At 43.0% G+C, this 72,089-nt stretch overlaps 2 protein-coding genes across 17 annotated transcripts in view; both read right to left on the reverse strand.

The window, feature by feature from the left end:
- Window positions 1-774: 774 nt before the first annotated feature.
- Window positions 775-29,915, reverse strand: PANK2 (pantothenate kinase 2). 5 transcript variants are annotated; one of them, XM_070381279.1, is made up of 8 exons: window positions 29,528-29,906; window positions 16,516-16,725; window positions 15,781-15,857; window positions 11,094-11,347; window positions 9,880-10,056; window positions 7,594-7,717; window positions 5,099-5,224; window positions 775-1,229 (listed from the first exon to the last, which is right to left on the reverse strand). In XM_070381279.1, the coding sequence occupies exons 1-8, from the start codon at window positions 29,808-29,810 to the stop codon at window positions 1,179-1,181; spliced, it is 1,302 nt and encodes a 433-aa protein (XP_070237380.1). In that variant the 5' UTR covers window positions 29,811-29,906; the 3' UTR covers window positions 775-1,178. The 5 variants fall into 5 exon arrangements, 4 of the variants coding, with proteins under 4 accessions (XP_070237380.1, XP_070237379.1, XP_070237381.1 ...); XM_070381278.1 differs by lacking the exon at window positions 15,781-15,857 and having other exon boundaries at window positions 16,373-16,725; window positions 29,528-29,914; XM_070381280.1 differs by lacking the exons at window positions 15,781-15,857; window positions 29,528-29,906 and adding an exon at window positions 29,003-29,451 and having other exon boundaries at window positions 16,373-16,725.
- A 19,246-nt stretch (window positions 29,916-49,161) lies between these two features.
- Window positions 49,162-72,089, reverse strand: part of MAVS (mitochondrial antiviral signaling protein) — a 25,237-nt gene continuing 2,309 nt past the window's right edge. For 3 of the 12 annotated variants that reach the window (XR_011466516.1, XR_011466517.1, XR_011466513.1), the window contains exons 2-9: window positions 70,157-70,330; window positions 69,072-69,246; window positions 67,616-67,788; window positions 66,750-66,906; window positions 64,412-64,914; window positions 61,265-63,538; window positions 55,614-55,706; window positions 49,162-54,884 (exon numbers count right to left, since the gene is read on the reverse strand). Coding sequence is in view for 5 of the 12 variants with exons in the window: in XM_014477646.2 (XP_014333132.2) it covers window positions 63,101-63,538; window positions 64,412-64,914; window positions 66,750-66,906; window positions 67,616-67,788; window positions 69,072-69,246; window positions 70,157-70,330 (1,620 nt within the window). In the remaining 7 variants the exon portion in view is untranslated. Of the gene's footprint in view, window positions 63,558-64,411; window positions 64,915-66,749; window positions 66,907-67,615; window positions 67,789-69,071; window positions 69,247-70,156; window positions 70,331-72,089 lie in introns of all 12 variants that reach the window. The other 9 variants (XR_011466519.1, XR_011466514.1, XR_011466515.1 and 6 more) reach the window with 9 other exon arrangements.

The following is a 72,089-nucleotide window of genomic DNA, read 5'->3' on the forward strand; positions in this document are numbered from 1 at the left end:
GCCAAGAGAGCCTTGGAGTTTCCTTCTGTTTCAAAGGCTGCTTTATATAAAACCTTCATTGCCTTCAGCAGGGATGCAGGCACCAAATAATACCAAAATGAGATACAAATGTTGCTCTCTCTCCAAGGAGGTTTTTAAATCATTTTGCACAGCAGAAACAAAAAATTCAAAGTCAACCTCCACCAAGACTCCATCTAAAAATCTGCCTCTCCTCAAGCAGCCTTTTGAGCCTCCCACATACAACCCCTCCGCTACTATATCCAACTGAGGCAAACTCCCAGGCAGTTTCAGGCAAGCACAAGGCAAGGAGTAGAAGCCCCGCCCTTTCTCCATGGGCTAATCGATGGACAGCTCCATTCCTCCCTTTCTACTGGCCTGAAATAACCAGACTCCCCCCATTCCCTGAAAAGATGTCAACACTAGTGGCCCTTTCTGTTTTTCTGTCTGGCCCTTTCAGATATGCTTTTTCTACTAGCTTACTCACTTCTGTCACATCCATAATCTGTGCAATACCCAAGGAAATCCTGCCCAGGGGAGAAGTCCTGTCATTCCAAACAGACCTTCCCAGGATCTACAGTGTAAACAACCTGGAACTGCCCTTCCAAAAGTACCTTGTTAAAAGTTACAGGCACAGAATTAAGAATTCATCTACCCAGGAAGTTTGCAGAACCTTGAAAAGTTTTTCAGTGTTCACACAAGGCTATACACACCGAAGTTAACACAAAGACGACACTCTCCAAGGCCACACTGACAAAAAGTATGATTAGACTATAATACAGAGTTGCTTGCCTTATATTTACCAAATTCAACACGACACAAAACTAAAGCCAGCTGAACAAAGAACAGCTCTCTCCCGAAGTGGCTCCACTGAGTGATGCTGAATTTCAAAACTACACAGCAAGTTGAACAAAGCTATACTGAAGAGCAACTTAAATACAGAGAATCCTCACCGACATGGTCCACTTTTTTTTTTTTTTTAATACATATATATTTCCTTACTGGTTATTAGTTCAGACTGAATTTTTAAGAATTTATCTTGATGTCTTAGAAAAATACACTTGTCCTTTCTCGCTTTGATTCAGGTAGTAGACAATCATAAAACTGAGTAAGTCTTAAAAAAAGAGTCCATCCACAGATCCCATTGTGGAAGGTTCCAGGAACCCCTCCCCAGGTAACAGTCAGGGGATCTTCAATAGCTCAAGGAGTGCTCCAACAGCTCCAAAATAACCCTGAAAACAAAAAGAAAGAAAAATAAGAGCAATTCTCCTTAGACTTACTTATACTACCATAAATATGATTACTAGTATTAAAGCCAACAACGGCCCTTAATTCCTGCCACTCATTTCCTGATGCCCATTTTCCTGAGCCCAAGGCCAGCAGAGAAGTTCTGAGGAGCTCCCAGGCAGAGGAGGGCACTCTGGCACATCAGACCAGAGCCCTCAGTGGGGCCCCACAAGCTCTGAGGCCCACAGTGGCCATTACCTCTGGTTAAGAGAGAGTACCTGGGCCATCTCCTGGGGAATGAGGCGATGAGAAGCAATGGGGGCCTGGAGCATTTCAAGACAATTCCAGAATGAAGGGAAGATGAGATATGAAGTGCAATGTAGGAGGAGCAGGGACACTGAGGGTGAGGGCCCTGTTGGGCTGGAGGTGGAGAGCAAAGAATGGGGTGGGATGGGTTCAAGACTTGGCCTAAGAAGAGAAGGAGGGTGGCAGGGAGGCTGAGGTCCCTCCCCCACATCCGGTCACACCACCCCTGAGAACAAAGACACAGGAGCAAGAGATGTAGAGAGCAAGGAAGGGGGCTCCATACAGGATGTGCAAAGCTGAGGTACCCTAGGCAGCCAAGCAGCCACACCCACCAGATGTCTAGATCTGGAGCGGGGCAGCAGCCAGGACAACAGAACCCTCAGGCACCATGTAGAGACGGGTGAGGTCAGGAGCAACATCTGAAGAACAGAGGCACCGGAGGGGAAGGCAGAAACGTGAGACAGAGAAGCAGCGGCTGAAGAAGACCATGCTGGACCATCTCCTGAAGTAAGCAATCGAGGTCAAAAACAACCAGGACGTGAATAAATTAAAAAGAAAACAGAAAATGAGACAAAACTGGGAGAGAGGAACTGCCAGTAACAGAGAATAATCGTACAATGATACAGGATCTGTCAGTCTCCAAAGGATGCGATCACACGGTAAAGCACTGCCAGAGAGAAGTGAACACAAAGGGAGTGGGAAGATCCTGAAAGACCTGCTGTGGAAGAGAAGAGCACATGGTGAGCCTCTGAAACACTATAAATAACTAAGGTTCTGTCTATTTTCCAAGAAAAGCTTCTCCAAAGAGCATGCGCCCACACAAGAGAGGCCTGCCCTTTCACTCTATTTCTTGGCTTTAAAAGAAAAAGCAGCCACAAGAATACACAATAGAGAAAAGACAGTCTCTTCAAAAAGTGGTCCTGGGAAAACTGCACAGCTATGTGTAAAAGTATGAAATCAGAACACTTCCTAATACCATACACAAAGATAAACTCTAAATGGATTAAGACCTTAACGTAAGACCAGAAACTATAAAACTCTTAGAGGAAAACATAGGCAGAACACTCGATGACATAAATCAAAGCAAGGTCTTCTATGACCCATCTCGTAGTGTAATGGAAATAAAAACAAAACTAAAATAAACAAAAATTTAAAAATTAAAAGCTTTTGCACAGCAAAGGAAACTATAAACAAGGTGAAAAGACAACCCTCAGAATGGGAAAAAATAATAGCAAAGGAAACAACTGACAAGGAATTAATTTCCAAAATATACAAGCAGCTCATACAACTCAGTATCAGAAAAACAAACAACCCAATCAAAAAGTGGGAAAAAGACCTAAAAAGACATTTCTCTAAAGAAGACATACATAGCCATAGCCATAAACAGATGGCTAACAAGAACATGAAAAGATGCTCAATATCACTCATTTTTAGAGAAATGCAAATCAAAACTTCAATGAGATACCTATCACCTCACACAAGTCAGAATGCCCATCATCAAAAAGTCTACACACAATAAATGCTGGAGAGGGTGTGGAGAAAAGGGAACCCTCTTGCATTGTTGGTGAAAATTTATATTGATACAAACACCATAAAGAACAGTATGGAGATTCCTTAAAAAACTAGGAATAAAATTTCCATATGAAATCCCCTTACGAGGCAAATACCCTAAGGAAACCAGAACTGAGAGTGAACCCAATGTTCACTGCAGCACTATTTACAATAGCTAGGACATGGACGCAACCCAGATGTTCACCAACAGACGAATGGATAAAGAAGCTGTGGTACATATACACATACATATACACAATGGAATATTACTCAGCCATACAAAGGAACACATGTGAGTCGATTCTAATTAGGTAGATGACCCTAGAGCCTATTATACAGACTGAAGTCAGAACGAGAAAAAACAAATATTGCATATTAAAGCATATATATAGAAACTAGAAAGGTGGTACTGATGAATCTATATGCGGGGCAGCAACAGAGACACAGATGCAGAGAACAGATGTGTGGACGGGGGCTGGGGTGGGGAGAGCAGGACAAACATGTAAAGCTGCCAGGGTAATTGCTGTGTGACTCAGAGAGCTCCCACTGTGCTCTGTGACAGCCTAGAGCGATGGGAAGTGGGAGGAGGTTCAAGGAGGGCACATACGTACACCGATGGCTGATTCATGTTCGTGTATGGTAGAAATCAATACAATACTGTAAATCAATTATTCTTCAATTAAAAATAAATTAAAAAAAAAAAAAGCGCCCACACAGACATGTTACGACAAAGTCAGAAACTGTAGGAGGACACAGCTGAGCAAGACTCCACAACACTCAGAAACCCTCAGCCACAGCCAGAGGACAGAAGTCAAGGGCGTTCACTTTATTATTAAATTTTTGGCCATGCCCTGCAGCATGCAGACTTAGTTCCCAATTCAGGGATTAAACCAGAGCCTCCTGCAGGGGAAATGCAGAGTCATAACAGGTAGTTACACACTTTATTTTACATGATATTCTATATCTGGGTTTTATTTTACAACACAAGAAGGGATAAAGGTAGCCATTATACTGAGTTCCACTCCAGACCCAAGCTACTATCTAGTAAAAGACAGAGGTTGTTACAAGCCAAGAAGTGTTAAGATGAGAATAGTGAACAATGAAAAAGAAAGGCTTGAAAACAATCTATACAAAGCTTTCACAACAGTAATCACAATGACTTCACTGTGCAGGCAGGAGTATATTTCATGACTCAGAGAACCTAAAATAATCAGAGCTCCACAAGTACAGAGATCAACATTAGAGCCAGAGGCCTAAACGAAAATGGAAAATACAAGGACAAACAGCAAACAGGCTAGCCAGAAAGGAAAACCAATCATAAAGGGTTCATATCATAAAATAAGTATGCAAACACAATTTTGAGAAGTGTTCATGCTAACACTATCTACAATCCACTTTAACACTTGAAAGAGTCCAACTGCCCCAAAACCAAGGGGAGGAAAGACAAAGTCCCTTTCATAGCTCTGGTTTTACTGTTCCTCAAATCAGAAAGACACTTTCCAAAATAGGATATCAGGTTGAGCAATTCAAGTATTCTTTTTCACATAGCCTATGTGTTAAGTTCTTACAATGTGTGGCTCTAATCCTGGAATGCTTTTTACTGATGGAGTTGGTTTGAGGACATACATCTTAAATAAAATAATTGGCACAAGAACTATATTAACATGATAAAAACTGACATCGAAAAATGAAAAAAGAACTCAGAGTTAAGTACACTTACAACGTAAGTACAAACTGCAACAGGGAAAATACAAAGGATGGTTCAGAAAAGAAAATGGCATCAGGAATATTGCTGGATGTTTGTCAAGACTTTCTTCTTTAAAATTGCTAAAGCTCACAATGAAATTAACCAAATATTTACCTTACGTTAAATCAGGTAGAAACAGCTTTTGAACATGAACAAAGTTAACCATATTATACAAGTACAGAAACAATAAGTACTGCTTTAAATTCCAGCATAGCGTGAACAGCATGCCCTTTGTGAAGGTAACATGTCACAGGAAATAACTCTGCTTACCTCATGTTCCGAAAAAAGTGCTTTCAACTGTCCCTTGGACCAATAATCCAAAGCATATGCCAAAAGCCGCATGGCGATCGTATTAATTCTCAAGAAATTTCCAACAAATACCACCTGGTTAATGTTCTGAGCACATCAAAAAAAGGCAATTAGTTTTCATGCTAATTTCTGCTTTCTCATAAAAGCTACCCCAAAGGCGGTGTCATGTACATAGTTTCTGTTAGTTAGTTGACTGCTGATCCAAAAAAAGTGTTTACATTTACTTCGGTTGATCCAGGGCTACTTAAATTTGAGCCCCAGACAACTCTAAACCCACTTCAAAGCATGCCAGAAAATGTCACAGGAGAATAAAGATTAGGAAAAGCATTTGAATTAACATGACAAACTATAACTACAATTTAATACAAAATTTTATACAGATAAGTTAAAAAAAAAATACTAAGACCAATTCAAAGAAGAAAAGTAACACACAGGCAAATTATAAGAGAAAATATTACACACACAAAAATTCGACCTCACTAAATGAGCAAAAAAAGTAAAATTTTAGAGCCATTAAAAGTTAGCAAAGACTCTAGATGTTGACAGTTTCCTTCCTTGGATGTCTGAATGACCCAAGATCTTACATACTACATACTGTGAAGGAAGAATCGAAACAAAGGCAGACGGAGCTGGAAAAAAGTCTGCAAGTCTGTCATTACTAAGCTGTACCAGAGCACGGGAGGCCAGCCAGGAGGAATGCCTGGGGGCTTCCCTGGTGGCGGAGCACCTCCATCTGGGCCCACCACTCAAGCTTGACTACACCAACGTAGTATGGATTTAGCACTGTTTCACACAAAACACTGAAGGACAAGCAAATTCCAAGGCAGTTTTAAAGTTGAGCTCCTATAGCGAACAACTGGGCATTCTTGATAATGCTGAATATCCACACAGGGAAAGGAAATAACATTGTACTTTATAAGCACTGTAAGTAGAAAACAGTCTTAAATAAAACTGTATTTTAAATAGACACTAAAAGAAAAAAAAGTCAGCAAAACAACTCTAACTAACCCCCAATATTAGTCAAGTTGTAGTAAAACCGATCCACTCATTCATTGCTAAAAATGATCTAAAATGGTGTGGCCCTTGTGCAGAGCATCTTGGCAATATCCATCAAGATTCATAACCATGGTATCCTTTTTTTTAAAATATTTATTTTATCTCTTTACTTACAGCTCCAGGTCTTAGTTGCATCATGTGGGATCTAGTTCCCTGACTAAGCAGCAAACCTGGGCCTCCTGCACTGGGAGCGTGGAGTCTCAGCCACTGGACCACCACGGAAGTCCCACAAGTATGGTATTCTTTAGATGAGCAATCTCACTCCTGAATAAATCCCTTATCAAGAATAAATCCAGGGACTTCCCTGACGGTCCAGTGGTAAGACATCAAACTCCCAATGCAGGGGGCCTGGGTTCAATCCTTGGTCAGGGAACTAGATCCCACATGCCGCAAGAAGACCCCATTGCAGTCAAATAAACAAAAATAAACATTAAAAAAAAAAAAGAATAAATCCATCCAAGGAAATAGTTTCACACTTAAAAATGTTTTATCGCAGAGTGATCACTGACAAGCAACCAAATGCTCAATTCTATGTGAATGACTTATGATATAAAAAGAAATCAAATATACAACCCTGCAATTTATAATACATAAGTAAAAAACAAAATTGTATGTACATCAAGTAAAATATCTTAAAATACATAAGCACAGGAAAAGGAACGTGCAACAAAGAAAATAGAAGTGTTAAAACGTTCAAATAATTTTAAATTTCTTCATGAAAATAGTGTCTTTTTAATTAAAAATGAGACAACCCTTTTGTAACTTGAGATTTAAGTCACATGCCTGAATTATCTATTCAAAAGCCTTATTTTAAACAAAAGTGTATAAATAGGGACAAGTTACACCAACTGGATCCCCAAGGGAAGGCCATTCTTAGTTCTTTCATAGCCCTGTACAATGCTGCTTGACCTGAATGCTACAAGGCAGCACTGTAAAGAAGCTGAAAGCACAAAGACAGCTCTGCTGCGGTCAGCGGGAGCGGAGCAGGGTGGGCGCGCCTCGGCCCACTCAGTGTCTCCCAGCTTCAGTGCCTTCCTCTGGATTCACTCCCAGGGCCTCTTGAGCTCAACAGTGAGCATGGCATCTATATTCAGCATCGCCACCCTTCACCACCACCCAACAGTCCCCTGTATCTGCAAAACTGGCTACCTTCCCTACCTTCCTCTGCTTTGTGCTCTACTTCTAGACAGTAGCAGTGTTTATCTTGAGTAAGAAAATAAAAATCTGTTCAGGTTAATCTACATGTGAAGCAGTTTAACTATGCCAATGAAACAAAATCCACCACTTACAACTACATTTAGGCACTGTTCGGAGAAGACAGACGTTGTATACAAGGTGGGGCCCACACAGTAAGTTCTGTATTTTCCTCAGAGCAACTAAAGAAATCCATGTCCCCTTACTTCATTAAGGGCACACATTCTTGCTATTGAGCCAATGTTGTTGGTGATGGTGATCAAAGTCGCTCTGGCAAGGTCCTCTTTACTCACAGCCTCTCGCTTCTCCTTGCTCATCATGTTTCCAAAGCTGTGATGGAAAAAAAAAAAAAATGGTTACTAAACCAAAGGTTCAGGGCAACACTGTTCAAATCTTCGAACTTTTGTTACAAAATAACAGAACATCTGCTCAAAAAGAAAGGCAACTTGAAGAACTCAAGCATTCTGAATGAGCAAATGGCATTCCCTGAGGTCTCTATGAAATCCAGCTTTGACACCAGGTTCAGCCTGCAATGGGGAGACCCAAGTTCGATTCCTGGGTGGGGAAGATCCCCTGGAGGAGGTGGGAGAGGCATGGCAACCCACTCCAGTATTCTTGCCTGGAGAATCCCCATGGACAGAGGAGCCTGGAGGGCTACAGTCCATGGAGTTGCAAAGAGTCAGACACGACTGAGCAACTAAGCACACACATCTGCACATTAAGATCCACTGAAGGCACCACGCTCCTTCTGAAACCAGGCTAAGTTCCAGGAACATGCCTCAATTAGCGATCTTCTCCCAACTGTAGAGCTGTTCTACTCAGCTGAATGGTCACATTCACATCTGGTAAACTGCTTTATCTGAGCAAAGCAAAGTACAGACAGCTGAGTCCCTGAGTAAACTAAGAGTTTCCGATTTCCCTAGAAGATCAAGTATTTCAAAGCACCTGACGAGCACAGAGAGAAGTCGCTCAGTCATGTCTGACTCTTTGCAACCCCAGGGACTGTAGCCTACCGGTTCCTCCGTCCATGGGATTTTTCAGGCAAGTGTACTGGAGTGGATTGCCATTTCCTTCTCCAGGGGATCTTCCTGACCCAGGGATCGAACCCAGGTCTCCCACACTGAAGGCAGACACTTTACTGTCAGAGCCACCAGGGAAGCCTGATGAGCAAAACGGATACATAAATAACTATGACTTGATCACAAACCCAACCAATCAGAAAAGGGATCTTATCATTGATCAAATGTTGCAAACACAGAAAATGAAATCTACAGAATTTACAAAAGACCTAAAATTAGTAAACAAGTACACAAGTGCCTTTTCTTAGTATTAAAAGCCTTGCACCCAGACGTCCCTGGTGATTCAGTGGATAAGAATCCGCCTGACAATGCAGAGGCCACGGGCTCCATCCCTGGTCCAGGAAGATCCCATAAGCCAAATCTTATTAAATATTTAAAATGTTTATTAAAATATTAAACTTATTAAACATTAAAAAATGGTGATCATCATTAGTCATCAGTAAAATACAAATCAAAATGAGACATCCTTTTACACCTGTTAAGGCAGTTAAAACCCAAAAGATACATGTTGTATATCAATACAATTGGATGTTACTCAAATAAAAGGAACAAAGTACTGATTTATGCTACAACATGGATGAACAGTTGAAAATGTTATGCTAAGTAAAAGAAGTCAGTCACAAAAATCACTTGTATGATGATGCCACATAGAGACAAAAAACAGACTAGTGTTTACCAGGAACTATGGGAAGAGGGAGGGAATGGGAAGAGAGAGCTAATGGAAACAAGGTTTCTTTCTGGGATGATGAAAATATTCCAAAATTACATTACAAAGATGACTGCAAAATTCTATAAATATACTAGAAACTACTCAATTGTACACTTTAAACAGCTGACTTCATAGCATGCAAAGCTATTTAAAGAGTAAAAGAAGACCCAATACTTAGTATTTTATTCCCGAATTATTTTAAAATTTTTATTGAGGTATATATAACTGATTTACAATACCGTGTTAGTTTCAGGTGTACAGCAAAGTCTATCTGTTATACAAACACACGTATCTACTTTTCAGATTCTTTCCCACACAGGACACTGGAGCACTGAGTCGAGTTCCCCGTGCTGTACAGCAGGGCCTTACTAGTGGTCTGTTTTATGTGGAGCAGTGTGCATGTGTCAACCCCGATCTTTCCATTAACCCCTCCCTCCTCCTCTTACCACTCCCCCCACCATAATGGGAAGTTTATTTTCTACATCTGCAACTCTGTTTTGGTTTTGTAGGTAAGTTCATTTGTAGCTTTTTTTAAGATTCTGCATGAAATATCATGTATTTGTTCTTCTCTGACTTACTTGACTCAGCATGAGACTCTCTAGGTTCGTCCACGTTACTGCAAGTGATTTTGTTCTTTTTTACAGCTGATAACATTCCACTGTACATCCTGTATGTCTTAGAGCATACATGCCCCCTTCCCTTACCTTGAAGCCACAGCCCAGCCTGGCAGTCCAAACCTCTCATAGTCCCCTCCATAAATGTCTCGCACCAGTTTATCCACTTTGGTGCTATCTCCACGTGATGCCATTTCCAGAGCTTCTTCAAATGTGGTACAACCAGTAAGAAGACAGCAGAGACCAAAAAAAGTTCCTCCTCCAAGACTGTGATTAAAAACAAACATAGTATTGAAACATTTTTCAAAAGAAGAGGAAAGTGGAGTTTATGAACTGAAGACCATATTCACGTGTCTATCCAATCTTGCCCCATCTCCACTATGCAGATGCCACTAGTAGAAAACAAGTCTGTGAAAAGATAAAAACAAAGCGCCTAACAGACACTTTGAGGATACCATATTCACATAAGCCAACAAAGTGGCAAAACACAGGGCCCACCTCCTTATGTTCCCAATGCACGCTGGGCACCTGCTGGGTACCAGGAGCCTCAGGTACAGATCAGCCCACCAGGGCCACGGTGGCACCTCTTTCCTTTCTCCAATTACAAGCCCCGCGTCATCCTCATCCAAGAGTCTTGTCATCCAGGGTCTTTAGCCCCCTCTACCCTACTAGAACTCCTCCATGAATATGTCTTCTCTCTCAAAATTATTCCTTTCTTTCTTTAACTTACACATGTTCAAAACTTGTTTATCCCAATCTCCAGCTCCTGTTTTTCAAGTGATCACTAATCCTTAAACCAAAAAGTATTTATGTTCATCTGCCACCTAATCCTCCCTTTTAACTACCTTCCCCCAATTATCTTTCCACTGCTCAGCACAACTTTCAGCTCACAACATCCCCTAGCTACATATGTGTATGTATGCATGTAAAATCTAGACCAGTTTCAAAGGCTGGATCTTGCCTTGCCCTCCCCTTATAAATGCCACCTAGCAGCTTTGGTTACTTTATGGTATAGACACAGCATACACTACCTGAGGACAGGGACCATGGGCGCAATGAGGCTGATGAGATAGTTTGTAAAACTATGGCAATGAAACTTCAGGATTAGAGATTAAAGAAAAGTAGATTATGAAATCATAATTTTCAAAGAGTAACAATATTTGCTTGCATAATCCCATAGAAATATACCTTTCACATAATTTTAACAAGTTCTTGAAGATGTACTGATAAACAATACTGGAAAACTTAGTTTTAACCCATTATGATATCAAGAATAAACAATGACCTTTATATAAAAGACCTACCTGGTACCTGTGACCCTCTTATAATTATCTTTGGAATATACTGCTAAGATGCTAACCCCAGAGCCAATGTTCACGAGCAGCAGAGGGTATGGATTTTTCAAATCAAATGGTAACTTCTGACATTTTTCAGAATCAGCAGGGTTTTCAAAGTAATAGCACTGTGACCGTCCATTGAATCCAACTGAGTCAATATATAAAATTCCTTTTATTAAGCAATCGAGTTCATCAAGTTTGCAAAGCTGAAGATCCCCTATCTGTAATGAAATAAAAATATATGCAGATTTTTTTAACAAGCCAAACAGCAATAAAAATTCCATTTAATAAGGCATAATATGTCCTTTACATAAGACAAACCACAAAAGTGCTCATTGATGTGTATTATTTGTGCATTCTTTACAGAGCAGATCACAACAAACTGTGGAAAATTCTTAGACAGATGGGAAATACCAGACCACCCGACCTGCCTCTTGAGAAATCTGTATACAGGTCAAGAAGCAACAGTTAGAACTAGACATGGAACAACAGACTGGTTCCAAATAGGAAAAGGAGTACGTCAAGGCTGTACATTGTCACCCTGCTTATTTAACTTATATGCAGAGTACATTATGAGAAACACTGGGCTGGATGAAGCACAAGCTGGAATCAAGATTGCCAGGAGAAATATCAATAACCTCAGATATGCAGATGACACCACCCTTATGGCAGAAAGTGAAGAACTAAAGAGCCTCTTGATGAAAGTGAAAGAGGAAAGTGAAAAAGTTGGCTTAAAAGTCAACAGTCAGAAAACTAAGATCATGGCATCCAGTCCATCACTTCATGGCAAATAGATGGGCAAACAATGAAAACAGTGACAGACTTTATTTTCTTGGGCTCCAAAGTCACTGCAGACAGTGACTGCAGCCATGAAATTAAAAGACGCTTGCTCCTTGGAAGAAAAGTCATGACCAACCTAGATAGCTTATTAAAAAGCAGACTCATTACTTTGCCAACAAAGGTCCATCTAGTAAAAGCTATAGTTTTTCCAGTAGTCGTGTATGGATGTGAGAGTTGGACTATATATTAAGAAAGCTGAGCACCAAAGAACTGATGCTTTTGAACTGTGGTGTTGGAGAAGACTCTTGAGAGTCCCTTGGACTGCAAGGAGACCCAACCAGTCCATCCTAGAGGAAATCAATCCTGAATATTCATTGGAAGGACTGATGCTGTAGCTGAAACTCCAATACTTTGGCCACCTTATGCAAAGAACTGACTCGTTGGAAAAGACCCTGATGCTAGCAAAGATTGAAGGCAGGAGGAGAAGGGGACGACAGAGGATAGGATGGTTGGACGGCATCACTGACTCAATGGACATGAGTTAGAGTAAACTCCAGTAGTTAGTGATGGACAGGGAGGCCTGGCATGCTGCAGTCCATGGGGTCGCAAAGAGTCGGACACAACTGAGCAACTGAACTGAACTGAACTACACAACAGATCTGCTTTTGTTGTCTGGAGACAAGAAATACAGGGAAGGACTGACAAGATTCCTGCTCCCACAGATCCAATACACTCTACCTATAAACCACCGCAGGAGCTGAAGAAATGTGCCAAAAACCCAAGCAGAAACCAAGATACCTGTTCTGGGGACCACAGGGCAGGAGCACAGCTAAGGCCACAGTCCCATCAGAAATCAAATTCTAAGAAATCTAAGACGCAAGGACCTAGAAACATATGGTGCGAACAACAAGCACTCTTAACATCTACCTTCCAAAGACTACCTTCAAGGCTATACAGCAGTATTAAAGCAGGCCACAACTTATATTAATAACAACCAGCCAAAGGACTGAAAGTGGCCAGGGGACCTCCCCGGTATCCAGTGGTTAAGATTCCACCTTCCAACGCAGGGGGCCCAAAGAAAGTAAAATATTTCACTATTTAAACTGGTGATAACCTGCGGGGGGTGGAGGGAGTTTAGCACAATCAAAATTTAAAAGTTAAAAGTGTCATTTTCTAGTCATAAGATACACAGTTGAGAATTCACCACTCAAATTAAGCCTTCTTAATAAAAATTCCAGATACTGGAGTCCCTGTGATAGAGGCAAATAACATTAATGTTATCTGCTTTATGATCTAAATGACTGTATGTAAATAATTACTGGATGTTGTCCATAAAAAGGACAAAAGAAGCAATGAAACAACCACTAGAAAGTTAGGAACAATGTTATTTGTATTGTGGGTGTATAAATAAAATAAGTCTTTCTCGGGCCATAAAACATAAATAAGTGTTATCAACTTAATTTCATTTAAATAATTCAGAAAGAATGATTACATTATTATTCATATTATGGAACACTGTATAGTAATTAAGAATGAAGAGGATCCTTATGCACATTTTTTTGCTTATTTTTCTCTTGGGCATGCTATGCAGTGTGTGGGATCTTAGCCCCCCAACCAGGGACAGAACTCATGCCCTGCACAGTCGAAGTGCGGAGTCTTAACCACTGGACACCACCAGGGAAATCCCAAGAATGAAGAGGATCTTTACTCAATTAAGATGAAGTGGGAAGAATTCCAAGACAAGTCAAAAAAAATAAGTAAGCTGAGAAATTCTTTATAAAATGATTCAATCTGCCTAGCTTTAAAACCATGTTTAGATGCCCATGTTTATGTCATACACAGTCATGCACAGAAAAACAAAAAAGATACACAAACCTGTAACAGTGCTAACTTAAGAGATGATATAAACTTTCACTTTTTACTTATGAACTTCTACCTCAACCTTCAAACAAATGCTACCAGCATATCTATCTATTCAATATATGCAACAAAGATGCCTCAACTCCATAAAACAACTATTTCTGTTTACAACCAAGTTTAGCCCCGTTAAGTCCTCCCCCTTTCATTCAACTCTTGTTTGATTACATTTATATTCAATTTATTCTGATCCAGAGGAGATGGAAGTTAACAGGTAACTTCATTTTAATCCTTAATTAATCCCTAATTAAGAATATTAAGTTACTCCTCGGATAAAACCCAAACCCTTGAAAATGTTCATGGCTGTCCTTATTTCATCTGCTCATGCCCTCCCTGTCACAATGAATTCAATTTTGACTTCCTGACACTTGAATCTCAAGTGTCAGCATTTTCATTAGTGGCCTAACAGAAATCAAAGTAGTTTTCTGCCACTATATGCCAACTAAGACCTCCTTTTATCTTTCCCGTCCTGTTGTGCCATTATTCCTAATGAATTTCAGTCTAATTGACATAGTTATATGTCTAATACATAGGTTATTTCATCAAATTACTCATAATGTAGGTGTTGTACCAACAAGAAAACTCAATACAAGGAAATCTGATTCACATCAAAAAAGAGACAGGATAAACTCCGTATTATTAGAAATATTTCACTGTGGTTTATTAAATCATCATCACTCCCAATGCACAAGCAGCATTAGTAAGGCATTTCACTTTCATACAGTTTTCAAGAACAGCACTGATGCATACAGATTAGAAACCCCAACCACCTAGGAGGCAACTAAGGTCTAAAAGCTACTCTGCCTCTCTCCTTGGATTACCACACCACCTCTGGTGGTGGTTTAGTTGCTAAGTCACGTCTGACTCTAGTGACCCCATGGACTGTACCCGGCCAGGCTCCTCTGTCCATAAAATTCTCCAGGCAAGAATACTGGAACGGGTTGCCATTTCCTCCTCCAGGGGATCTTCCCAACCCAGGGATTGAACCCAGGTCTCCTGCATTGTAGGCAGATTCTTTACCTACTGAGCTATGAGGGAAGCCCTTATTCTCTCTGAATGGTTTTTGAATATGTTTCAAAGGCACCTCTCCAGTTAGAGAAATACATAGGTTTTCTTCTTTCAGTCAGTTCAGTCGCTCAGTCGTGTCTGACTCTGTGACCCCATGGACTGCAGCACGACAGGCTTCCCTGTCCGTCATCAACTCCTGGAGCTTGCTCAGACTCATGTCTGTCGGGGTGGTGATGCCTATCAGTTTCACCCTTACCTATCAGTTACAATCCAGAGTCCACTACGACCTCAAAGGAAGGGGACCTCCTCTCCTCCTGCTATCTTCCCATTAACTCACAGGGAGAAAAGAAACCATGAAAAACTCAAAGCAAAACCTCATTTTAAAATTCATGTCAAAAAAATATAAATGAAAATAAAATTCATGTCAATCCTATTTATGGTTATACTCAGGTTATGGGAGAAAGAAGATAGAGGACAAACAAAGAAGTCACAAACACACACTGACACTCAAGCGGGGAGATGGATGAAAAATAACATAAGACAGAATCTCTGCAATAACATTTTCACTGGTGGCATAAAAACCATGGTCACTGAAGATATTTTAAATCTACACTGCTCCCTGAAGATCAGAGTCCTGGCAAACTCGTTTATCAATTCTCCCATCTATGCCCACATCCACCCTCAAAAGACCTAGCCTCAAGGACTTACAGACGCTTACTGAATGAAAACAAAATCAAGTGCCCAATGGCGCTCCCCCTAGTGTCCAGACTCCTGGTAACAAGCATGCAGCTCAGGATACACCAAAAGGCATTTGGGGAAAACAAAATGGTACTTTTGCGGTGGCTCAGTCGGTAAAGAATTCGCCTGAAATGCAGAAGACCTGGGTTCGATCCCTGGGATGGGAAGATTCCCTGGAGGAGAGCATGGCAACCCACTCCAATATCCTTACCAGAAGAATCCGAAAGGACGGAGGAGCCTGGCGGGCTGCAGTCCATGGGTTGCGAAGAGTCAGACGCAACTGAGCGACTAAGCACAGAGAGTACCGTCAACATCTCTGACTAGCCCTGAGGCCTGGAAAAAACACTGCTTTGGACCTGAGCTCCTCATATTTCCAAATAGTAAAACCACCAAGAAACAAGGAGGTTAAGAAAATTAAGTGGTAGATAAGACTGGAAACAACTTTTTAACATGAAATGACTAATTTTTTAAAATTATTTTTCAATTTAGTTGTTCAAAACAATGATATTAGCTCCTCACTCGTAGTTCCGTACTCTGCTTATTACAATTTTATTGTTTTTTCATACTAAAATAACAACAAAATGCTATGCTTACAGTGGTTCTGATTCTCAACTCACCTGAATTGGGCAAAAAGTAAACTATACAACAATCTCTAAATGGCAATTCCTATCACTATTTAATCTTAATTTGACTCAAGAAAATTCAAATTCCATTAGAGATGGAAACAATTCCACCACTTGCTATTGGTATTATTTTTAACAATCAAATGCCCATAAATTGTATATAAGCTAAAAAATGCATACTGTGAGAAAATCCTGCTCAAATTTGTACGCTCCACCTCCAGTGGCACAAAAGACAGTGTGGAGACTCGAGAAGTTTTTATCTCTGCCCATTTGAATAAAAGCAGGCATGTCATGAGTGGGAAAGCGTATAAAGTGCAGATTGCCTTTGCGTCCACACAGAGTCAGGTCCTTCAGCTCCAGGTGCACGTCCCGAATGCCCGTGGACCCGTAAGCCACATTGGAGGTCAGGTACTTCCGAATGCTTTTAAGACTTTCCACTTCTTCCTCTTCTTCTTCAGCAGTGATGTCTTTGGGTTCAAAATAAACCAGCTTGACCAGGGTTCCACCAATATCCAAGCCAAACCAAGGAAAAACTAAATGAGGAAAGGAAAAAAAAAAAGTCAAAACAGCTTTTCTCCCCCTGAAAACTAAATTCACACTTATTAACCATTTCATACCCTGAGGTTTCCAAGAACCATACAAAATATAAACAAAAAGATCTGGGGGAGAAGAAATATGATTGTCTGATCTGGAAGCAAATCTATAAAAAAAACTACAAAGATCAAAAAGAAAAATATCACGGTGACAGCCAACCCAACTTACAGGCAGAGGAAATTCCAAACCCTGTGTAACATTATAAGCTCCAGCGGTCAATGTCAGTCAATCAGGGTTAAATGGCCATCAATAGAACAGGTATTTCAAAGTTAATACCCAAATTTGTTGTTTAGTCGCTAAGTTGTGTCCAACTCTTTTGCAAGCCCATGGACTGTAGCCTGCGCCAGGCTCCTCTGTCTACGGGATTTCCCAGGCAATACTGGAGAGGGTTGCTGTTTCCTTCTCCAAGGGATCTTCCTGATCTAGGAATCAAACCCGCATCTTCTACGTTGGTAAGGTAGATTCTTTACCAGTGACTCAAATATCCATCTCCAAAAATCTACCCCACGACTCCCCTGAAGGTTCACTGGTTAAGACTCCCATGATTCCAGTGCAGGGGGTGCAGGCTCAAGCCCCGGGCGGGGAACTAGGATCCCACGTGCCATGCGGCACAGCATCCCCCAAAAATCCATCCCCAAAAAATGCCTTAAGGAGACTGGATCAAGATAAAACTACATTAGCTATACATGTCTTCTCCTCCCATCTTAAATCCTTGAAATGACTAAAGACAGATGTATTGATTTTCTAAAATAATTCTGAGAAACAATAAGTGACACTATCACCAGGACTAAGCTGACAGAGGCAGTAACTGTCCAGAACCCTCAAGAGAAAAATGCTATTAAAATGGGAAGCAGCTATGAAGGTGAGGGAAGCAGAGGAGTGCTCCATTCAAGGTGTCGATGGGGTAGCAGCCACGGGGAAACAGAAGCAGGCTCTGGTGCAGCTGTAAGTCATATGGTGGGAAAATACATTTGGCACAACTGCACAGGCCAGTCACTCCCCTCCTCGGCCTCCAAGGAGGCAAATTCTTCACTGAGTACAGGCACTTGAGCTCAACAATCAGTATGGCATCCACACAGCTACTATTACCCAGAAGTGGGAAGCCCCTACAACTGGCCACACTTCCCCTCTCTCCCCTACAATCCATCCTGACAGATGAGTAAACTCACAGGACACCCACCGACAGAAGAACAGCATTCCTTAAACCAGAGACTATCACTTTACAAACCAGAATTACCAAAAGGGAAATCAACACCACAAAAACAAGATGCTAACATCTTAAGAAACAGTTGCAGGAACAAAGAGGAGGCTTTAAAAGAACCATAAATATTGGCCAAGGTAAAAGGTGATTTCATCCATGAAAAATAAGCTATTGTAAATCAATTCAGATCAGATCAGATCAGTCACTCAGTCGTGTCTAACTCTTTGTGACCCCATGAATCGCAGCACGCCAGGCCTCCCTGTCCATCACCAACTCCCGGAGTTCACTGAGACTCACGTCCATCGAGTCAGTGATGCCATCCAATTATACTTCAAAAAAAAAATAAATTAATTTTAAAAATGAATAAGCTGCCATAAAGAAAAATTAGAAATTAAGATATTATTGCCAAGTATGGTTTTGGCTGCAAGAATCTACACATGTGATAAAAGTATATAGAACTAAATACACATTCACATAAGAGCTAAGGTAAAACTGGCTCAATCTAAATAAGGTCTGTGGTATCAATGTTAATTTCCTAGTTGGGGGAGGGGGGGTTGTTGTTTTGTCACTCAGTCATGTCCAACTCTTCTCGACCACATGGACTGCAACATGCCAGGCTCCCCTGTCCTTCACCATCTCCCGGAGCTTGCTCAAACGCATGTACATTGAGTCGATGATGTCATCCAATTATCTCACCCTCTGTTGTCCCTTTCTCCTCCTGCCTTCAATCTTTTCCAGCATCAGGGTCTTTTCTAACCAGTCAACTCTTCACATCAGGTGGCCAAAGTATGGAGATTCGGCATCAGTCTTTCCAATGAGTATTCAAGGTTTGATTTCTTTTAGGATTGACTGGTTTGACCTCTGTACATTCCAAGGGACTCTCAAGAGTCTTTTCCAACACCACAGTTCAAAAGCATCAATTCTTTGGTGCTCAGACTTCATTATGGTACAACTCTCACATCCATACATGACCACTGGAAAAACCATAGCTCTGACTAGATGTACCTTTGTCAGCAATGTCTCTGCTTTTTAATACGCTTTCTAAGATTGCCATAGCTTTTCTTCCAAGGAGCAAGCATCTTTTAATTTCATGGCTGCAGTCATCATCTGCAGTGATTTTGGAGACCAAGAAAATAAAGTCTGTCATTATTTCCCTTGTTTCCCCATCTATCTGCCATGAAGTGAAGGAACCGGATGCCATGATCTTAGCTTTCTGAATGTTGAGTTTTAAGCCAAGTTTTTCACTCTCCTCTTTCACTTTCATCAAGAGGCTCTTTAGTTCCTCTTCAATTTTGCCATAAGGGTGGTATCATCTGCGTATCTGAGGTTATTGATATTTCTCCCAGCAATGTTGATTCCAGTTTATGCTTCATCCAACCCAGTATTTCGCGTGATATATGAAGCTTTCAAAACCAAAAAAGGATTCTGGGGAATGGTAACAATACACTTAAGCTAATAATAATAATAAATAAGAAAGTAGCTCAGTCGTGTCTGACTCTTTGCGACCCCATGGACTTGTATATAGTCCATGGAATTCTCCAGGCCAGAATACTGGAGTGGGTAACCTTTCCCTTCTCCAGAGGATCTTCCCAACCCAGGGATCGAACCCACATTGCAGGCGGATTCTTTACCAGCTGAGCTACAAGTAACTCTCAAAAAGTGGGGATATCCCTGGTGGTTCAGTGGCTAAGACTCCAGGCTCCCAATGCAGGAGGCCCGGGTTTGATCCCTGTGTGGGAACTAGATCCCACACGCCACAACTAAGACTTTGCAAGTGGCAACTAACTATCCCGGCATGCTGCAAATAAGACCCAACACAGCCAAATAAATAAATACTTATTTAAAAAAAAAAAAAGGCTGAGTGAAAGACACTCTCCGCAAACATATGAGTCCATTTATATGAAACGCTAGAAAATGCAAACTAACCGTTTCTGCATCTGATAGAAAGCCAATCACTGGCTTAGGGAAGGAGAGAGGGAAGGATTGTACAGGGGTAGGAGAAAACTCTCTGTGATAACCCAAATCTTAATTGTTGGGGGCAAGAGGGGAGATTTATGGCTGTGTATATCTATCAAAATGCATGGAACTGTACACTTCGAGTGGATATAATTTATTATATGTAAATTATATTCAATAGTCACTTTTATAATAGAAAAATGAAAATATTTCTTTCCAAAATAAAGTTCAACAGATACATTTAATAACAAACAAGCTGCAGGAAAAAAAAAAAGGGAAACAAAACAAAGAAATTCTCCCAAAATGCCTCGAGTATGAAAGAAAGGTAGATATATAAAACACAGAACCAGAAAGCACAACAATCTATGTTTTAGGAGTTCTAGAAATTTTCTGTGGGGAATAAGGGAAGATTTACAGTGACATCTTATTGAAATTTCGGGAAATCCTGAAAACTCCCAAAGGAAAAAAGTGAATTCCTACAAAGATACATAGATCACATAAAGGTAAAATTAGACTTCACATCAGTAACACAGACACTAGATGACAACAGAACACCAGCAAAGTTAGAAGGAAAATAATGTGAAACTCGTATTCAGTCAAATCAGCTCTCAAGTGGGAGTACAAGAGAAAGGCAATTCCACGCATGAAAGAGCTCAACATTTACTATTCAAAGACCTTCTCTGAAAGAGTTAGTAGATACACTCCAATATAATACTGTAGATCACCCAAGATAGGAGTTATAAGGAACAATGATAAGCACAGGAAGCAATACATGCTGACTTTTAGGAAAATAAGCAACACGGAACTAAAATATTTACATGATTTCAACATAGGAAGTCGAAGAGGGAAGAGAAAGGAGAGGGAAGTCAAAGCAAGCAGCAGCTCTGTCTTGTGGGGAACAGAAAATATAGATTCTGATTATTTCTAAACAAGAATAAAGAAGTGATGGTTTAAATATGTTAAAAATTTACAGGCAACTCCAGAAGAAGAGAAAATGAACATAAGACCTTCAAACAACTGCGGGGAGGGGGGGGGACGGGAAATCAGTTCAAAAACAGAGAATTCAACTATATGCTTATATAAAAAAAGACATCTAAAATAAGATAATACAAATAGGTTGAAGGTAAATAAACAGTAAAACACTCACAATGGAGTCTCATAAGGAGGAGCTGGATGCTTTAAGATGAAAATGACATTCAGTCAAAAATGAGTAAATCAAAATCTTAAGCTCCTCACTGCAGACTGATAGAGCAGCTGACTTACATTCAGGAAACATGATACAGTAAAAGTCAAACCTCATGTTTCAAGACCAACACTGCATTTATCAAGGGCTCACAGTATAAGGGGTGCCCCTCCCAACAGTGGTCTACCATCCCTAAACTCACCTGCATTATATATTCACTGACTAAAGCAGTAAGCAGTCGTTGGCACCATGCTTTGTCACATTTATACAGCTGAATTCGGGTAAGCAAAACAAATGCCTGGACAGTGTTACTCCACTCTATCAAGCAAAATATTAACAGAAAGCAAATACAATACTAGAAGTCTACAAAACATTCAAAACAAAAAGCATTATAAGGGGACAAAAAGAAATTATGTCACATGCATATAAAAGTATAATTGATATGACCCTGACATATGCTTCAAAAAACATTAAAAACAAGAAATTATCAAATCTACAAATCAGCAGATCTAAAATTCCAAATAACAAAACCACACACACTTTCCACAATACCTCAAAATAAGAAAGTAAGGGGACTTCCCTGGTGGTCCAGTAGTTAAGAATCCACCTTGCAATGCAAGGATGAGGGTTCAATCCCTGGTTGGGGAACAAAGATTCCACATGCCACAGAGCAATTAAGCCCACATGCCACAGTGAAGACCCGACACAGACAAATAAATATTTTCTTAAAAAGAAATGAATCCAACAGACACAAAGAAATAAGTCTATCCACCTGGAAATCTTCAAACTCACTTGTATTAATTCTGAGATTGAAGATGAAATCGAAACAAAATGTGTTTTTAAATGAATGACAATGAGAACTCTATGTGTCAAAAAGAATAGGATATCTACCCAAGGTGGAACTCCGATGGAAACTTCTAGCCTTAGATATCAAATGTATTCAAAATATGGAAGTCTAAATGAAAGAGAATGTCACATACAATTTGAAATGCTAAAAAAATAAAACAGACCCAAAATAAGCAGAAGAAAGTTATTAAAGATGAAAGCAAGAAGTAAATGTAATTAGAAAAACATTGTGAACAAAGCCACAACAGAGCTAATCAGTAAAATCAAGCTTTGAAAAAGCCATTAAAACAAACAAATTTCTGGTAAGTATATCCAAAAAAAAAGATATAGCTTTTCTTTAGACCAAAAAACAAAAAAAGTCAAGGAAGATGAAGTACATAACCAGAGATCGTACAAATAAGCCAACTTACAATCTATGTAACAGTGAATTTAAAATGTACCATAAACAGAGGATTAGCAAGGAAAAAAGAGTACAAAGAGAGACTCAAAATGAAGTAGAAAACTCAGTCAAAAGCACTGAAAAAATTTTAAAAGGTCAAAGATCTACCACACAAACAACAACAAAAAGTACCAGGCCCTGACAGTTTCCAGGCAAACCACTAACAGCTTCTGGGGCACATACACACAAAAATCTAGAAAGATTCTCAAGTCATTCTAACCTCATCAAAACTACAAAAGAGGTGTCCCACAACATAAATGCAAAAACATTAAAGTATTAAACAGAATCCGGTTGTGCAGTAAGAGTAATACACCACAGCCAAAAGGGATTCTTCTCTGGAAGGCAAGGACAATTTTCACAATTAAAATTCCACTTAAGGAGAAAATGTACATTAGTACATTGAAGGAGAAAAATCATGATTATCTCGATAAGACTCCATAAAACAAAAATTAAGATAAATCAATTAAGCCAACAGAATTTAAAAATTTTTAGTAACTGGACACACCAAAAAAAAAAACACATACCAATAGCTTTTCCTATATAAGCAAAATCCAGCAAGAAAACAATACGAAAAAAATATCATGCATAAAAAAAAATTTAGAAATACTAAAATAATATGAAAAATGTCATGCATAACAAACCCATAAAATATTTAGAAATAAATACTAAAACATGTATGACTATTATTAAAATGGTGTACTGAAAGACATAATGATGGGAAGATATACCATGTTCCAGGAAGGAAAACTTAAATACTATTAAACACTAATTCTCCCCCAAATTAAACCAACAGTGTCAGTGCAATTCTAAAGAGAACACTGTGGCTGACTCCCCAGCAGCCATTCACCTCAGCTGCAGGGAGTCATGATTTTTTCTTTTTTTAAATGCCCACAGAAACTCCATTCCCAGTGATGAGGGACTAACTGAACCTTTCACTGCGTAAGTCATGAAGTCTGGCCCTGACTGGAAGAATAAAAAGTTTCTGCAATCATGGAAACAACAATGTTAGGTATGACTGAAGCAAGGAGATTCAATTCCTATTTTTCTACCAGAAGCACCATTCTTTAAGTACCAACTTTAAGATGATGCCAACCTTGTGGATAGCAAAGACACAGCACTCTACTAACAAATATATCTCATCAACAGCACTGGAATCTGAAGTTTTGGACATAACTAACACCAATGGTCTTTAGATTGCAAGGCTTAAAACAAATTAAGCCTTTTTCCCCTTTCCTTAGATTAAAAAGGTGAAGCATTAGTTTACTGGCCATTTTGTTTTAAATGATCATCTATTAATAGCCAAGCACTTCACTGCATGAACTTATTTAATGTTTACAATAACCAAGCAAGGTAATCACCCCACTTTACTTTCAGTTAAGAAACTGAAGTGCAAAGAAAGGAGCCCAGGGTCACAGTCAAGAAAAGGAAAAGGTGGGACTCAAGCCCAGGTTTCCTAAATCCTTTAAAAAGTATTTTTTAACCAGTATCTATACAAACCTATGAGCACAAAACAAGTATTTTGGGGTTAATTTTTTTTTTTTTTAATAAAAAGTAGTTTAAAAAAATACACATACCTTAGGAAAAGAGGACCAACAATCTATAAGAAAAAGTAAGGGGTCTCAGGCTGAAAGAGTAAATAGCTCAGTTCATATTCTTATTCACTGGTTTCAGACTGCACTGGTTTCTGGCTTTTCCATTATACTACTAGTCAAACCATTTACACACCCCTAAGAACTGAAAGACAGTGAAAGACATGGGAGGTCCATCAGAAGCACACTCTCTGATAATCTCTCAGCCCATACATTCCGTGCCTGTCAAAGGGGGGTTAGATCCTTCTCAATGACCGAGAGACTGCCCCATATACTATAACATCACTGGATTAAGCCTCCCAATTCTCATTCAAAAATTATGTATTTCTGGCAAGAAAAGACATGGGAAAAGTAGCTTTTGCTATCCCACCACACTCATCTCTTAAATGAAGGCCTATTTTATCACTTTCAATTTTCACAGATATTTGAGTCTGTTTTCAGCCTTCAGCGTATTTTCTGATGTATTTCCTCCAAGGCACTCTGTCTAGACAAAGTGCACTTGACTTAGGATACTTTCCTAGAAAGAATTTAAACTTTCTCTCACAAATCTATGTAAAATCATTATTAGCACTCTGATAATAGGTGCCAACAACTGAAATGTTTTCCAATGAGAAATATATGATTTATAAAAGTGTGCTCAATTTTTCAACATTATGAACTACATCTTTACCAGACCACAAATGGTTAAGACACTGCAAACCCAAACCCCTAGGCTGCTCTAAGCAGAAAGCTTTGGCCTCAGATTAAAAGCTGGACCTCAAAAATATTCCCAAAATAGTTTAACTCAGGGACCAGATACTTATAAAATACTACCTACTATAAAACCAGCAGACTCAATAATAAATTTTATATTCAAGAAGTATGAATAACAAAACCTAATAGCCAACTAAAATCTGCAAGATAGCTTTCACTTTTAGAAAGCAAACTTTAAGCCATTATAAAGGACTTTCACATCTTAGTCTACCTTGCTGACAAAAACAGAGAAAACATGGAGAAACAAGTGTTTAAAGTTACGAACTTCATACTCCCAAGTTATGAACCTGAAAAGAGCTCACAAGGTTATAAATTTAAGCCCAAAGAACCTCAATACTTTTTTTTAAGTATTTAATTTCGGCTGCGCTGGCTCTTCCTTGCTGCTTGGGGGCTTTCTCTAGTTGCTGCAAGCGGGGACTGCTCCCTAGTTGCAGCGCCTGCTTCTCACTGTGGCGGCACCTCTTGTGGGGCACAGGCTCTAGGGCGCACAGGTGTAGTTGCCCTGCAGCATGTGACATCTTCCCAGGACCAGGCATCAAACCCCTGTTCTCTGCACTGGCAGGGAGATTCTTAAGCACTACACCACCAGGGAAATCCCTCAATGCTCTTTTAAGTGACCAGTCAATGAACTTCCCTGGTGGTCCAGTGGTTAAAAATCCACCTTGCAATGCAAGGGATGCAGGTTCTATCCCTGGTGGCTGAACTAAGATTCCACACACCACAGAGCAACTGAGCCAGAGTACAGCAACTACCAAGCCCATGCCACAGCTAGACAGTTCATGTACCGCGAGGGAAGACCCTCTTGCCGCAATTAAGACCAGATGCAGCCAAAAATTTTTTTTTTTTTAAAAGCATCCTCTCCTACTCTTTCTCTCAAAAATGGGCTACAAAGAAATAGAAATCTAACTTTTTCCCTGAGCTCCTGGTGGTGGCCCTTTCTAATTCCCTAACTGAAGATAAACACTGCGCCAGATGAAAGGCAGCCTCACAGGACCCAAGCACCAGTCTCATTCTGACAACACTGATGCGCCCCCAAATATCAAGGAAAGCTAACTATTTTCTAGATTAGTACTATCAAGCTACAAACAAAAGCTTTATTTTCTAGACTAATGGAGGTTAAGGACATTCAATGATTGGTATGAGTTCAAAATCAGCACGTCATGAAGCTTTCCCTGGAGTGCTGAAACATGCTTCACATGCTTAAACATCACCTTCCAAGATCTAGCTCATCCCCCCCAACACTGCCATAAAGCACTGTGATCCCCAAGTTCCACACACCTCCTGCACATCTGCTGTACATCTGGGGCTCCAGATTAAAATGTATGTTCTCTTGTTACATTTGTCAAAATTGTACATTTTACTGTATGTAATTATGCCTCAATAAAATTTTTTAAATTGGAGCTTCCCTGGTGGCTAAGTGGTAAAAAATCCACCTATCAATGCAAGAGACATGGTTTGAACCCTGACCCGGGAAGATCCCATATGCCTTGGAGCAACTAAAGTCCGTGTGCCAAAACTACTGAGTCTGCGCGCTAAGGAGCCAAAACTACTGAAGCCTGGGCACCCTACAGTCCCTGCTTCTCAACAAGAGAAACCATGGCAGTAAGAAACCTGTGCACCACAATGAGAGAGTAGCCCCTTCCTGCTCTAACTAGTGAAAACCCCATGCAGCAATGAAGACCCAGCACGACCAAAATAAATAAACTTAAAAAAATAAGATTTTAAAAATTAAAAGATGTTTTTGGACCTCTCTGCAGATCAGAGTTTTTGTTTTTTAGCTTCTGAGTGATTCCACCACTACTCTGGATTATGTTGCCTGTACCTTCCAAGATGGAGAAAGTCCAAGAAACACCAGGTCTGACGTCAGACACCCGCAACTAGAATCAAAACACAGCTCCCTTACTAACTCTCTATAATGGCCTTGGACCAAGGGAAAATTTCTGAGCCTGTTTCTTCATCTGGAAACTGGAGATCACAAATACCCATCTCAGAGAATAACTGCAAGACTCAAAAGAAATGTATTTGGCACAGTGTTTAATATAAACGCCTAAGTATTATGTTACTATCATTAGCATCTTTGTTTCCATCATTTTAAACCAATCTTTATATTTCTCTCAGACCTATGAGAAGGAAATGGCAACCCACCCCAGTACTCTTTGCCTGGAAAATCCCATGGACGGAGGAGCCTGGTAGGCTGCAGTCCACGGGGTCGCCAAGAGTCGGACACGACTGAGTGACTTCACTTTCACTCTTCACTTTCATGCATTGGAGAAGGAAATGGCAACCCACTCCAGTATTCTTGCCTGGAGCGGCCCAGGGAAGGAGGAGCCTGGTGGGCTGCCATCTATGGGGTCACAGAGTTGGTCACGACTGAAGTGATTTAGCAGCAGCAGCTGCAGACCTATGAAACATACTCCAGCTAATCTAAAATGTTCAAAGAACTTCTTAGACACACACACACCTAGCCATCTCTCTAATGACTGCAATGTGTGGTGTTAAGTCTGAGATGGGGACAGATTTGGGAATCATGCTGCTCTAGGGAACATGTGTAGCAGAACATGACTATAATCAGGGTTCATAATTCCTAAGATAAACCAAACAGCTCTTTCTAATTTCTAATAACAACTAGCCTCCTATACCTTTAGATAAGTAGTACAATAATATCAGAATGAAGTTTCCGAACAAAAGAAAGGTGGCACCACCCTATACCTAATTCTAATAAAAAATACAAAGATTTCACCTTTATTGAATTCTCTCAAAGTTAACACCAAACCATAACTCTTGAAGGGATCAGCAGTCAATACAGCTAACTGGTGTGAAGTGAAGTGAAAGTCACTCAGTCATGTCCCCATGAACTATAGCCCGCCAGGCTCCTCTGTCCATGGAATTCTCCTGGCAGGAATACTGGAGTAGATTGCCATTCCCTTCTCTAGGGCATCTTCCTGACTCAGGGATCAAACCTGCATCCCCTGTGTCTCCTGCATTGGCAGGCAGGTTCTTTACCACTAAGTCACCTGGGAAAGCCCTTTGTGAGTTTATAATGAACTCACCAGTCCTTATAAAAATCATGAAAAGCCACCTCTCAGATAACGAGACCTAAAGAAATAGACATGGTAGTGTTTTTCCTTCCATTTGTTCTTTCTGTATGGTCCAGTGGTACACCTGTTAGCGGGCTTCCCTTGTGGCTCAGCTGGTAAAGAATCTGCCTGCAAGGTGGAGACCTGGGTTCGATCCCTGAGTTGGGAAGATCCCCTGGAGAATGGAAAGGCTACCCACACCAGTATTCTGGCCTAGAGAATTCCACGGACTGTATAGTCCATGGGGTCAAAAGGAGTTTATTAAAGCTTTCAGAAGAGTAAATGAAAAAAAATTTTAAAGAGTGCGTGACTTGTGGCAAACACCCAAATTACAATACTTACTTAGAATCTTTGTAGTCAATGGTCACAGAGAGCTGGCTGCCTGGCTGCGATTATTTGCTGAATTTCTGGAATTGAGGCAGTTCAAAACCATGAAGGAGTTTTGCATCACTTAAAAATCAGGTGCTTCTCAACACCAGGCTCTAAAAATGGCATAGGCTGAGAGTATACAATTTCTTTTCTTTTTTTTTTTCTTTCCTAACTTTTTTTCAAGAACACAGGGAAAGACAAAAGAACTGAAAACTCTCCAACTTTTCATAGCCAACTAGAGCTGCATTTAATATTTAATCATCCAAATCACAGAAGAGTAAAGCAAATGGGTTGTTGGGCTGAGGTACTATCCAATAAAGACTGAGGTACTATCCAATAAATACCTTACTGCCACTTTCTCACTCTCAAATTCTGCGTTTAAAACAAGTTGGTTTCCTGAAATAGGAATCTGGAAACAAGCGAAAAAAACAGTATAACCATATGGATTAGTAAACTGTTATTATATCCGAAAGTTCATATTAGAGTATCAAGACAGTGGATATTTTCAAGAGTTGCAATGGCTGCTTGATAGAAGACTTGAACTGAAGACCCGTAAAGAAAAAAAAAAAAAAAAAAAAAAACTATATATCATCTATATATATACAGACTAGATCACAAAGCAGAAAGAGACGCTATAATAAAACAGGGAAACCGATTCTTTAGGAAAGGCATGTGCAATCGCCTAGACGATATTCAGGAAGATGTCTTTTTCCCTCAAAAGAAAAATTCCTAAAAAGCCCAGAATGCAACAGTACTGAATTGTGAACATCGGCAATGAGATGGAAAGAAAACAGAGACAATACCTGGATGAGAGAAGACCCGAATTCTCATGGGAAGAAAAGCAGCCAAAGCTTAGCGCACAGAACACGGAATCCAGTTTTAGGCTTGCAACAACTCAACCATCTCCCTTGAGCCCAAAATCTCCAGATAAAAAGGATGTAACGTCTTGGAGAGACATTGGTGATTCAAACAACTCGGGGGGAAGGGAGGTGGTGAAAGAGAGTGAAAAAGAAGCCTTCTCGAGGAAAAAAAATCATGTGACTCTCGGACAAAGAATGCACAAGGAGCTAAGAACCGGAGAAAAGGTCCTGAGAAAAGACGCTCCACTCGGACAACTGAGAAGCAGAAGAGCGAACCACTGCACAAAATGGGCGGACGGAGCCGAACCCGAGGCCCGCGTGTTGGGGGGCCTGAGGCCTGCAGCCTCAAGCACCAACTGGGACCACCGTGCGGGGGCACTGTCTCCGCGCCGGCGCGCGCGGGAAAAACGGCGGCCGGGCCGGAAGGGGGCAGGGCGAGGCGCGAAGGCGCCCCCGCCGGGCACTTACGCGGCCGCTTCTTCCGGAGGCTTTCGACTCGCTGACGGGAGGCCGAGGTAGCGCCGCTGTAGGAGCCTGGCCGATCCCGCCTTACGCCCTCCGCCGAAGGCGAGGCCGAAGCCGAGGCCGAGGCCCCGACGGCAGGAGCTGACGCGCTGTTCGCCCGGCGCCGCAGTGGCTCCCGCCGCCGCCCATCGGGGCCCCCGGGCACCGGCTCCCAGGCCGACGAGGCAGAGGTGGCGGCGGCCCTGCCGTGGCGCTCCATGGGCGCGGCAAGCCAACCGGCTCCCATCCGCAGCAGCCACCGCTGCCGCCCGAGCCAGCCCCCCAGCGCTGGTCCCCTCTTCGCCTCCTCCGCGGCAAGCCAGTCAGAGCAAAAGAGCACCTTCGGCAGGCCGCCTCTTCCGTTGCGCCAACGCGAAGCAAGCCAATCCAAGCTGGTTGGGGGCGGCCCGACGGCCTCCTGTCCAATCGGCTCTCTTACTCGAGGCGAATCGACCGCGCCTCCGTCCAATGAAAAGCTCCCAGGACGGGGCGGAGCTGAGGACGGCGGGGGAGGGGATCCTGGCTGGGCGGAGGTGGAGAGCGGTATTGCCGAGCCGAGTGTGATGGTGCCGCCGCCCAATGGACAAGTGGGTGGAGGGGCCTGCACCTTCTTCCAGCCTCTGCACCCTCCTGAGCTAGTGCACAAGTCGGCGCTCCGGTCCCCGGAACTCTCCCGGGAGCCGCCTCGCGCCCCGAGCCGCACCCCGCTGTTGCGTCCCGTCGTCTCGGCTTGCCCCTCCCCTAAGCCCAGCAGTGTCCCGCAGGGTCTGGTCGCAGGTGTTGGCGAACGGAAGGACTTGAACCGCGGCTGAACTTAGCTTTTGTCCTGATTCTACCGCTGCAGTCTAGACCACCAGTCCTTCGTGCTCTGTTTAACCGCCACCCCCTCCCCCATCACTCCCACTGGCGGGTTTGGTAAAGAGCCCTCCATTCCTCTTGCGTTAGAGACTGTTGCAGTACCAGAAGGAATGAAAGGACTGGGGTTGGTATCCATGGCAACTGGAAGAAAGAAGTGGGTTGTAAATCCTTCACCACCCTCCTGTAGTGAAGGAGGGAGGGTGTGAGAGCCAGGAAGTAGGGTTGGCTTTTGCATGGAATCTGGACCCTCCTGTGTGGTGTGCCCTGGGGGACGTAGAAGGGTTTGGTGGTCGCCTCGGGGCCTGGGTTGTTGGGGATTTTGCTTAGTTGGTTTTTTTGTTTTTTGAATCAACACCTTTTGGGGGGCGAGAACGTGGTCACCTCCAGCCCTGAGATACTCACCTGAGATACTGAAGGTCCATCCAAGCAGCTCTTGTCCCATAGGTTGCCCACGCCTGGAATGATCCACAACGCTATTCCCCCTAGGCACTCCATCAAGTTTACTGGGATCTGGCTCACTAATTATATCATAAGTGCTTTCCCTCAGAGACTGTAATGCCCCTTGTGTTCATCTTTCCTGTTAGTTAAGACAGCTAGTGGTAGGTTGAACAAGAAGGATGAGCTTTTCTCTTGTTTGTTGAATAGAATTACCGTGTTCACCTAAAACTAGGTCCCCTCACTGTAGGAATAACTCTGGAAATGCAATTTCCTACCTCTGGAAATTCTGTCTCCTGCAGGAAGCCACACCATAGGGATCCTACAAGAACCAAGAAAACCTATAGCTACTCTTCTAAATCTCGGTGCCCAACAATGCATATTCTGCCTCCCCCAACAAAAAATAATATTGTTTTCCTTGACTTGAGGGACTTTCCATCAAGTCTCTGAGCTACAGTAAATCATTCTGAAGAATCAAGAATCATCACCTGAGACACCAAGACAAACCCAACATTAAAACAACAGTTGAAATATGTGTACCCTTTCTTTTTTATATATCTTTCAGTTCAGTCGCTCAGTCATGTCCAACTCTTTGCAATCCCATGAATCACAACACGCCAGGCCTCCCTGTCCACCAACTCCCAGAGTTCACTCAGACTCATGTCCATCAAGTCGGTGATGCCATCCAGCCATCTCATCCTCTGTCATCCCCTTTTCCTCCTGCCCCCAATCCCTCCCAGCATCAGGGTCTTTTCCAATGAGTTAACTCTTCACATGAGGTGGCCAAAATATTGGAGTTTCAGCTTTAGCATCAGTCCTTCCAATGAACACCCAGGACTGATCACCTTTAGAATGGACTGGTTGGATCTCCTTGCAGTCCAAGGGACTCTCAAGAGTCTTCTCCAACACCACAGTTCAAAAGCATCAATTCTTCAGCACTCAGCTTTCTTCACAGTCCAACTCTCACATCCATACATGACCACTGGAAAAACCATAGCCTTGACTAGACGGACCTTTGTTGGCAAAGTAATGTTTCTGCTTTTGAATATGCTATCTAGGTTAGTCATATCTTTCCTTCCAAGGAGTAAGCATCTTTTAATTTCATGGCTGCAATCACCACCTGCAGTGATTTTGGAGCCCAAAAAAATAAAGTCTGACACTGTTTCCACTGTTCCCCATCTATTTCCCATGAAGTGATGGGACCAGATGCCATGACCTTAGTTTTCTGAATGTTGAGCTTTACATGTCTTTACGTGTTACTTAATCCTCCTAGGAACATTTGGATGATGTGGCAAGTTATCCAGAGGCATACAGCTTGAAAAACTGACAGTCTGGATTCCTGAGAAATTCAACTACTCACTGCCTTATGAAAACCAAAAGGCACAGGTTCAGTGACATTCCAATAAATTACTGGGAGGCTTTTTCTGGTCTTAAATACATACACACAGCTTCACTCACTAGTGTGGACTTGCAGTCTGTGGCTGTCATTAAAGTTTACCCAAAATAAAAGATGAAGCAGACACAAATGACAATTAGGCAAGGTGTTTATAATCCTAAGTAAAAAAAATATAAATAAATTGGGGAAAAGAAATCATACATGAAAGAATACATAGTATATGTCTCCACTTATGTGAAGTTCAACATTGATAAAAAATGTTAGGGACTTCCCTGGTGGTCCAGTGGTTAGGACTCCATGCTTCCACTGCAGGGAACTCACGGTTGTCCCTAGTGAGGGAATCAAGATCCTGCAAGCTGTGTGGCACAACCAAGAAAAGTAAAAGTTAAAAATGATCAAAAATCCCCAAACAACAAATGCTGGAGAGGATGTGGAAAGAAGGGAACCCTCCTGCACTGTTGGTGGAAATGTAAATTGGTACTGCCACTATGGAGAACGGTATGGACGTTCCTGAAAAAACGGCTACCATATGACCCTGGAACCCCACTCCTGGGCATATATCCAGAGAAAAACATGGCCTGAAAAGATACATGTACCCCCAATGTTCATTGCATCACTGTTTACAATGGCCAAGACATGGAAGCAACCTAAATGTCCATTGACAGAGAAATGGATAAACAAGATGTGGTATATATATACAATGGAATAATACTAAGTCGTTAAAAAGAATGAAATAAGGCCATTTACAGCAACATGGATGGACCTAGAGAGTGTCATACTGAGTGAAGTAAGTCAGAGAAAGAAATATCATATGACACCCCTTGTATGTGGAATCTAAAATGATACAAAAGAACTTACTTAAAAAACAGAAAGAGACTCACAGACTTAGAAAATGAACTCAAGGTTCCTGGTGGAAGAAGGGATAGTTAAGGACTTTGGGAAGGTCATGTACATATTGCTATATTTAAAATGGATAACTAACAAAAACCTTTTGTATAGCACATGGAACTCTGCTCAATGTTGTGTGCCACCCTGGATGGGAGGGGGTTTGGGGGAGAATGGACACATGTATATGTATGGCTGAGTCCCTTCACTGTTCACCTGAAACTATCACAACATTGTTAATTGGCTATACCCCAATATAAAATGTTTTTGGTGTTAAAAAATAATAAAAATAAAATAAATAAATGATTTAGAAGGAAGAATACGTGTTACTTTGAGGGGTGAGAAAAGAGTAGTAGGTAGAAATACCAGATAGGCTTCTAAAAGTTGCTAATGTTTGGTTTCTTTGGTCTGGATGGTGGTTACATGAGTGTGTCCACTTTGTAATATTTCATCAAGATGTTCACTTTTTTTGTATGTGTATTATATCTAAGTAAAACTTATTTTTAAAAAAAATTGTAGATTTGACTTGGAGCAAAGTAAATCCATGATTAAGCTTCGGGGAGGGGGGCAGTTTGCAAAAAAAAAAAAATGAAGGTAGCAAGTAAGAGGTTTTCTTTCTCTGTGATTATTAGTTTATTTTATAGGGAGAGCATTATTAAGTTCTTTATCACTTCTCTCAGTTATTAAGTTCTTTATCATTTCTCTCAATTATTTATCCTTGGGGAGAAGTGAATATTGTGATGTACACACCAGAATAAGAAGAACAGGGGTCATGGTAAGCATAGTGCTTCAGAAGAACTAATCAAATTCTAAAGTAATGACTTGCAAATTTAGAGCCATTTCAGCAACAAAGCGTCATTTAAAACACACTTCTACCACATTGGTGGTTTAGTCGCTAAACCATGTCCGACTCTTGGAACCCCATGGACTGTAGCCCACCAGGCTCCTCCATCCATGGGATTCTCCAGGCAAGAATACTGGAGTGGGTTGCCGTTTCCTTCTCCAGGGTATCTTCCTGACCCAGGGATTGAACCTGGGTCTTCTACATTGCAGGCAGATTCTTCCAACTGAGCTGTGAAGAAAGCCCAATACATGAGTAATTCACCCAGTTATAGTACAGAGAAATCAAGAAAAATCAAGAGACGATATATATTATCTATACACACATACACACACACGTGTGGGAATTTGATTATTAGGTAAAATAACCCCAAATTTAGTAGCTTAAAATAGTAATACATATTATCACACTTTCTGTAGGTCAAGAATTCGGAGTGACTTAGCTGCGTGGTTCTGGCTTAGGGTCTTTCATTTGAGGGCATAATAGGCTTCAGTATCCACTTCCAACATGACTTACCCACAAAACTGGCTGTTGGCAGGAGGCCTCAGCTCCCACAACATGGGAGCTCTCCAAAGGACTGTCTGAGTATCCTCACAACATGGCAGCTAGCTTCTAGAGCTAGTGATCCAAGAGAAAACAAGGAAGAAGTTGCAATGTCTTAGGACCTAGCCTGTGAAGTCATATTCTGTCATTTCTACAATATTCCACATATTACACAGACCAGCCCAACATGAGTTGGTAATACACAAGGATAAGAATACGAGGAGAGAAAGAATCACTGGAAACAATCTTGGAGCCCGCAGTGTGTCTTCTGGTTCCTAATGAGTCATATCCTCTTAAATACTTTTCAAAAACCAGGGGACAGACTCTCTGAGTTTCCAATGAGTTTTCTTGCAGCTAAAGTAAAGGATCACTGGAAAGTAAAAAGGAAAATATGATCACAAGCATGTGAAGCCACAAGTTTTTTCTCCTTTCATCAGACTCCATTAGTGCCAAGGAAATAAAAAGTGTAGATCAGGCCTCTTTCAAGCACAAGAACTTTTTTCAGAGTATAATAGTGTAGGGAGTTTGAGAAAAACCTTGCCTACAGTCTTTCCCAAAGGACAAAGATATATAGAACATGAAGTTCTTAAGCTCCTAGACAGTCTTCCAAGGCCTGACCCCTGGCCCACAATCTACTATTGAGGAGGGATAGAGATCCTAGATATGGAAGAGTCTATTCCTTCCCAGGTATTGAAAGGACTGAAATTTTCTCCTAGTTTGCAAGCTCAAGGCCTATCTTATCTTTGACTGAATGTCTCTGATGTGGATTGGCTTCCCAGCAGCGATAAGGAATCCACCTACCAACACAGGAGACACAATAGATGCAGGTTCGATCCCTAGGTCAGAAAATGGCAACCCATTCCAGTATTCTTGCCCATGGACAGAGGAGCCTGGCGGCTTACAGTCCATGGGGGTCACAGAGTCGGACGCAATCTAGCGACTGAGCACACCCACACACTAGATAAGCACTAATATTTTAGCACTTAATAATTGTTAGAAAAGCAATCTATGGTCAAATAAGTTTGAGAAATTTGAGGTAAAGTTAAGTACAACTTCTTATTTCACTCCCAAATAAATCTATGTAAAAGCATTTTTTTTCTGAAAACAAGCTTATCCTCTTTTCTCACAGTCCCACTTTCCTTAGCTCTCTTATTGATAGTGCCATTTCCATTGCCCTGAGCAACTTGATTTATTTCCCTCTTTCTTTGAATCCAGCAGTGTTCAATAGAAATATAGTGCAAATCATGTGTGTGATTTAAAATTTCTAAGGAATTCCCTGGTGGTTCAGTGGTTAGGACTACATGCTTTCACTGTGGAGAGTGAGGTTCAATCCCTGGTTGGGGAATTAACATCCCACAAGCAGCATGGCCTCCACCCCTCAAAAAAAGTAAAATTTCTAGTAGCCATGTTTTAAAAAGTAAAAAGAAACAGGTAAAATTCATTTTAATATTATATTTTATTTAATCCAATATATCCAAATACTATCATTTCAACATATGACAAGTGGTCAAACACCACAGTGCCTAGGGGCTATCATCTGGACAAAGAGGCATTATCTAATCAGTCATTTCTTTCAGTTACCTCCTAAATGTGTGCTCCACTTTTAGTTTCTCTACTTTCCGGCCTACTGGTCAGTCAATCTTACTAAACCATTGTGCTGTTATTTTACATCTTTTGGACATGCTGCACATCATGTGGGATCTTATTTTCCCAATCAGGGGTCAAACCTGTGACCCCTGCTTTGGAGTCTTAACCACTGGACCACCAGGGAACTCCCCATCGTCCTATTTATAATCTCTCCTCTGTTTAAAAGGTTTTGATGGCTTCTTTGCCTACAGAATAAAGTCCAAACAACTTAATATCCAAAGAACCCCATTATTTGGCATTTTTCCACTTTTCCTCATTACTTCTCATATGCTTATACAACATGCAGCAAAGTAAATTTCACAGTTCTCCAGATAAACACCTTACTTTTATTCTGCTCTAAGACTTGGCTCATCCAACATGAAATTCCTTCCCACCCTATTTCTGCCTATTGAAATCCAACCCAACTTTCATGGCCAAATGATACCTCCTCCTTAAAGTCTTCATTGATTACAATTAGCTGTAAACCTTCTGATCTTTTATAATATTTCACTTTTTCTGCTTTAAAAAAAACTTTTATTTTGAACAATTTTTCAATTTACAGAAAAGTTTCAGGAATAATACAGAGAGAGTTCCCATATACCACTACTCAGCTACTCCTAACGTTAACATCTTGCACAACCATAGTATAAGGATTAAAATAAATTAAAAGTTAATATTTTCATACTCCCATCACTTCATGGGAAATAGATGGGGAAACAGTGGAAACAGTGTCAGACTTTATTTTTGGGGGCTCCAAAATCACTGCAGATGGTGATTGCAGCCATGAAATTAAAATATGCTTACTCCTTGGAAGCAAAGTTATGACCAACCTAGATAGCATATTCAAAAGCAGAAACATTACTTTGCCAACAAAGGTCCGTCTAGTCAAGGCTATGGTTTTTCCAGTGGTCATGTATGGATGTGAGAGTTGGACTATAAAGAAAGCTGAGCACCGAAGAATTGATGCTTTTGAACTGTGGTGTTGGAGAAGACTCTTGAGAGTCCCTTGGACTGCAAGGAGATCCAACCAGTCCATTCTAAAGGAGATCGATCCTGGGTGTTCTTTGGAAGGAATGATGCTAAGGCTGAAACTCCAGTACTTTGACCACCTCATGCAAAGAGTTGACTCATTGGAAAAGACTCTGATGCTGGGAGGGACTAGGGGCAGGAGGAGAAGGGGACGACAGAGGATGAGATGGCTGGATGGCATCACTGACTCGATGGACATGAGTCTGAGTGAACTCTGGGAGTTGGTGATGGACAGGGAGGCCTGGCGTGCTGCGATTCATGGGGTCGCAAAGAGTTGGTCATGACTGAGAGACTGAACTGAACTGAACTTCCATAGTATTAACTAAATAAAAAATTTATTCAAATAGTCAAAACTAGAAATAATAAAAAGGGAAATATCTCAAATTTTAATTATTTGTGAAGAGATGTTATATCACTCTTAATGGCACTTACAACAATTCCTTGTCTTAAAATTCTTGGTATACTTAGTAATCCCAGCTAGATTACGAGAACTACTAAAATAAGAGTTTGCATCTTCATATCACCTACAGTGCCTGTCACAGAGTAACACACACACACACACACAAATGTGTTGATAACGAAATAATTACAGTGCCAATAGCAACTTTGCGTGCTCAGTCACTAAGTCGTGTCCAACTCCGCAACCCCATGAACTGTAGGCCACCAGGTTCCTCTGACCATGGGACTTTCCAGGCAAGAATACTGCAGTGGGTTGCCATTTCCTCCTCCAGAGAATCTTCCCAACCCAGGGATCAAACCCACATCTCTTAGGTCTCCTGCATTGGTAGGCAGATTCTTTAGCACTGTACTACCTGGGAAGCCGACAGAGCAGCTTTGGGATTCTTTAAGATACTAACATCTTTGTAATAAACAAGTTTGGTATCTGCCTAGCTTCCAACCATCCGCTCTTCTCCAAGAAATCCCCCTATCCTTGGATAGATTAGGCCCCAACAGCCAAGTCTGTATACTTCATAACCATGCCACTTTGAAATGAGGACTCACTTCCGAAAGTGTAATATTCCCCATGAAGGCAAAGAAACAGAGAAAGCTGGTCTGCAAAAAACCCAAGAATAAACAGATACACAAAGCAAAACAGAATGCTTTTCCAGCTCTCCCAGTCCTGCCTATTTTCATCTTTTCCTGAACTAAACACATGCATGTCTTTTGGTTCTTTCCATAACATTCAAAGACACTTCTAAAGTCACCCTATCCCCCCCTTTTTCTTAATCTAGCTTTCATTGTTTCCTGAAACCAGAGCTTTAAAATAATAATGATGGAGACCAAGCCTTCATTGTCAAGGCCACTTACGCTGTCCTCTCCCTAGATCTAATGTCCTGAATTATAACTTTCTTACCTTAAGGGCTGAGACTTCCCTGGTGGCTTAATGATAAAGAATCTGCCTTTATGCAGGCGACTAGGATTCAATCCCTGGGTTAGGAAAATCCCCTGGAGAAGGAAATGGCAACCCACTCCAGCATTCTTGCCTGGGAAATCCCATGAACAGAGGAGCCTGGTGGGCTACAGTCCATGGGGTCACAAAAGAGTCAGATATGATTTAGCAACTAAACAACAACCATAAGGGCTAAGAATCCATTTCTGAAGGAACCTTAAATTTCAGGCAGCTGAAGAGACTGAAATGCACAAAAGAAGAAATGTCTACCTTATTTTGGCAAATAGAGTCTTCTGTAGAACTTTCTCTATTATGCTCTCCTCTCAGAATCCCTACTACTGGTCATAGTCACTGAAAGAGAACACCAATCTACATTAATGAAAGTGATTTTAATGAAAATTATTTTCACTGCTCTCAAGTACGCTCTTACATTGACTTAAGAGTGGCTTATAAAGTATCAAGAGGTCTTTATGGGACCTGTACCAGTGAATAGATGAAGATGCTTTGTTATTAATCATTAATGTCTGCAGGTTATGGGGGTGCTACTCAAATTTCTCAGATATTTTGTTACTTTAAGTAGGCCAGACATCTCCCAGTCAATCTTCTTCATCCAATTAACTATCATAGCCAAAGCAGTTTTACTTTCTCTTCCCTACCTCAAGGCCTTTGTATCTGCTATTCTTCCTGCCTGGAGAATCCCTTTCCCCACTCCAGCCCAACTATCTTCATCCTTTATTCCTTTAGCCCTTTCCATGCATAGCATGGTGTGCTCAGAAGCTCAGTCATGTCTAACTCTTTGTGACCCCGTGGACTATAGCCCACCAGGCTCCTCTGTTCATTGGATTCTCCAGGCAAGAATACTGGAGCAGGTTGTAACTTCCTCCTCTAAGGGATCTTCCTGAACCAGGGATCAAACCCGCATCTCCTGTGTCTCCTGCATTGGCAGGCAGATACATTTAAGCAGAACATTCAGCTTAAATGTTCTCCCTCAGAGAATCCCCTCACCACCACCCTCTCTAAATAGGTATTATTCCCTTTCCTGCTCATTCTTCTTTTTTTCATTTCCTTTCTCTGTACTCTAATTGCATTTTGATCAAATTTCAGTTCAGTTCAGTTCAGCTCATTCACTCAGTCATGTCCGACTCTTTGCAACCCCATGAACCGCAGCATGCCAGGCCTCCCTGTCCATCACGAACTCCCAGAGTTTACCCAAACTCATGTCCATTGAGTCGGTGATGCCATCTAACCATCTCATCCTCTGTCGTCCCCTTTTCCTCCTGCCTTCAATCTTTCCCAACATCAGGGTCTTTTCAAATGAGTCAGCTCTTTGCATCAGGTGGCCAAAATATTGGAGGTATAATTTATATAACAAAGTGCACCCATTTTAAATGCACAGGTTGATGAGTTTTGATAAATGTAGCCACCATCACCAAAATCAAAAACTTTTTCATCATCCTACAGATTCCCTTTACCCCTTCCCAAGCAGTCCCACCCCTGGACCCAGCCAATCACTGATCTGATTTCCATCTCTTTGGGTTATATTTGATTTTTCCAGGCTTTCATATATAGAGAATCATTCAGAATATATTCTTTTCAGGCTAAATTCTTTTTGTCAGCATAATGTTTTCGAGAGGCATCCATGTTGGTGTATCAGTAGTTAGTTCATTTTTATTGCTGAGTAGTACTCCACTATACAGAAAATACCTCTTTTCACCACCTGGTGGGCATCTTTGGGTTGTTTCCAGTTGTTGGCTATTGCAAACAAAGCTACTATGAGATTCATGTACACGTCTTTTTGTGTGTATGTGATTTCATCCCAAGGACTGAGTCATATGGCAAATGTTTATAAGAAAGTTTCTCTTCAAACAGGGAGTTTGGGATGGTCATGTACACACTACTATATTTAAAATGGATAACCAACAAGGACCTATTGTATAGCACATGGAACTCTTGCTCAGTGTTAATGGCAGCCTGGATGGGAGGAGGGTTTGGGGGATAATGGATACATGCATATGTATGGTTGAGTCCCTTCACTGTTCACCGGAAACTATCACAACATCGTTAATCAGCCATACCTCAATACGAAATAAAAGGTTAAAAAAAAGAAAAGAAACTTTCCCTTTGAAATTCTCTGGCTGTCCAGTGGTTAGGACACTGTATTCTTATTGCCAAGGGCCCAGGTTCAATCCCTAGTTAAGGAACTGAGGTCCCACAACCCATGCTGCCAAAAAAAAAAGAAACTTTCCCTCATTTACTCTTCGTTACAGCTTTCAATAACTTAAAACTCCTTTTTGTTGCATACTTGTTTCTTTTTTCATTTCCCACTCAGCTCTCTTCTAGACTGAAATACCATGAGACAAGGACCCTGTGTCACTGGTGTTTCACTGAGCCCAGAGGGCCTAGTCCAGTGCTCTTAATAAATATTCTTGACTATCTGAGCAGAAGAAAAATCAGATTGGCCCCTGCCTGAAATATCTTGAATTTGAAATCAAAGGTCTCCAAGTGAATGAGGCCTTAACTATAAACCCCAAAGGAATTAAATGATTTGTAAAACAAAACAAAGCAAAAACAAAACTCTTCCAAAAACACCTATCAATACTCAAGGATGAAGCACGCATAGTGACGTACCTTTCCTGAAGACCACAAAAGTCAGAGCAGCTGAGGTTCTGGGAAGTTAACAAATAAACCTGACAGACTCCAAGAGCCAGTAAGCTCCAATCATGTGCACAACTATCCATGGCACTGGGGCCGGCCCTGAGCACGGCCAGAGATGGCAGCTACCCATGTGGTACAAGATAAGGATGCTTCTCTCCCCATAGAAGGAGGAGTGTATCATCTCACTGATAAATTTGAAAGAAGGAACTGGGCAGGCTTCAGTTCAGTTCAGTTGCTCAGTCATGTCCAACTCTTTGCGACCCCATGAATCGCAGCACGCCAGGCCTCCCTGTCCATCACCAACTCCCGGAGTTCACCCAGACTCATGTCCATTGAGTCAGTAATGCCATCCAGCCATCTCATCCTCTGTCGTCCCCTTCTCCTCCTGCCCCTAGTCCCTCCCAGCATCAGAGTCTTTTCCAATGAGTCAACTCTTCGCATGAGCTGGCCAAAGTACTGGAGTTTCAGCTTTAGCATCATTCCTTCCAAAGAAATCCCAGGGCTGATCTCCTTCAGAATGGACTGGTTGGATCTCCTTGCAGTCCAAGGGACTCTCAGGAGTCTTGGCTGGGCCCTAACTCCCTCCCCTGTCGGTGTCAGGGGCTTGTGGGATGTGTGCTTTCTGCTCTGCTACCTAGCACCTGGTAAGAAGTCACCCCTGTGGGGATGAGGGGGAGGCCTGAAGTATACAGAACACTGTGAACAGATGGACAAGACTGTCAAAATCAAGGCTTGAGCACGAGCCATAGACCTAAAACCATACTCTTCAACCAGCTTCAGAAGTTTAGAAGGATGGTATTTTGAACACTATCGGACTCCTGTCTCTGTCTCCTAGAAAAATATTAGAAAGGGGTGTGGTGCTTTGGGCTCATAAACTCAATACTCTCTATTCTTCTTACTCTTTCTAGGGCTTACCTCAAGGAGAAAAACAGCTGGTTCACAAACACTTTTGAGAGAAAGAGCTGTGGCTTTATCATCTTTGTATACCCTCTCCCAGCCCAAAAGATACATGGTTAGCACACAGTGGGCCAAAAATACAAAAGCAGAACTAACTTCAGATAAGATGATTGGAGCAGGGCTATAATATGACATCAGACTACTCTCAGTTAGAATCTTCTGATGCCAATCAACTCCTGAGCAGAAGCCAGCTTGATAAGGAGCAGGTTAATGATAGCAGAAGAATCCCTCAGAACAATCCAACTTCTGGGGCAGTAGTGAGTAGCCCAGGCTGCACCCAGGAATCACCTGGGGAGCTTTGGGGAAAAAAAGATAGCCAGGCTATATCCCAGACAAATAAAGTTGGCACCTCTAGAGGTGGGACCCAGGCATCAGTAATATTTAATACTCCCCAGGTGATTCCACGGAGAAGGCAATGGCACCCTACTCCAGTACACTTGCCTGGAAAATCCCATGGATGGAGGAGCCTGGTGGGCTGCAGTCCATGGGGTCGCTAGAAGTCAGACACGACTGAGCAACTTCACTTTCTCTTTTCACTTTCATGCATTGGAGAAGGAAATGGCAACCCACTCCAGTGTTCTTGCCTGGAGAATCCCAGGGACGGGAGAGCCTGGTGTGCTGCCATCTCTGGGGTCACACAGAGTCGGACACGACTGAAGGGACTTAGCATAGCATAGGTGATTCCAATGTGCAGTCAAGATTGATAGCCAGCATACTAGGCTGACTTTCTTTGGCATAATTAATAATTTGTAAGAAATGAATACTCTGAGGCCACACCCCCAGACCCTCTTTATCTACTTTTTTTAGCCAGAGCCTCAGGTGATTAATACATGTATTAAAGTTTGAGACAGAGTAGTTTCAAATGTATATTTAAGAGTCAACAAAAACTTTTGTAATCTTGGCTGCACCAACTGAGTGATTTAGGTTAAGCTGCTTAACCTAGCTAAACTTATTTGAATAAACTATGACAGGTCTAAACAATGGAAAGCTATACAGCCATCAAAAGGAATTTATAAAATTTTTTTATGCTATGGAGTGATTCCTACAATATTTTAACTGAAAAAAAATATATAAACACATATATAGTCTGTGTTATAGAAAGATAAAAACTTTTAAAATGGGCTTTGGGGATGATTAAATAATATACATTGAGTAGTTAGCATTTTTTCTACAACAGAGTAAGTGCTTAACAAATATCAGCTATTTAACAAGTATTAACAAATATTCCTTTGTTGTACAGTTACTATTTGGTTGTTGTTCTTCAGTCACTGTCATGTCCATCTCTTTGCGATTCTATGAACTGCAGCACACCAGGCTTCCCTGTCCTTCACTGTCTCACAGTGTGCTCAAATTCACAACTACTAACTTGATGATGCTATCCAACCATCTCATGTATGTCCACCCTTCTCCTCCTGCCCTCATCTTTCCCAGCATCAAGGTCTGTTCAAATGAGTCAGCTCTTCACATCAGATAGCCAAAGTATTGGAGCTTCAGCTTCAGCATCAATCCTTCCAATGAATATTTAAGGTTGATTTCTTTTAGGATTGACTAGTTTGACCTTCATGCAGTCCAAGGGACTATCAAGAGTCATTTTCAGCACCACAATTCAAAAGCATCAAAAAAGCATTCTTTGGTGCTCAGCCTTCTTTATGGTGGAACTCTCATATCCATACATGACTACTGGAAAAACTATTGCTTTGATTTTTATGGACATTTGTAGGCAAAGGTCCTACAAAGGTCTGCTTTTTATACGCTGTCTAGGTTTGTCATAGCTTTTCTTCAAAGGAGCAAGAGTCTTTTGATTTCATGGTTTCAGTCACCGTCCACAGTGATTTTGGAGCCCAAGAATATAAAATTTCACTATTTAACTTTTTCCCCATCTATTTGCCATGAAGTGATGGGACTGATGACATGATCTTAGTTTTTAGAATGGTGAGTTTTAAGCCATATTTTTCACCCTCCTCTTTCACCCTTATCAAGAGGGTCTTTAGTTTCTCTTCACTTTCTGACAATAGAGCGGTATCATCTACATATCTGAGGTTGTTGATATTTCTCCCTAACCTCAATTCCAGCTTCTGATTCATCCAGCCCAGCATTTCACATGATGTACTCAGCATATAAGTTAAATAAGCAGGGTGACAATATACAGCCTTGATGTACTCCTTTCCCAGTTTTGAACCAGTCCATCATTCCACGTCTGGTTCTAACTGTTGTTTCTTGACCTGCATACACTTTCTCAGGAGGCAAGTAAGGTAGTCTGGTATTCCCATCTCTTTAAGAAATTTCCACAGTTGTGACCCACACAGTTAAAGGCTATAGTATAGTTAATGAAGCAGAAGTAGATTTTTGGGGGGAATTCCCTTTCTTCTTCTGTGATCCAAAAGATGTTGGCAATTTGATCTGTTTCCTCTGCCTTTACTAAATCCAGCTTGTACATCTGCAAGTTTTTGGTTCATATACTGTTGAAGCCTAGTTTGAAAGATTTTGAGGATTAACTTGCTAGCATGTGAAACGAGAGCAATTGTACAGTAGTTTGAAAATTCTTTGGCATTGCCTTTCTTTGGGATTGAAATGAAATCTGACCTTTTCCAGTCCTGCGGCCACTGCCGAATTTTCCAAATTTGCTGACATATTGAGTGCAGCACTTTAAGAGCACCATCTTTTAAATTTTAAATAGTTCAACTGGAATTTCATCACCTCTATTAGCTTTGTTTGTAGTAATGCTTCCTAAGGCCCACTTGACTTCGCACTCCAGGATGTCTAGCTCTAGGTGAGTGACCACATCATCATGGTTATCTGGGTCATTAAGACCTTATTTATATAGTTCTTCTGTGTATTCTTGCCACCTCTTCTTAACATCTTCTGCTTCTGCTAGGTCCATACCATTTCTGTCCTTTATTGTGCCCATCTTTGCATGAAATGTTCCCTTGGTATCTCTAACTTTCTTGAAGATATCTCTAATCTTTCCCATTCTATTGTTTTCCTCTATTTCTTTGCATTGTTCACTTAAGAAGGCTTTCTTATCTCTCCTTGCTATTCTCTGGAACTCTGTATTCAGTTGGGTATATCTTTCCCTTTCTCCCTTGCCTTTTGCTTCTCTTCTTTTCTCAGCTATTTGTAAGGCCTCCGCAGACAACCACTTTGCCTTCTTGCATTTCTTTTTCTTTGCAATGGTTTTGGTCACCACCTCCTGTACTGTGTTACGAACTTCCATCCATAGTTCTTCAGGTACTCTGTTTACCAGATCTAATCCCTTGAGTCTATTGTCACCTCCACTGTATAATCATAAGGGATTTGATTTAGGTCATACCTGAATGGTCTAGTGGCTTTCCCTACTTTCTTCAATTTAAGTCCAAATTTTGCAATAAGGAGCTCATGATCTGAGCCACAGTCAACTCCAGGTCTTGTTTTTGCTGACTGCATAGAGTATCTCCATCTTTGGCTGCAAAGAATAAAATCAATCTAATTTTGGTATTGACCACCTGGGTCCATGTGTAGAGTCATCTCTTGTGTTGTTGGAAGAGGCTGTTTCCTATGACCAGTGCATTCTCTTGGCAAAACTCTGTTAGCCTTTGCCCTACTTCATTTTGTATTCCAAGGGCAAAGTTGCCTGATACTCCAAGGATCTCTTGAATTCCTACTTTTGCATTCCAGTGCCCTATGATGAAAAGGATATGTGTGTGTGTGTCTGTTTGTCTGTGTGTTCTAGAAGGTCTTGTAGGTCTTCATAGAACCGTTCAACATCAGCTTCCTCACCATTAGTTGTTGGGGCAAAGACTTAGACAACTATGAATTTGAATGGTTTGCCTTGGAAACGAACCAAGATCATTCTATTGTTTTTGAGATTGCACCCAAGTACTGCATTCAGACTCTTTTTTGTTTTTACTATCAGGGCTACTCCGTTTATTATAAGGGATTGTTGCCCACAACAGTAGATATAATGGTTATCTGAATTAAATCTGCTCATTCCAGTCCATTTTGCAGTCCATCAGTTCACTGATTCCTAAAATATCAATGTTTACTCCTGCTATCTTCTGCTTGACCAAGTCCTATTTAACTTGATTCATAGAACTAACATTCCAGGTTCCTATGCAATATTGTTCTTTACAGCATTAGGCTTTACTTTCACCAACAGACACATCATTCTCAAGCTATTTCTCCACTCTTCCCCAGTACCAAATTGGACACCTACCAGCCTGGGTGACTCATCTTCTGGTGTCATCTTTTTGCCTTTTCATACTGTTCATGGGGTTCTCGAGGCACGAACACTGAAATGGTTTGCCATTCCCTTCCCCAGTGGAACCACATTTTGCCAGAACTCTCCACCATGACCCACCCGTCTTGGATGGCCCTGCACAGCATGGCTTAGAGCTTCATTGAGTCACACAAGGCTGTGATCCATGTGATCATTTCGGTTAACATTCTGTGATTGTGGTTTTTGTTCTGGAGACTGTAGGATTATTGTTCTTGCTTCTTCTGTCTGCACTCTGATGGATGAGGATAAGAGGCTTGTACAAGCTTCCTGATCATGGGGGACTGGTTGTGGGGAAAACTGGGTCTTTCTCTGGTGGGCAGGGCCATGCTCAGTAAATCTCTAATTCAGTTGTCTGCTGAGTGCGTGGGGCTGTGCTCCCTCCATGTTAGTTGTTTGGCCTGAGGCAACCCAGTCCTGGAGTCTACAGGCTCTGTGGTAGGGCTACTGTTGACCTCCAAAAAGGACTTAAGCCAACACATGCCTGCCAGGACTGCTGCTACCAGAGCCCCTGTCTTTCCTCCAGGCCACTTTTGATCCTCCCTCCATAGTTCAGTTCAGTTCAGTCACTAAGTTGTGTCTGACTCTTTGTGACCCCATGGACTGCAGCACACCAGGCTTCCCTGTCCATCACCAGCTCCCAGAGTTTGCTCAAACTCATGTCCATCCAGTCAGTGATGCCATCCAACCATCTCATCCTCTGTCATGCCCTTCTCCTGTGCTTTCAGTCTTTCCCAGCATGAGGGTCTTTTCCAGTGAGTCAGTTCTTCACATCAGGTGGCCAAAGTATTGGAGTTCCAGCTTCAGCATGAGTCCTTCCAATGAATATTCAAGACTGATTTCCATGAGGATTGACTGGTTTGATCTCCTTGCAGTCCAAGGGACTCTCAAGAGTCTTCTCCAACACTACAGTTCAAAAGCATCAATTCTTTGGCACTCAGCTTTCTTTATAGTCCAACTCTGACATCTATATATGACTATTGGAAAAACCATAACTTTGACAAGATGGACCTCTGTTGGCAAAGTAATGACTCTTTTTTAATATACTGTCTAGGTTGGTCATAGCTTTTCTTCCAAGGAGCAAACGTCTTTTAATTTCATGGCTGCAGTAACCATATGCAATGATTTTGGAGCCCAAGAAAATAAAGTCTGTCACTGTTTCCATTGTTTTCCCATCTATTTGCCATGAAGTCATGGGACCAGATGCCGTGTTCTTAGTTTTCTGAATGTTGAGTTTTAAGCCAACTTTTTCACTCTCCTCTTTCACTTTCATCAAGAGCCTCTTTAGTTCCTCTTCGCTTTCTGCCATAAGGCTGGTGTCATCTGTATGTCTGAGGTTATTGATATTTTTCCAAGCAATCTTGATTCCAGCTTGTGCTTCATCCAGTCTAGCATTTCCCATGATGTACTCTGCATATAAGTTACATAATCAGGGTGACAATATACAGCCTTGACATACTCCTTTCCCAGTTTTGAACCAGTCTGTTGTTCCATGTCCAGTTCTAACTGTTGCTTCTTGACCTGCATACAGATTTCTCAGGAGGCAGGTAAGGTGGTCTGGTATTCCCATCTCTTGAAAAACTTTCCACAGTTTGTTGTGATCCACAAAGTCAAAGGTTTTGGCATAGTCAATAAAGCACAAATAGATGTTTTTCTGGAACTCTCTTGCTTTTTTGATGATCCAGTGGATGTTGGCAATTTGATCTCTGGTTCCTCTGCTTTTTCTAAATCCAGCTTCAACATTTGTAAGTTCATAGTTCACATACTGTTGAAGCCTGGCTTGGAGAATTTTGAACATTACTTTGCTAGTGTGTGAAATGAGTACAATTATGCAGTAGTTTGAACATTCTTTGGCATTGCCTTTCTTTGGGACTGGAATGAAAACTGACATTTTCCAGCCCTGTGGCCACTGCTGCGTTTTCCAAATTTGCTGGCATATTGAGTTCAGCACTTTAATAGCATCAACTTTTTCTCCCTCCACAGGAGATCCTCAAAGACTCGCAAGTAGGTATGGCTCATTCTCTTGTGGGGTCAGTGCTCCTTTCCCCTGGGTCCTGGTGCACACAAGGTTTGTGCCTGCCAAGAATCTCTGTTTCCCCCAGTCCTGTGGAAGCTCTATAATCAAATCCTGCTGTGCTTCAGATTCCTTGGGGATTTCCAGTCCCTTTGCTGGATCCCCAGGTTGGGAAGTCTGATGTGGGCCCTAGAACCCTCACAACAATGGGAGAACTACTTTGCTATCCTTGTTCTCCAGTTTGTGAGTTGCCCACTCAGCAGGTTTGGTATCTGATTTTATTGTGATTGCACCCCTCCTACCATCTTGTGGCTTCTCCTTTGTCCCTGGATGTGTGGTATCTTTTTGTGGTGGGTTCCAACATCCTCCTGTGGATGGTTGTTCAGCAGCTAGCTGCAATTTTGGTGTTCTCACAGGAGATAAGCACACATCCTTCTACTCCACGATAAATGACGTGGGGAACATGGCTCTCTGGTTTCAGCAAATTGATTTGGGAAGTCATGTTATCAGGACACAAGAAAAATGTGGGTTCCTGGTATTCAGACATTAAAGAGTCCACCTGCTAATGCCCGAGACCCGGGTTCGATTCCTAGGTTTAGAATATCCCATAGAGAAGGGAATGGCTGCCCACTCCAATATTCTTGCCTGAAGAATTTCATGGACAGAGTAACCTAGTGGGCTACAGTCTATGGGGTCACAAAGAGTCAGACACGACTGAGCGATTAACACTTAAGATTTTATTCTGGAAAACATCAAAACTGTACAAAAGTCAGACATCATGAACATTTACTTCCTATCATGCAACTTCAACAATATTCAATTCATAGTCTTTCTTGTTTCATCTTTGCCCTCACCCCTTCTATGCCTGCGTGGATTATTTTGAAGTAAATCCAAGACACATCACTTTATCATAAATACTCTATTTTCTTTTTGGCTGCAAGTTGCAGCTTATGAGATCTTAGGTCCCAATTAGGGATCAAACCTGGGCCCCAAAGCACTGGGTCCTAACCTAAAACTGCCACAGAATTCCTTCATCATAAGTACTCTTATAGATACTCTTAAAGGATAAAGACTGTTTTTTTAACACTTTCACAGAGCACATTATAACACAAAAAATTAATTTTTACAGTATCATTAACTACAGTCAGTGTTTAAACTTACATTATTGTCAGTCTTTGTTTAAACAATTGTTTTGCTCAAATTAGTTTCCAAATAAGGTCAACATATTGCATTTGATTATTTTGTCTCTTAATCTTTTTTAACCTATAGGTTTTCCCTCAATTTTTTCTTTGCATTTTATTTATTGAAGAAACCAGGTTGTTTGTTTGAAGAGCTTCCACATACAGGATCTTTATGACTGAATTTTTGTAATTTAACTTGTTCTTCTCTCCCCTATAGTTCTTATAATCTGATAGAGCTAGAGGTTTGATTAGATTTAGGTGTGCTTTCTTTAAAATAATTCCTCACAGGTGGAGCTATTTACTTCTTATTCATCTCATCAGGAGAATAGAAAAATTCTAGTTCATAACATCAACTACTTTGCATCACTATCTCTTTTTTAAAATATATTTGTTTACTGCTTGCTTCTGCATCACATATACTAAATGTTTAATTTTTTGGCTGCACTGGGTCTTAGTTAGGGCATGAGGGATCTAGTTCTCTGACCAGGGACTGAACCCATGCTCTCTGCATTAGGAGCATGGAATCTTAGCCACTAGACCACCAGAGAAGCCCCTATGATCTTTTTTTGATTTGGTTCAGGGATCATCAGACTGGTCCATCCAATATAAAGTTCTCCATCCCAGCTTTCCACCTACTGGAAAGCTATTTACCTATTACCTGTTGGTGATACTGCCTAATGGTGATATTTGATTAAGGGCTACAAAATTGTGATATTTTAATTCTGTTGTCTCTTCTGCCTTTGATTAACTGGAATTATCTAATAAACAAGAAACTTCCCTCATCAACTCTATGGTATCCTGAAGTACAACTTATATGGAAAATGCAGGATTGATTCTTTCCTTTTATTGACCATGAACATGGTATTTTGGAATGAATTCATTATCTAGCATCTTCTACAGGTGACCAATGAATTATTTTAAGTACTGTTAAGTATTAAACTTAAGCCTTTTAAAAATGTATTCAATTAATTTCAATACATTAGAGTCACTCTCCCTTTTGAGTTCAAATTGTTCCATATTTGCCCTTTAGATTGACTCCTTGGTCATTTAAACATGACTCTAGACACTTCCCTGGTGGTTCAGTGGCTGGGGCTCCATGCTTCCTTTGCAGGGGTCATGGATTTGACCCTGGGTCAGGGAACTAGGATCCCACATGCCATAGGACATGACCAAAAAATTTTTAATTAATTTTAAAAACTTAAAAAGCAAACAAAAAAAGTGACTCTAGTAGTCTTAAACAGCTGCCTTGTATAACAAGAAGTTCCAATCTCAACTCTAAATTTTTAGTCCAAATCTTGAATCAGCCATTTCTTCAAGGAGTAATTGTTCCTTTCAATGGAACATGGTATTTAAAAGCTACAATTTGGACACTCAGAGTGAGCATTGCTACTGGGCTGTTCATTTTTTTCTAGGCCATCTTGATGGATAGAGCTAGAAAATTTTAAAGAAAAAATATATCATGGATTTATACTAATTTGCATTCATTTTTGAGGTTACAGAGTTTTTATTTAATTTCTTTTATTTTAACCTGAAAATCAAAGGACTTAACATTCACTACTTATTTGCTTTATCTTTAAATATATAGATAATAGTTTCAGAGTAAAAATATCAATATTATCAATAATATAATTACTAAATACTGTTTAAGATTTTTATGCAGTCCTTTCTGTCCTTAGAATGCCTTCTACTAGGAATGAAAAAGCAAATTGTGGTTTAAAGCCATTTGAAATAATTTCTTTCTGTGTAGTTCAGCCAACAACTCAATATATAACTGAGTCCATTTTTTTTTTCCATTTTGATTCTATTTTTAGAGATTTAAATTTCTTCTTACTTGCTCTAATGAAGCAAGCTCCCATGTTACATGCCACCCTATAGCATATAACAGAAGCAGAAGATATTAAGAAGAGGTGGCAAGAATACACAGAAGAACTATACAAAAAAGATCTTCATGACCCAGATAACCACGATGGTGTGATCACTCACCTAGAGCCAGACATCTTGGAGTGCTAAGTCAAGTGGGCCTTAGGAAGCATCACTACAAACAAAGCTAGTGGAGGGGATGGAATTCCAGCCAAGCTACTTCAAATCCTAAAAGATAATGCTGTTAAAGTGCTGCACTCAATATGCCAGAAAATTTGGAAAACTCAGCAGTGGCCACAGGACTGGTAAAGGTCAGATTTCATTCCAATCCCAAAGAAGGACAATGGCAAAGAATGTTCAAACTACTGCGTAATTGTACTCATCTCACATGCTAGCAAAGTAATGCTCAAAATTCTCCAAGCCAGGCTTCAAAAGTACATGAACCAAGAACTTTCAGATGTACAAGTTGCATTTAGAAAGGTAGAGGAATCAGAGGTCAAATCACCAACATCTGTTGGATCACAGAAAAAGCAAGAGAATGCCAGAAAAACATCTACTTCTGCTTCACTGACTACGCTAAAGCCTTTGACTGTATGGATCACAACAAACTGGAAAATGCTTAAAGAGATGGGAATACTGGACCACCTTACCTGCTTCCTGCAAAACCTGTATGCAGGTCAAGAAGCAACAGTTAGAACTAGACATGGAACAACAGAGACATGGAACAACAGACTGGTTCAAAATTGGGAAAGGAGTACACCAAGGCTGTATATTGTCACCCTGCTTATTTAACATATGCAGAGTACATCATGCAAAATGCTGGGCTGGATGAAGCACAAGCTGGAATCAAGACTGCTGGGAGAAATATCAATAACCTTAGAAATCCAGATGACACCACCCTCATAGCAGAAAGTGAAGAGGAACTAAAGAGGCTCTTGATGAAAGTGAAAGAGGAGAGTGAAAAAGATGGCTTAAAATTCAACATTCAGAAAACTAAGATCATGGCATCCAGTCCCATCACTTCATGGCAAATAGATGGGGAAATAGTGACAGACTTTATTTTCTTGGGCTCCAAAATCACTGCAGATGGTGACTGCAGCCATGAAATTAAAAGATGCTTGCTTCTTGGAAGCAAACCTAGACAGCATATTAAAAAGCAGAGACATTACTTTGTGGACAAAGGTCTATATAGTCAAATGGCACCCCACTCCAGTACTCTTGCCTGGAAAATCCCATGGATGGAGGAGCCTGGTAGGCTGCAGTCCATGGGGTCGCTAAGAGTCGGACAGGACTAAGTGACTTCACTTTCATGCATTGGAGAAGGAAATGGCAACCCACTCCAGCGTTCTTGCCCGGAGAATCCCAGGGATGGGGAGCCTGGTGGCTGCCGTCTATGGGGTCGCACAGAGTCGGACACGACTGAAGTGACTTAGCAGTAGCAGCAAGGATGTGAGAATTGGACCATAAAGAAAGCTGAGCGCCAAAGAATTGATGCTTTTGAACTGTGGTGTTGGAGAAGACTCTTCCCTTGGACTGCAAGGAGATCAAACCAGTCAATCCTCATGGAAATCAGTCCTGAATATTCATTGGAAGGACTGATGCTGAAGCTGAAGTTCCAATACTTTGGTTTCCTGACAGGAAGAGCTGACTCATTAGAAAAGACCCTATGCTGGGAAAGATTGAAGACAGGAGAAGGGGATGACAGAGGATAAGATGGTTGATGGCATCACCAACTCAATGGACATGAGTTTGAGCAAGCTCCAGGAGATGATGAAGGACAGGGAAGCCTGGCAGGCTGCAGTCCATGGAGTTGCACAGAGTCGGACATGACTGAGAGACTGAACAATAATAATGGATCAACCCATGTGGTAAGGGACTGAGCACCACCTCTGGTCAACAGCCAAAAAAGAAGTGCAGCCCTCAGAGCAACAATTCAATGAGGAACTAAACCCTGCAACAACTACATGAGTAAGCTTGAAAGTGATCCTCCCCAAACTGAGCCTTGAGATAGCTGCAGCTCTGGCCAGCACCTTGACTGCAGCCTTGTAAGAGACCCTGAGCCAGAGGACCCATCAAACCTGCACCTGAAATCTTAACCCACAGAATCTGAGATACTAAATGTGTTGTTTTAAGCTATAAAGTTTTGGAATAATTTCTCTTGCAGCATTAGTTAATGAGTACACCTCCATAGCAGTTGTGTTATGTATACTTAGCTTTTAGATGAGTAGGCAAAGTAGAGTGTTGCTTAATCAATAAATGATGAGGTCAGTTGACCAATGGTCTTGAGTAGCATTGTGTGTGGGGGCCTCTGGCTTTGCCCTCTTCTCCATTTCATTAGTGATTTGGTGGCTTATCCTACAGATGGTGGAGAAAAATCCAGAATCAGAGGGCCCTCAACCAACTGAAACAATGACCAAATTGTTTTGATTGTTGCATGAGCTAAATTCAACTCAACAAAGACTCATTAAGTTTGGTAACAATAGTTTGTGGAGCACTACAGGGAGCTGTAGAAAAGGCCAGAGGCCAAAAGGCCCTGCACCCCAACTGCTATGAAAAGGACTTCAGAGAACATCTGCAGCCCCAGGCCAAAGATAGGATTAAGTCAGGGCTACCAAATAGCACAGAAGTACAAGAGAGAGGCCAGGAGTGATGTCTATCAATCCCCTTAAAAATGAAACAGAATTGCAAGGGATTGAAGGACATTATCAATTGTTGCTCTTTTGTCCTAAGTCACAAAAGTCTTCTTAGAAATGCAGTGACTCAATGAGTCAGCACTTGCTTTTAAGAAGATCCCCAAAGGATCTGTATCTCTAATGAAGTTTGAGAAACTCTGGCCTATATAACTCAGTATAATTTGGAATTTTTTATCTCACGTTTTTAAATTGAAATATAGTTGATTCACAATGTGTTCATTTCTTCTGTACAGCAAAGTGACTCACTTATACACATATATACATTCTTTTTTGTATTCTTTTCCATCATGGTTTATCCCAAGATATTGAATATAGTTCTCTGTGCTATACAGTAGGACCTGGTTGTTTATCCATTCTACATGTAACAGTTTGCATCTACTATTTCATACATAAATTTTATTTTAGATTCCACGTATAAGTGATATCATGTGGTATTAGTCTTTCTCTTTCTCTAGCTGTGGAATTTTTTTTATTTATTTATTTTTTGGCCATGTCATGCAGCTTATGGGATCTTAGTTCCCTAACCAGAGATTGAAACTAGACCATGGCCATGAAAAGCTGGGATCCATGAGGCTACCAGGGAAATCTCTGGAATTTAAACTTTTTACTGTGAGCACATATTCATGCATTACCTGTGTAATTAGAAGATGATTTAAAGAGACTGGATTATGGGATTCCCCTGGTGGTCCAGTGGTTAAGAATCCACCTGCCAGTGCAGACACAAAAATGTAATCGTCGGTCCAGGAAGATCCCACACGCCACATGCTGCAGAGCAACTAAGCCTGTGCACCACAACTACCGAGCCCTTGTGCTGCAGCTACTGAAGCCCGAGCACCTAGAGCCCATGCTCTGCAACGAGAAGCCACTGCAGTGAGAAGCCACTCACTGCAACTAAAGAGTAGTCCCCTACTCACAACTAGAGCAAGCCTGCGTGCAGCAATGAAGACCCAGCACAGCCAAAATTAATAAATACACTCTACGGACTCAACATTAAATATAAATAGATAAATAAAGACACTAGATTATAACGAAGGTGAAAATCCTGAGGAGAGACTGACCCCCTCCACCCCTGGCCTGCACTGGGTGGGAAGGAAGGAGTCTACTGAGGCCAGAAGGTGAGGGCCACATGTAAGGAACAGAGGTGCTTGTCTCCTGAGGAGAGATTCTTGAAAGTGAAGGCAGGAGGGAAATGGCGGGGGGTCCTGAACAAGCCCCCTAGATTTAAAGTTTTGTTTACATTCACTGCAGAAGCCTCGCTTGAAGCAGCTATCTGGCCAGGGTAGATCCTCAGAACCGTGGGCTTGAATAAAGAAAATGTTAAAGGATCTTAAGTCATAGAGGTAATAATAGCTGAATTTCTGCAAACATGTGCCCATCATTCTAAAGACATTGTCCTGACAGCAAGCAGGGAAAAAAGCATTCTTTCAATAATTACCACATTTTCTCTCTTTTCTGATTCCTTTGGACAGGTCTCCTGCAAGAAGCTCATTTCCGGCTGCATGTGATAATGAAAGGATTTTTCTTTCTTCTGATGTTAAATACAAGTAAATTGATTAAATAGGAAACAGCATCTGATTGCTAGGAAGTCAGCGATTCAGACAGTAGGGCATTGGCACCTGGGGATGGGGAAGGGGGACACAACAGGGGAAGCCAGGACAGCCCGGCTGTGCCAAGGACACACTCAAGGGCTGATGGGACTGAGCTCTGCAGGAGAGAGAATTTGCCATCACCTGGTCTAGCCCCACAGTTTATGGATCCAGGGAGGAAAGAGATGCCAGAAGTTGGCTGTGGACCCAAAACTAGAACACAGGGCTCCTTCCCTTCTTCATCTTTCTCAACACCCACCCCCCATTTTCTCTCTCCACCACCACCCTTCTGGCTGCTTCCCCCACCGCCTCCCTTCTTTTTCTGAGTACCCTTTTCAGCATGTATATTTTACTTCAATAAAAAGCTGTGGGGTTGAAGGGGTATTTTGGTTTTGTTGCTGTTTTTAAAGAAACAGCATTGAGTAAGTGAAAGGAAGATATTCAATGTAAGTTTTCAAAACACAGGCAGGAAGATGAGAATTTGCTCTGAAGAATCTGAATTAAGCCACGAGAATTAGGAAGGCTAATAACTGAGAGGGATCTATTCAAAGAAAACTTTCAATAGGAGCTGGGCTTTAAGCTAGGCCTTAAAGAAAACAACTTTAGTGGGTGCAGTAGATAAGCAATGAATTGGAGCACAGTCCTCCAGCCTTATCTTCACAGGCAGTACCATTGACCTCAGGGAGGGATGGGGAGCTGGATAAAGTGTGTATGTGTCCATTCCCATCCTATTCCAGCAGTTCTTTCCCTCTAAGAGACTGAATACACAAAAGGACTGTGGCCAGACCATATATGACCATAGAACTCTCTGCAGTAATCAGCCTGGAAAGCCAGACCACTTCTGCAGCAATCATCCCAGAATCATCAGGTCTTGGATAAAGTGTGCCACCTTCTTCCCAATCCACAACCACCTCTTCCCTCTTTTCCAATTCAGGACCAACCAGAGGAAGCCAAATATGCTCACCAACAAATCATAATAAGATGCCTCTCTTCTAGTTAGCCAACCTCCAGTGTCCCAGGCAAACAACCTCCTGTTATAGCACTTCTGAAGCCTTCCCTTTCTTTCACTCACCATGTTTTCCTAGTCCCTGCCTGTCTTTGATTCCCTCCCTGCCAAATGCAAATGATGGTAGGTGCTTTTGCAAGCTCAGAATGAACAGCCTCTGTTTATTCTCACTTGGATGACCTTGGTTTACCTCCATTATCTCTAACAGCGAGTCTGGACTCAAACTCAAAGTACTCATGAAAGCTGACTCCCAAATCAAATGTAACAAAGATAAACTTTCAATGCCATAGATCAGTTTTATTTCTGTATTTTTTATAGGAATAGAATCACATATTCCATTCCATTCCAGTCAGTATACTGACTTCTTTCTCAGTATCATGTCTGTAAGATATATCCATGCTGTGTGTAGCAATATTTTCATTCAAACTCATTGTTAAAAGACACTTGCTCCTTGGAAGAAAAGCTATTACATTACTTTGCTGACAAAGGTCCATATCATCAAAGCTATGGTTTTTCCAGTAGTCATGTATGGATGTGAGAATCGGACTATAAATAAGGCTGAGCATCGAAGAATTGATGCTTTTGAGCTGTGGTGTTGCAGAAGACTCTTGAGAGTCCCTTGCATTGCAAGGAGATCCAACCAGTCCATCCTAAAGGAAATCAACCCTGAATATTCATTGGAAGGACTGATGGTGAAGCTGAAGCTCCTTGGCCACCTGATACGAAGAACTGACTCATTAGAAAAGACCCTGATGCTGGGAAAGATTGAAGGTGGGAGGAGAAGAGGACAAGAGAGGACAAGATGGTTGGGTGTCATCACCGACTCGATGGATATGAGTTTGAGCAAGCTCCAGGAGATGGTGAAAGACAGGGGAGCCTAGCATGCAGCAGTCCTTAGGGTGGCAGAGTCGGAAAAGACCGAGTGAATGAACAACAACAATATTCTGCTATATGACTTAACCCCAACTTATATATGCATTCTACTATGGATAGGCCTTGTGGATCGGTTCCAGTTTGAGGCTATTATGAACAGTGCAGTTAGAAAAATTCTTGCACATATCTTGGTAGACATGAGCTCTTGTTTCTGTCATGTATACACCCAAGGTAGAATTGCTGGGTCGTAAGTTATACATGTGTTTAGCTTTAGTAGATACTGCCAATTTTCCAACAGGTTTTACTAACTTACATTCCTCCTAAAGTTTAAGAAATTGCTCTGTATTTCCATCAACATGTGATCTTTTATTTTTTCAGCTGTGCTGGGTCTTCGTTCCTTTGCACAGGCTTTCTCCAGCTGTCAGGAGCAGGGGCTCACTGAGGTGCACAGGCTTATCTTGGTAGCTTCTTTTGTGGAGCACAGGCTCTAGGTGCACAGGCTCAGAAGTTGTGGCACACGGGCTTAGTTGCTCTGTGGCATGTGGGATCTTCCTGGACTAGGAACCCATGTGCCCTGCATTGGTAGGTGGATTCTTAACCACTGGACTATCAGGGAGGTCCTCATCAACACTTGATCTTGTCAGACACTTTCATTTTAGCCTTTCTGGTAGGTGTCTGTAAACTTAAAATTTTTCTTGTTCCCTAGAGGCTCTAAGTTTTACTGTTTTCCTGGATTTCATTGTTGTAATTGTTAATAGCACATGACAGTAAAGAATCTGCCTGCAGTGCAGGAGACCCAGGTTCAATCCCTGGGTTGGGAAGATCCCCTGGAGAAGGAAATGGCAACCCACTCCAGTATCCTTGGCCTGGAAAATCTCATGGACAGAGGATCCTTGTGGGCTGCAGTCCATGAGGTCACAAAGAGTAGGGCACGACTGAGTGACTAACATACATACATAATCAAAACAACATTTTTCTCGCCCTCTATCCCACTCTTGCTCATGCTTTTAAGCCACTCACAATTAAATTGAAGACAGTAAGTGATAGAAGGGGGCACTGAAGGTAGGCTTTTTGCTTTATTACTATGTGTCTCCAAGGCCTATCCTCATACTCTGCACTCAGTAGGAGCAAAATAAATATTTGTTGTAAATACATGGAAAAAAAAATGACATGAAAGCCTATTTGTCTCCACCATACTTCCTGGCCTCTGAAGGGTACAATTGACTTACTCAATTTAGGCCTTCGACCTGGCACACGGGAATCCTTTAACAACATCTATTAAACCAAACTGGCCTCCAGAGGACCGGCTTGTGCCTGCTGCCTCGCCTCATGCAGCCTCAGGCCATTGAGTCTGGACACACATATGATTATATTCATATTGTCACAAATCCCCGAGACTATATTAAATTATATATTGAATATTATTATACTATTAGTGCAAGTAGCAGTTCTTGGAACACCAGGAAGAGATGTGTGAAATCTCACCTGAAATGGGGCCCCAGGTTCTGACACCTGATCAGCTGAGGGTCAGGGGCATGGAAAACATCCAACTCAGGCTCAGGGGCCAGTTTTCCCTTGTACTGTCCTCTCTGACCCTTCCTCCCTCTCGGTCTTGCAGATCAGCTATAAATTGGGTCACAATTATATCCCCCTTCATAGGGTCATTGCGAGGACTAAACAAGTTAATCCATGTAAGGCACTTTGCCTAGCACCTGGCATGCAACAAGGTATGGGGAAGTGGCAGCCCTTTTTATTTTTGCTGTTGTTAACAGCAACAGCAGCAGGAGTGAGGAATGCTGAGTGACCATGCCTTGCACCAAATGTGAACTTCATGACCCTGGGCTATAGGGAAAGGGCAGAAAGGGGAGCACAAGGGAGCATGTGCTTTTCACCCATAATGAGTTATCACAGCATAGATTAGCCCGGGGATCCTGAACACTACCATAGTGCACTGGTAGGAAGCAAGGAACCTTAAGGCCTGAATGACTCCATCCCAAGGAGACTCCTATAAGATCAGGAGCCATGCTGTGAAGTTTGAATCTGGCCAAGGATGGGACTTTCTGCCAGATGGAAGGGCTCTGTGAAAGCCTAATGGAGACCCCTAATGCAATGGAGCAAATTGCCATTGGACACACCCATTGGTCCCCACCTCTCTGGGGCAGTAGCCAAACACCTTCAAGGAGCTTGTCAGTGAAGGAAATTCCTCTGGTTATCTCCTCCTAAGACAGAGAACCAGTGCTGCCCATACTCTGAACTGGTTCAAAAGGGATGTCACCTACTGAGGCTAAGAAGACAAGTGGAGAATGCCTTGGGAAAAAAATTTTTACAAGAGGGCCTTGGCTACAAAACCTCCTGTCCTAAGTCTTCCCCTTGACTTTCTGAACTCTTCACTTTCTGACTTACAAAAAGAACTTGTACAAAAAACGAGGGATCAGGCAGGGATGAACAAGACAGGAGTCATAATTTTTTTTTTTTGGCCTTACCCCACGGCATGTGGGGGCTTCCCTGGTGGCTCAGTTGGTAAAGAATCCACCTGCAATGCAGGAGACCCAGGTTTGATCCCTGGGTGGGGAAGATCCCCTGGAGAAGGAAATGGCAACCCACTCCAGTATTCTTGCCTGGAAAATCCCAGGGACAGAGGAGCCTGGCAGGCTACAGTCCATGGGGTCACAAGAGTTGGACACGACTGAAGCAACAGTACATAGCACAATGGGCATATGGAGGGGAGGAGTAATTATTCTATTTTCTATACTTCTGTGTGTCCTTAAAAGTTTTCCACAATAAAAAAGTTTCATAAAATAGACTATGAATAACCCAAGGCCTGAAAAAGTAAAGGGCATACTGCTCTCTGACTAGAAATTCCCCTGAATCAACTAAATCTGAGCATGTCCAACCAAGGAAACAAGGTGAGAATGTGGTATTAGCCTGCTTCCAGTGGGTCATCAAGCGAAGTTGGCAGGTGTTTCCCAGGGCAAGAGAAGCAGTGGTGACTCTTAGGCTTTGAAGGAAATGCTTCAACAGGGGAGAGAAAAGATGGAGAGAGATTTATATGCAGATACCTATTGCCAAGTCTGCCCTAAGTGCTTAGGGCCCTCTGACCTCACCCCTGCTTTTACCCCAAGGTGAAGGTACTTTCCCATCTCCAAGTATAGGTGACTAGACCCCTGTCCGGGGGTAAGGTCCTTCCTCACTCCCTTCGCATCATCCAGGCCACGGTGACCTGCCTGGGTTTCCCTCCTACATGCAATCTCCTGCAACTGAAACCATATTCCAAACCCAGGACTCTTAAGATCTGACGCATCTCATCAACTACCCCAAGCCCTCTCCTTGCCAACAGCCAATCCCAATCCTGCCTGAAGTTGGCATTTTAGTTACAACAGCCAAAATAGGAATGCTACACAATGCAGGCTAAGTCAGGGCTTCTGGGCAGCATAATTTGAAAAGTGCCAGGACAGTCCCTGAAGGTTTCCTACACACCTTATCTACAGATCTCTCCAAAACAGCTGGTCACTCTGTTTGAAATCCTGCAATTTAAGAAGCATTCTTTGGGTTTACAAACTGCTTTCTGGAGATACTTTTTTCCAAAGCTATCTTGGGAGGATAACACATTAAAACCAATACCTGTTCATGAATTGTTCACTGATCTAGGTACCCAGGAAGAAGGAGCCCAGAAGGCTGGTTAAGAGTAAAGGTGACACGTAGTGGTCGCAGACAGCTTCACTAGGGACCATTCCTGGCTTCAGGGTACAGGTGGTTCAGTCTGGAGAGAGGGCTGAAGATAAGTTCAGAGGCAGAGGTAGAAGCCATTAGGTTGCTGAACTCCCTGAGGGCAGTACAAAGAAAGACTGTAGTAGCCAAAGCAGGGTGCAGGACTCTGCAGACTGACAGCTTGGGGGTGGGCCACAGTGACCCCCTAACTCTTATGTCTCCCTAGAGCTCTAGTCCCTATCCCTTCCAGAGCCCAGAAATGAAGGTAGCTCCTGAGGCTCCTGTGCCTGGCCCTTGTCCAGCAATGGCTGCCTGGAAAGCACCCACAAGGATATCCTTCAATCCATCTGGCTGCTGCAGGGGGCACCCTAGCCCCAACCCTGCACAGATGCCCCAGTAGACATGTCTCCCTCCTCACTCCCCAACAATCCCCAATGCATGGAACAAAGTAAGGGATAAATATGAAAGGGGCATAGGCAGGAGGGGCTGGGTCTGCTTCTAAATGTGTGGTTAAGTGCTCCAGCCCCTCCACATTTGAATAGTGACAAAACCAACATGCATGCAAACTTCAGTAAGTAAAATGCCAGGAACCATTCTAAGGTTTATACAGATAAACTAATTTAATCCTCACAATATTAGGACATGTATATCTATATAATTTTACTATTCATACCAATTATACAGGTGAGAAAACGGAGGCATAGAGAGATTAACTCCTTGCCCAAGAGCACAGAGTTAGTAAGAGACAGAACAGGGCCTAACTTACCCTACACTGCAGCAGTGCATACTTAAACCCACTGGGCACTCTGCCTCTCATGCCCTCATCTCTACCTGGCTAGGCAGGGAAAGGTGAGGGGAGCATTTAGCAGCCTCCTGCTTTGGACCACGCACTTGACAAAGATCCATAGGCTCCAATCTCAGGAGAATTCAGTGAAGGATGAGATGCAATCCTCATTGTCCACATGTGTAAGCAAGACCAGAGAAGTCTGATTATCTGCCAAGGCCACACAGCCCACAAAGAGGTGGAGCTGAAATCCAAACCTTGGCCTGAGCTCTGTCCTGCACGTTCTCCCTCTCCAACCCCCATAGGGAGCTGAAGAGAACAGAGACTGGGATGAGGAGGCTGGAGAGGGGCTCTTTAGGTGCTCCTCACGTCTAGCACATGATCAGGCTTCCCATGGGGGTCCGTGGGACTCTCTGGACCTCCTCCCATCCTTGTGTGGTAGGGAGGGGAACCAGACAGACAGGGGACTAAGTCCTTAAAAATGAGTAGCAGCTCCCTACTGCTCTGCAGGGGGCTACTGGGCCACTGGGGGCTACAGCGATGTCCCCTACCCCATCTATTGGTTGCAGGGACCAGGCAGGATGGGGAAGGTTTCTGACCCACTGTGGTCCCCAGTGGCACCTCCTGATCCTTGCACTTGGGTAAAGAGGGATAAGGCCTAGACAGGAGCACCTTCTCCAGGGATTAAGGGCAACAACCAGATGGCCAGCTGGGTGAGGACTGGAGCACCAGGAGCAGCCCAGGGACCGGTAAGCCAAGGATGGTGGGGGAGCCACCAAGGGCATGAGATGGGACAGAAATACTGCCCCCAAGGACTAGGCCTGTGGCCCCCTGCCTCCCATCTGACCCAGCTTCTGCCAGCCCTGAAAAAAGGGTCAAGGATGGTGAGACAGCTCGGCTCTGTGACTCAGGCAGATGTACCATGGGAAAGAGAGAAGATGAACAGCAAGAAGGACCCAGGAGCTTCACTGGGGTAGGCGCCGCCGGTACAGTGAAGCCAGGAGCACTAGAAGTGCCCCGGCCATGGCCACCCCGAGCCACGAAGCCCAGGGCATGGTCCTGACCACAGGCAATTCCTTCAGTTCATCCTCTTCCGGGGTAGTGTATGTCCCGGGGCTGTCCCCCAGGAGGGAGGTGCTGGGGTTCTCATGGATCCTAATGGTGTCTTCCGACACATACTCATTCTCCTCGGGGGCATTGTCAGGCCCTATGCCCAAGGAGTTACTGTGGCTGATGGCGAGATCCGCGGAGCAGACTGAGAACGGCTGGCTGTCCATCCTAGATACCAGCCTGCCAGGCTTGCTCAGCTCCAGCTCTGAGCCACAGCAGTCAGAGCTGCTGTCTGGCCAGAGTGATGTGCCTCCAGTGGCAGTGCCTGTGGGCACTGGTGATGCTGGAGTCTCCTGGGAAAGAAAGGAGGAACTAGAGGGACTGAGGATGGTAGGGTACAAGCCAGGTTGGGTAGCCCCACTCCCAGGACAGGCCAAAAACTGACACCCCAACCCCTCAGTAGCCAGCCCACAGTGCCAAAAGGCAATCGTCTCTTGGGGACTCAACTCACTGATGGTGCAGGAAGACAGTTGGGGAAGAGGGGACTAAGGCCTTGCAGGAGCATCAGTGGTGAGACTTCCTCCAGGGCTGAGAGCTCTACTCACTGGCCTGCTTCTGAGCTCACTTCTACCCCCAGGGAACCGTTGGTCATGTGTGGTCTACTCTACTTTGACTTTCTGCCTGGGCTTGATGGCCATGAAGCAGCCACAGGGTCAGAGGTTGGGCCATAGACTTGGTTCCGCCAGGCAGACAGCAGCAGTAGGGTTAGATAAGCAGGCTCAGAGGCAACTGTGGAGGCTACTAGGTCAGAGTAGATGGGCCGGGACTAGAGTTTATAAAACCTTGGTCATGGGGGGGCAAGCCAGATATCCCAGCAGTGAAGAGCAAGGTGTTGAGGCAAATAGGAATGTTTCTTCATCTGCAAAATAACACTGCTGAGTTTAAAGGGGAGCCATGAGCTCTAAATGGGTTAATGCACATAACCAGCAGAGGTGGTCTAGCAAGCCTGACCCTCCTGAACCATCCACACTTGATTATTATTATTCTAAAGAATAGGGTGTTAGGTCTGGATGAGATTGGGTCTCAGTTCTCCCTATTCCCTCAAAAAGCAGGATTTTTTGATCCTGATCCCCGGATCAGCCCTGGATCAGGCTGGAGTCAGAATGGAGACTGAGAGGGGCTGGAGGGAATGGCTTGGATCACTGCTAGGAGGGGTAAGAACTCACCTTCACGAGTCTATTGCTGCTCCTGATGGTGAGCCTTGTGTTGGCAGGCACCTTACTGGGCACTGTGCTTGCAGGTATCCTGTGGTCAGGTATCCCACTAGTAGGCACTTTGGGTGGCACCATGCCAGAACGCACTGAGTTGATGGGCAATCTGGATGGTGCTAGATTGGTGGGCACTGCACCAGGGGGCTTCAAGCTGGTGGGCAACTTGGAAGGCACTGAGCTGCCAAATGCTGAGTTGGTGGGCACCCTGGAGGGCACTGTGCTGGCAGCCATAGGGTTGTTGGGCACCCCTGCCCCACTGGAGCAGATGGTACCTTCAGTCTGGTCACCAGCACCTCCTGCAGAGGTCAAGCCAGTGGAGGAGGAGGAGGTGCCAACAGATGGAGCTGACACCGGGGGTCCAGGCAAGCGGCTTGCCCTGGGGGTAGAACGGGCCAAGGGCTGGAAGGAGACAGTCGGAGACACAGGCCCACGGAGTGATGTGGAACTGGAGACCACGCCTGCAGTTGGTGAAAGAAAATGAGAAACACAAACCCACGGGAGTGTTATCCTTGGATCAGAGGGATAGAGAAGGGTCTCTCTGTCCCAACTCACACCATCCCTACTGCATCCAACCTCCCACCCACGGAGGAGTCTCCAGTCCCTTTAGTCACTGATCCCAGGGCTGAAGGCATAATGGTTGCAGACAAATCCTTGGTCCTGTCCCTCCTCGGTCTCTGACCTGTTGTCTCGCAAGAGCAAAGTGATCCCTCCCTCTAACAGGGTCTAGGAGCCTGAAAATCATTATTAGTTTTCCTCTCTGTATTTTTTTCTCCTGCCTGGGACACCCTCCTTTCTCTTGTCGGCCTCTTTCAACCTCTCCTTAGACTAGCAGAATCCTGGATGTTTCTCCCATTGCCATCTTTCTTCTCAGCAGGAACAATCAGAGGCCAGGGCAAGGGGCAGCAGGATGGCTCAAGCAGAAGAGCTCACCCCAGTCATATGGCACCAGAGGCCCATATGGTGCCCCCCTTCTAGGAGGCCTGAGGGCTTGCGGGTGCGGGGACAAAACCATCCCTGGGAAGAGGGCCTGAACTGGGGGAAGCAGGAGGGAGTAGGTGGTGATAGTCCATAAAGGCAGTTATATAAGGATTTGCCACGGAACTCTGAAAACACACATGCCAGGCCCTACATCTGACAAAGGTCAGGGGTGATTCTGATGTCCACCCCACCCCTACCCCAAATCTACCACCATAACGTCTCATGGGACCTGTGTCCATACTTCTACTGAAATCAAAGTGCCCTTTGTCTCCCTGGTCCACAGCAATATTTTCTGAAAAGGTGTTTCACAGCAGGCTGGCGCTGCCAAGTGCAAAAGGATGCTTGAGATAGAGTGACAGGAGCATGGAACACTAAGGATGGCTTCTCTGAACCTTTAACTTCTCGTGTGCCTTGTGGCTGTTCCATGGGCACTGGGGGCTGGCTGGGTACCAATGTTATGTGGAACTCAATTTAGGAAATATGCCAGCCTTAAAGATCAGAGTAGACAGTATTAGACTCCTGAGACGTCTGATGTGAGGGTCCAGGCACTTGAATGATGAAGAATATACTTCCTCTGGAGATTGAAATGTTTGAGTGATTTGCTGGGAGCTGGAGACCCCTTTGGGATGGGGTAATGCTCCCTGCCAACAGCTGGCCCAGCCCTGTACTCTCCTTACACTGTCCTCTAGGTCCTGGCGCATCCCTTATATAGTCCCTTAGGCATAGTGCAGACATGGCCCTAATTCACTTCTACCTGTATCCATGCCCTCTGCAATGTGACCTTATCAGTCCTCTCATCGAGGGATGGAGTTTATCTTTCTACTCCTTGATGCTGGGCTGGCCTGGTAATTTGCTTTATCCCACAGAAAGAAGCAGGAAGAAAACCGCATCAGTTTTGAACCTATGACCCAGGAGTCCTCTCTCCCTCTCTCAGAACAGAGCTCGGCTCAGGTATATGAAATGGGCTTGTTTACTGGGAGACGAGAGGTTCATGGAAGAGAACCGAGATGCTCCAGCCAAGAGCCATAAACAACTTATATGTAAACTGATGTGTATACAAGAGGGAATTCAGCCCAGCCGAGCCAGCCCAAATTGCTGACCCACACAATCACGAGCTGAATAAACAGTTGTTATTTTAAGCTACCAAATTCTGAGACTGTATGTTACAAGCAGATACTAATCAATATGTCCTCTGAGGAAGGTTGCTCCCTGGGGAATACCACCTTTGCCTCCTGTCCAAGAAAGCCAGAGGGATAACCCTCTTACCCTCACTGGGAGGTCAGAAAGGCACTATAATTTCAGAGTCCGTGCATACCTGCTGTGTGGGTATTGCCCAGTTCTGTGTCTTGCTCCTGATGTACACTGGAGGTCAGAGTGCTGAGGGCCACCGTGTCAGACAAGGGCTCCAGGGGGCCACCCAGCCTCTTCAGGACAGCCCCAGAATGGGATGCTTGTGGGGCTTTCTCTGAATTCTGCAAGAGGGAATATAGGAATAAGGCAGTCGCTTCTTCCAGGAGCTGGCAAAGGGCAACTTATGCTTGAGACAGCTCCTACAGGCCACAGTCCATGCCACAGAGCACAGGACCAAGGAAGCCTTTACCTCGGCCTTGGCCATTGCCAGAACATCTGTCTACAGGTGACTGTGAATCTCCTTCATAGAAAATCATCGTACGGGAGAGTCTCTACTCATCTGTCTGGCCCTAAAGAAAAGTCTCCCTCTCTGGGGCCACTGCACAGACCCTTTCTCAGGCTTCAAGTTCATGATTTGGTGTCTCCTGGACATCTAACTGCCCAGTCATCATATCCCAATAGAATCAGACATATTTCCCCAAAACTTGGCTTTACTGGTGATGATTACAGCTCCAACTATCCATCTCTTACCCCACCACCTCCTGCTCCCTCACTCCCCCCTATCCGGTCATACCCTGATCCCTTGACTCAGCTCAACATCTCAAATGGACCATTGCAAAGACCTCAAAATTGTGACCTCACAGCTGACTGATGACAGAGGGGTGAGGCTGCCATGTGGTGAAGACCTGGTCAACAGTCTGGCAGCTGGTCTGGGGCAGATGCACATTGTTCTGAGCAGAGTTTAGGCAGGATCTGTGAGGGGCTTCCAGAAGGCTGGGTGGGCAGAAGCAAAAAGACAGGAACACAAAAGCAAGAGGTGTGTGGACGCACCTCTCCCAGGGACTCTGGTGGCTGGGTATCCTGGACAGGCATAGGGTAACTTGGCTCGTACTCTGTGTGGCCATTGTCAGGGATGCTGGGGGCCACAGCAGGTGTGGAGGGCCTTGGAATCTCAGCAGGAATTGATGGTGGCTCCAGTGGGGCTGGAGGGTGGTTTGGACTCCCTGAAGGATAAAGATAAAGTAAAGTCAAGGAGGAACTGGAGACTCTCAGGGACAGGAGAGGCCTGGGTGCTCCCAGGTCATGGTTATCAGTTTCCCCACAGCATCAACAGCTACCCTGAGGTGGAAGGCATCCCTCAGGGGAGACCCGTGTCACCAAGTGGAAGGCAGGTACTAGAGGGAGAGTGGAGATGGAGAGGGCAAGGAGTGGTAGAGGCAGGAGACGGGAGAGCGCGGGGGGCGCCTCAGAAGCCTCTCACCACCCTGCCTGTATCAGCAGTCACCACTTCTCTGTCCCCAGGCATTCTGGACACAGTGGCTTTCTTCTCCTCCTTGTGGGTGGCTTTCACCACTAACTGACCCTTGACCTAAAGCTGCTTCCTTAACCCCTCCCCTTGGCCCCCACCAACCATGCCTGGTCCTACCACAGCTGTTTGTGTCTGGGGAAATCACAAATTGTTAATCTCCACAAATGAAGAGATGAGTTAGGAAGGAAGGAAAGAAGTGGGGTGGGGAGAAAGAAAGGCAAACATGGTGATATTTTTAAGGATGTGGATCTGAGTAGTGTGTCAGGAATTGTCTCTATCTGAAATATAGACAGGTCTTGTGTGAGTTTTCTTCCTGCCTCAGGCCCTGAGACCCTGGCCCCAGTGGACCCCCTCTGAGTACTTGGCTTGGCAGGGAGCACTGAGAGCGCAAGGAGGGATAGTGGGGCAACTGGGGGTTGGAGGGAGTGGGTGGTTAGGAGGCTCTAGGGGAAACGAGGGGGAGGGGAGGAGATGAGGGGAAAGGAAGGAAAAAGCCCATGAGGAGGAAAGCAGAGACAGTCATGGGATGGGGAGAGAAGAGATGAATAGAGAGAAGGAAGGTGAACACGGGAGAGGAGACAGGAGGAAGTGAGAAAAGCGTAGCAGGCAAACATCATAGCTGCAAAAATTAGAGGAGGCTGCATTTGCTGGGCACGTGGAAGGTGCCAGCTCCTGCTAAGTGCTCAACATGTCATCATCCTGTGGTTTTCACAGCAGCCCTACAAGCTAGACGTTGGCATTAGTCCCATTTTACAGAGAAGACTGAGACTTAGGGAATGAAGAGGCTTGGTCAAAGGGTTAATAAAGATTAATAAGTCGCTAAGTAGGGATCTACACTCAGGTTTGCCCACTGCCCAGGAGTGATGGGAGAGAGGGTGACAGAGGAAGACAGCAGGTATAGGGTAAGGGGAGAGGGACAGCAAAGGCCAGGGGAATCAGAGAGGAGTTCCAGAAGAAGGGCCAGGGCAGGTGGCTCACGTGGCAGGTTGCTTTGGTAGACATGGGCCACTTCATCAGCGAGAACAGTGTGCTCACAGGCCCTCAGTGCCCGGATGAAGGAATCCACCCAGCCGTTCCTCCGCCGAAGACTGTCGAAGAGGTTCCAGAGGGTGCCCTGGTTCCCCCAGCGGTCAAAGTGGGCCCGAAGTCGGTCCTGAAAGACACAGCCCCGCCACCCAGATCAAGTCAGGTAGCCCTGACCCCCTCCCACAGCTACAAGTGGAGGTACCTAGAAAGCTACAAGAGGGAGGCAGCCATCTGAAGCTGGGTCAGAGCCCAGGACAAGGCCAGAGTTTTGAGCCCAAGTTCCCAGATCCAGGAAATAGGTCTTTACTGTGTCCCAGGCTCTCTTCTCAGGGCTTTGCGTGAATTGTCTTATTTAATGCTATTATTATCCCTACTCAACTGATGAGGAAACTTGAGGCTTAGCACATACAAACAAGTGACCAGATAACAGAAATCCACAGAATACATTTACAGCAGAACTAAATGATAAGGAATTCCTGCAAACACCAAAATACAAGAGAAAGGAGCCAAACTCCACCAGCCACAAACTCAAATACCACCAGCATCTGCATGCAGGAAGCTGAAGGAGGCCTCGGGGTTCAATGTGGAGACAGCTAAAACTGGGAGGGGCTGGGCTCACCTCACTAGGAGCCCGCAGAAGTGCCAAAAGGGCTAGCACCATCTGGCTCCCAAGGACTCTGAAAGCTGAGCCCTGGGACTCTGCCAGAATGGGTCCCATGACCAGGAGAAAGGAATTGAGACTAAGCAGGAAGAAGGACAAGAGATGGAGAAGGTTCCAGTGAAAGCGAGTAAGGGGCCCCGAGCCCAGAAATCTCAGTGCTATATTTTGGAGCACTATACCAAAACAACACAAGAACCTCAGTGGGGTTGGAAAGGACACCCCGAGCCACACGTCATTCTGAATGTTAGAAAACTGTCAACAATGGGAAGCAGGATACAGACGACAGAGAAGGAAGGAGTTGGTCCTGGCCTGGGAGAAGCTCTGAATTCCACAACCCTGCCCCCAGTCAGTGCCTGGCTGTCGGGCCCTGGCTTACCTGGTCATTTATTGTGAGGCAGGACAGGTGAGGCAGAATATCCAGAACATGAATATTGCAAAAATTGCTGTGATTGTAGCGGATATACTCATAAGTTTTGTCCTCGGCAAACGTCATCACTGTCTGGGTTCTGAACTGGCCCATGAAGGGTGAATGGACTGAGAGGAATAAAGGCTGGAAGAAAGCAGAGCATTCATGGCAACCAGGTTGGGGGTAGGGTTGGACAAAAGGCAATTCTTTCTTTTCCACCTCTTTGGAACATTCACTTTCTTAATCATCCTACTTTATTGCTTATTTTTATTTGGCTGCGTCAGATCTTAGTAACAGCATGTGGGATCTTAGTTCCCCAACAAGGGATAAAACCCGTGAGCCCTGCATTGGAAGGCAGAATCTTAACCACTGGACCACCAAGGAAGTCGCCATCCTACTTTATTATTGTCTTAGTATCAGAGGCCCTCAATGAATTTACTTAAAAACAAACTGATAGGGGAAAAAAAAATCAGATTCAGAAGACCTAGGGCCCAATTCTGCCCATCAGGTTGGTCAGTGTTTGGGAAGAGCTCTGGCTCCTGCCTCATCATCCCCAGGTCTGAATGTGCCCCCAGCTGCTGATAGCAACAGAGCTGCTTCTTTGGAGAATACTGAGAGGGAAGGGGAAGACAGGGAGGAGGGGAAAGAAATGGGGCGGGGGGGGGGGGAGAGGATCGGAGAACAAGGCACCCAACATAATAATGGGATCAGGCCTATTCCTACCGTGAAGAAAATGCAGTACCAAAGAATTAAGGGGGCTTGCTAGTTAGTAGAAGAACAAAGAACTGAGATCTTTAGGATCTGGGATCAGGTTCTTCCCAGAACTTGACTGCAGGCCCACCATTACATTAAAACTTGCCACGTACATATTTTCAGGGTAGGAGGCTAAGTTCCATTCCTGAGTGTGACTCCAGGAAAGTTATCAGCCTTTCCCAGGTTTATCCTCACCCCTAAAATGGCTCAAGAGGTTGTTCTGAAAATACAGTAGTTCAGTCTTATAAGCCTGAAATTTTAAAATGCCCCAGGGACTTCCCTGGCATAACAGTGGTTAAGACTCCATGCCTCCATTGCAGGGGTCACTGGTGGGAACAAAGATTTCATACGCCACAGGGCGTGGCCACACACACACACACACACACACACATGTGCTCCAAATACAATCAATCGCTGCTGGTTGCTTATGTAGCGCTCACCACAATTTTCAATTTTAGATCTGTTTGTTTGCTTGCTCCCTTTTTTAAAAAAATTTTCTATTTTATTTATTTTTGCTCCTCCAAGCAGCATCAGGGATCTCAGTTCCCCAACTAGGATCCAACCTGCGTCCCCTACAGTGGTAGGAGTCTTAACCATTGGGCCACCAGGGAAGTGCCTGCTTGTTTCTTATTTGTCTTTCTTATGGGAGAGAGCTGCAAGGAATAAGACAGACAATATCTCTGCCATGGAATGGGACAGACAAATCAGTAAAAATATACATAAATAAGGATTTCAGTTAGCAATAAAGGTTATAGAGAAAATAAAGCAGATGAGACAGTCCCTGAAGATGGGGATGCTTCTTGAACTGGAGTGGGGAAGGAAGCCTTTTTGAATTGACATTTGAGCTGAATGGTTCTTGGCCGCAGTATTTTGGGCATAGGACACAGCAAGTTAGAAGTCCTAAGGTGGGAACAAGCTTGACATGTTTAAAGAATAGAAAGTAGACTGGAGTTGTCCAGGTTTAGAAAGCGAGGGGGAGGGGCAGATATCAAGGTCAAGAAGGTTGGGAAGGACTGCTGATGTAGGACATTATAGGAAAGGACTTTGTGTTTTATTTGGAGTGAAACAGGGAGCCGTTGGAGGGTTCTAAGCAGGAAAAGGAGAGGATTTGATTATGTTAAAGACTTCTATGGTGGTTTTAAGGACCCTG

Source organism: Bos mutus, chromosome 13 (genome assembly GCF_027580195.1).
Source record: "Bos mutus isolate GX-2022 chromosome 13, NWIPB_WYAK_1.1, whole genome shotgun sequence".
Taxonomy (NCBI): domain Eukaryota; kingdom Metazoa; phylum Chordata; class Mammalia; order Artiodactyla; family Bovidae; genus Bos; species Bos mutus.

Coding starts and splice junctions, on each gene's coding strand:
- PANK2 (XM_070381278.1), bottom strand. CDS start 29,810: ATGGGAGCCGGTTGGCTTGCCGCGCCCATGGAGCGCCACGGCAGGGCC. Junction 7,718..9,879: donor GGCTGGGCTGTGGCTTCAAG/GTAAGGGAAGGG, acceptor TTTCCATCACAG/CTTTGGAAACATGATGAGCA. Junction 1,230..5,098: donor CACTTTTTTCGGAACATGAG/GTAAGCAGAGTT, acceptor TTTTGTTTTCAG/GGTTATTTTGGAGCTGTTGG.